At 39.7% G+C, this 56,345-nt stretch overlaps 1 protein-coding gene across 1 annotated transcript; it reads left to right on the top strand.

The window, feature by feature from the left end:
* The first annotated feature begins 14,429 nt into the window (after positions 1–14,429).
* On the top strand, positions 14,430–31,763 carry Ankef1 (ankyrin repeat and EF-hand domain containing 1). The gene is made up of 8 exons (XM_026788497.1): positions 14,430–14,571; positions 15,180–15,303; positions 17,568–18,390; positions 19,626–19,852; positions 21,942–22,102; positions 22,972–23,109; positions 23,958–24,177; positions 31,538–31,763. The coding sequence occupies exons 1-7, from the start codon at positions 14,443–14,445 to the stop codon at positions 24,114–24,116; spliced, it is 1,761 nt and encodes a 586-aa protein (XP_026644298.1). The 5' UTR covers positions 14,430–14,442; the 3' UTR covers positions 24,117–24,177; positions 31,538–31,763.
* The last annotated feature ends 24,582 nt before the right edge of the window (positions 31,764–56,345 follow it).

Raw genomic sequence — 56,345 nt, 5'->3', positions numbered from 1 at the left:
TGTTCTGGAAATCACTCTGTAAACCAAGCTGGTCTCGAACTCACAGAGATCCACCTGCCTCTGCCTCCCGAGTGCTGGGATTAAAGGCGTGCGCCACCATTGCCCGGCCCACTGGCGGTCTTTATGAGTTACCAACAATATAATTTGGATTAATCACCAGGCTATAAACTAACTACCAGTTAGCAAACAAAAATTTCGAAGTTCCTGGTAACCAAAGTAACTTATCTATGGTGATTTAGTGACAATTTTTATAAACATGAGTGAAGTAATTAATTTTTTTACCAAGTGTTTGGGAAAATGTCTAGGACTACATCCTAAATGTTTATTTTAATTTAAATTAAAGATAGTTTTAATTTAAAGATAAAATTAGAACAAGTTAGGCGAATGCACAATTTAGCCCATGTCCTGTTTTACATTCACACTTTATGTTGGTATAAGCTAAGTGCTACATTCTGTCAGCTTCCCGTCAATAGTTCTGAAGGACTTACTCATCGGCTCCCTTCCATTTTCTATATGTGAATTCTCCAAAATGTGCCATATGTATGATTTCACAGATCTCAGAATTAAACCACTAACATCAACTGCATCACCAAAATAAGGAAAACATGTTAGCATTATCTTGATAAGTATATGTAATCTATGTCCTGGGAGTTTCACTGCTAGCATACAGCCTAGAGAAATTCTTGCACTTACTTTTTGAAAGAATATGAGCAAACATGGTCCTAGAAGCTATGCTTTAATAACAAATCTTGGAAATCCACCAACAGTACTGCTGGCTTAAAAGGTGCAGGGAATAATAATGCAATGGAATAGCCTGCAACTGTTAAATAAAGTGTGTGTATGTATGTATGTATGTATGTATGTATGTATGTATGTGTATAGTGTATTCTGTGGTTATTGTTGGGACAGAGCTTCACAAATTTCAGACTGGACTCAAACTTACTATAGACTTAGCCTCCCTCCCACCTCAGCCTCTCAAAGTACAGGAATCACCAAAATGAGCTACCATAACCAGCTATTTTCTCCATTTTAATAAAATGTATAAACATGTGATTTTATACCAAACACCTATTACAGGAAGCAATGTATTTCTGTAAACTAGGCGACATTAAATACAAAGTACAGACAAAGGTCAGGAAGGGGAGAGTTCAGTATTGGGAAGAGATACAGTGTCCAGTGATAAAACCTGGCTTTAGCTTCCTGCCTTTGTCTCTCTACTTCCTTCTCTCTTCCTTTCTTTTTCATTTTTTTCCCAGTTTTCTTTTTCTTCAATCACATTGCCCTTTATGTCCTTCATACTATCTATATATCATCTAGTATTTTTCTGTGTAATAGTCCTTAAAATATTTTAAAGCATTATCTCTGTGGTAGATAAGATGGTTTGGGTGACACGGACCATTAAACTTTTATTTAGAAACTTTTTCAAATTATTTATTTTTAACCATGAAAGTGTAGGTTAAAGGTATGAGTCAGTGGTTAAGAGCATTGTTGTTCTTGCAGAGGGCAGGTGGGTTTGATTCCAGCACCCACGTGGCAACTCACAGCCTTTGGTAACTCCAATTTCAGTGGAAAGCTTCACCATCTTCTGACCTCTGTGGGCACTGTGTGCAAATAGTGACTCAGAGGCCTGCAGGAAAACACTTGTGTTCATAAAATAAACATTTAAATAATACAGGTTATTCGTTCACATAAACAGTTTCAAAATTTGCCTCCAAAATGGTGTGTGTGTATGGAGGGAAGGGGTTGCCATGAAATGAAATTTTTTTTCCAAATTTATTTCTATTTATGTTTAAATAGTTTTAGGAATGTATACACAAAAAATCATTTTTTGTTTACACAATTTGTTGCATCTTTCACTTTTACTTACTATTACACAGTAAACTATTGTGTGTTTAATTATTACTATTTACCCCAAGCAGCTTTACTTTTCTGTGGTTTTTTTTTTTTTGTTGTTGTTGTTGTTGTTTTTGACTGAGGGCAGGAGGAGGTGGGTGAACAGAATCAAAGGGTGGCCTCCTGGTGGCTCACTCCTAACTTTGCATTCTAGAAGCTTTCCGACTGGAGCGACAGGCGGTGGGCGGGGCCTAGGGCAAGCTCCGCCCAGCCGCGCACCTGAGCCGTTGCCCTGGCAGCAGGCCTTGCGTGGGTGAAGCTCACAGTGGACCCAGCCTGGCGGCGGCATCTAACCTCCTATGATCACCTGGCCGCACGCTTGCAGACAGACAGACACACACACACACCCTTCGCTGCTCGCGCAGACTGGCCTGCTCTGCCGGAAGGGACACCATTCAATATTGGGGCCGAAGGCTTTGGCTCGGGCCTGTCCCAGCCCACAGAGAACAGGGGCCCTCACAAGACCAGGGACTCAGTTACTCTGAGGTATCCGGCTCCTAATCGCCTCTAGGACTAAAAGGTGAGATTGATACCCTACCCGTTGCTGTGAAAAGTCATCTCCCTTCTCATCTCTTAAGTTTTTCTGGGACTCAAAACTGAAGATGCCATAGAAAAGCCCACAAATGTACGTTCGCCGTTGGGTAGGCTGAAATGAAATCCATAGAGGTAGTGATTATTCATAGCCAGCGTGTCCTGAAAAACTTGTCTAAATATTTTGCAAGAATTCTCGTTTCCTTTTCATCCCGCCCCACAAAGTAACAACCGTTGTGTATCCCCAGTTCACAGATTAAATCACCAAAAACAGGCTATTGTAGTTTATGTGGATGCAACCCGTGGGTGAAATGGATGCAGAGGAGGGGTAATCACAGTAGACTTCCCTCTACGATGCTCCTCTGTCAAGTGCAGCTTCAACCATGTTCCTAATGGATCACCTTTATCGTGGGCCATGTGGAGAATTGAAAGGTCTCTGCATCTCCCCGTGAAGTGAAAATGCCCCTGGGAAATCATCAGAAAGCATACAGAAGGGAAGAGCAGAAAGGGGTGGGTATTTAAAATATAATTTAAGAATATTCAGACTTCAAATAAAAGACTCAAGACAAAACACTGTAATTACATGCCACTGTCTTCCAACCCAAAGACTGACTCGGGACCTGCTGAACCCATGATCAAAGCTTGATTGGACCATGATGTCAGTTTTTGTTGTTTGTGTGGGGGGGAAGTATTTTTGTTTTAGTAAATGGGCTCAGACAATATCAAAGTGTCTGATTGCGAAGCTCCTGCCCTCACAAATAAGGCAGGCTTGGTTCAGTAGAGTCATTTAGCAGCACCTTGTTCTATATTCCATATCTATGTGTATATATGTGGAATATGACACCATACCGCAAGTGAGTTACAGATGCATCTGAAATGAGTGTCAGTAAGCCATGCTGCAAAGGCAGATGGGTGATAGACCCAGGGTTTACTTGGAGACTGTTTATTCAAAGGTTTGAGCAAACTCCATTCTCTGGTTTCCTAGTCCACCGTATCGGGGCCTACTAGAAGGAAAGGGGACACCAGTTTCTCAGCTATATGGTACCTGAAATCTCAGCAGCAAACGGGGAAAGGGAAGAAGGAGGAGGACAGGGAATAGCTTGGTGTTATGGCTTTGCTATTGATGGCTGCTCTCCTTGACCCCATTTCAGGTGCCCTGTTACTGCTGAAGACCTCATCACCCACCACGGACCTGGATCAGACATCTCTCCTGACGTCTCAAAACTGGCTATCAGCTTGTATACCCTTTCAGCATGTCAAAGGGCTGTCTACTTTGCCTGACCAATGTGGAGCCCACTGTGAGCAGCCCATTTCAGAGACAGGTATCTAGTGGTTCAACCCAGAAACCCCAGAACTTTCTTTCATGCTTCTACTTCAATTCTTTTAGCTTGAATCTATTAAGTATTGAGAAAGTACTCATTAAATGCATCCTTATAATTCAGGTTCTAGGGCATAGAGAAATAACAGTAGTATAAATCTTATGTTCCATGATGACCATATTCTAATGGGAAAGACAAAAAAAAGCACAGTTTAAATATATTTCTTTTTTTTTTCAAGATAGACTTTCTCTATGTAGAACTGACTCTCTTGGAATTCACTCTGTAGATCAGGCTGGAATTTTCATATTATAGTCAAAATGTGAAAAGGACTGCAGATACATAATAGATTTGAGTTCATGTTCAGCCTAGATACGGGGTGGGGGAGGGCCTCAAAGTGATGTACCAGACTTTGTTGACTCCCCATGGGAGGCCTCATCCTCTCTGAGGAGTGGATGGGGGGAGGTGGGTGGGGTGGAGGAAGAGAGGGAGTAGGAACTGGGATTGGTATGGAAAATGAAAAAGATTGTTTAAAAAAATTTAAAAATATGAAAAAATAGATTCAAGTTCAGGGTATGTATATTAAAATGTGTCTGTACTTGGAATTGCATGAAGAATTGAGCTTAATGAGTGGATAAAGGGATGGATAGATATGAAATCAAGCAAGTGTTGGTAGCCTTATTGGTAACCCCTAAGTGGTGAATGTATGGACATTGAACACACACTTTGCAATTTAAAAAAAAAAAAAGATCGTCCAAAAAATTTGGGGTCAAAAGTGTGAATGCCTCTATCTGATCTACATTTTTAAGACTTTTTTCCTTGAAGTTGTCTGAAGAATGGAATAAGTAGAGAGACAAACTGGAAGTCGCAATGATTTGGCCTAGGGCAATAGTACAGGGTTGATGTCGATTTGCTGATGATTTTTGAGTGGAGGTGTCTGTGAAGAAGAAAAAAGAATAAAACGTAACTCTAGTGATTTGATCGGAGTAAGTGGATGGCTTTTGATACCATTCTTAGAAATGGGAAGAAATGGAGGTCAAGGTAATTTTATATATTCGGCAATGATGATGTTACTTTCTAAGAGTGAATAATTCTTTGTGAATTTCGTACATATATGGAATAGATTATGACTGTATCCACCCTCCATTTCCCTTCTTGAGTTATCCCTGGATATTCCCCAACATGCCTCCCTTCCTGTCATCTTTTTTTATTTTATTGTTTTCTATTCCACTTTGTCTAAATAAGGTTGCCTGTATATGCATGAATATAGGGCCATCTGCTGAAACATAGACAACTTACTAGTGGTCACAATCTGAAAAAGAAATGCTCCTTCTCCCCCAGCATGTGTCAATTGGCCCTTGGCTATGACATGTTAGTGAAGCCCATCAGCTACAGATGACCAATAGTCCTTTTCAGTCTGGGGAGAGCTCATGAGGGGGCTACATAAACCTGAGAGTGAAGACTCAGATGCTGAAAATTAGGATAAAGGTAAGGAGATGGCACTAGTCACAGAGTTCTCAAGGATAAAATAGAGGCCTGTGCTCTACCAAGACACTCCAAAAAGGAGATGTCAGTCATAAGAAAAGGAGTGTCAGCTAAGATTACAGTAGAGGAATAGGCAGTGATAAAGGAAGAAACAGGCAATGGAGCCTAGCCTGGTTGCCTATGGAGACATGAAGAAGGAACAAAGAACAATGGTGTACTTTACTGCCCTAGAGCATGTTGCTGATTTGGACCTTGAGATTTCTGCCCGGTGCTCCAATGTGGGTCTCTGTCTCCTTTCATCGCCTGATGAAGGTTAATATTCAGGAGGATGCCTATATGTTTGTCTTTGGATTCACCTTCTAATTTAGCTTCTCTAGGATCGTGAATTATAAGCTCACTGTCCTTTATTTATGGCTAGAAACCAAATATGAGTGAGTACATCCCATGTTCCTCTTTTTGGGTCTGGCTTACCTCACTCAGGATAGTGTTTTCTATTTCCATCCATTTGTAGGCAAACTTCAAGAATTCCTTGTTTTTTACTGCTGAGTAATACTCTAATATGTATATATTCCATACTTTCTTCATCCATTCTTCCATTGAAGAACATCTAGGTTGTTTCCAGGTTCTGGCTATTACAAACAATGCTGCTATGAACATAGTTGAGCAGAAGGAGGGGGAGCACGAGCAAGGAACTCAGGACCGCAAGGGATACACCCACACACTGAGACAATGGGGATGATCTTTCGGGAATTCACCAAGACCAGCTAGCCTGGGTCTGAAAAAGCATGGGATAAAACCGGACTTACATAGCAGACAATGAGGACTACTGAGAACTCAAGAACAATGGCAATGGGTTTTTGATCCTATTGCACATACTGGCTTTGGGGGAGCCTAGGCAGTTTGGATGCTCAACTTACTAAACCTGGATGGAGGTGGGCGGTCCTTGGACTTCCCACAGGTCAGGGGACCCTGATTGCTCTTCAAGCTGATGAGGGAGAGGGACTTGATGGGGGAGGGGGAGGGAAATGGGAGGCGGTGGCGGGGAGGAGGCAGAAATCCTTAATAAATAAATAAATTAAAATTAAAAAAAAAAGAACATGTTGCTGAAGGAGCCAGATTGAGGTGGGGGAAAAGAATGTGTCTACTTAATAATTTTGTAATAAAATAAAATCTTTCCATTGCCCATGTTAGCTAGAAAATAGAATTCAGGGATTGTTGTGGGAGTAATAGGACATAAGGATAGCTACTGGTGCCAACATAAGGCATACCAAAGAAGGAAGTTAGATTTGATAAAAGTTGGGGCAGGGTGCACTTCAGACACAGAGAGACCCAGGGTACAGCTGTTGCCATCCGTTTGTCTTCATCCTTTGAGTGTGTGTTTTCTGCAAGAGCCCCAAGTGGTATACCCCGCTGCTTGGTAGCCTCAGCGTTAATACTCTTTCCATATAGTTCTACGAGAGAAACCCTTCAGGATGCTGACTAGCCAGCATTCCCTAGGCATATAGAGCTGAGCAATTCAATACACCTGGAGAGAGATGGTTCATTGCAGTGGGACTTGACTAGGGGAAGAACAACAACAATTGATTTCTCATATGATAATGAGGGTTTTTTTTTCAGGAAAAATATGAGCAAGATGAGCATATCTATAAGCAGGGCCTACTATTCATTCAAATGATTATTTTTCTAGAAAAATCGCAAGGAGGTGAAATTATATATTAGAGTGCTCCACTTAACATTGATGTTACTTATGAAATTTTTAGTTGTCTCTCCTCCATGTAGCTGATTTAACCTCACTTAAGATGAAGTGAAAGTCATCCCTCCTTCAGGGGTCCAGCAAGTGTCATGGCTGGAAGTGAAATGATCTGGGTGAGATAAAAATAAAACCTGAGTCACCACAACTTAGCCAATGCTGAGTCAAAACTTCTGGAGTTTGACACCTGATTAGTTTATTTTAGACATATATGAATCCAGTACAACTTGGGGGGGGAGTTTTCCTGGTTATAACAATTATCCCGATCACCTGTACACAATAAAATTAAGGCAATATTACATTGAAACTCTTTTGCAAAGTACATATGATCTCCACCATGAAGATGAGTTCTATAGCTTAAGGGCCTAGGATCTGCTGTAGTCTCTGAAGGATATAGCATTGAAGTCAGCAGGCTATAAAGTCCCTGTGACATCTCCCCTAAGGGTGGGTTCTGTTGACTCAGAAAAAAATGCTGCAGATAATGTCTATGGAAAGATGAGTCTGTGATAAGCATTCTGGAGGATTTGGGTGATGTCTGGCTCTATAGATAGCAAAGGTCACCGGTAATTAGCAATATCCACTCCCAGCCTTCTGGGTGGAAAACAGGTATTAATGTCCTTTGAGAGGACAACCCTGTGTGATTAACATTCCTGGTTTCTCCAACGCTGTCTGCGACCATTCATGCCTTATATATGCTCCTACCTTGTGGGCCTCACACAGCCCAATGGACTCATGTTCTTAGTGAACCTCACTAAATGAGATTTACACTTCAATGAAGGGAAAATAACTGGTGCAGGCCACAGATGGGAACTCATATCCTCATGCTGGCAATATAGTTAACTTCACTTTCTTCACAGCACATGTAAACACCATGGCAATGAGGAGAGGTTAAGTGTTAAGCTAGAATTAGTTACTCTGGGAAAGTTGAAATAGTTTATGTTATACCAGTTGCATATTTTTAAGTTACATATAATTTTTTTCTAGAAGTGATTAAACTAAATCCTATCTGTTTCAAAACCTCTTTTCTGAGCTTTAACATACTGTAACTTAATAACAGTGACAGTTAGCCTTTCTTTGTTTTCCCTTTTGCTCTGCAGTTTTCGTCTTAGTCCAGAAAGAATTATTAAGAAGTGACTGTCTAACATGGCTTTAGCAGACAAGAGACTTGAGAACTTACAGGTCTACCGAGTTCTTCAGTGTGTTCGCAACAAAGACAAGAAGCAGATAGAGAAGCTGACCAAACTTGGATACCCTGAGCTCATCAACTTCACTGAACCTGTTGATGGACTGAGTGCTCTGCACTTAGCCTCCGTTTCCAATGACATTGACATGGTTAGCTTTCTCCTTGGACTTGGCGCTCACCCTGATGTGCAAGACCACATGGGCTGTACCCCTACCATGAGGGCTGCGGAGCTGGGCCATGAGTTGTCCATGGAAATTTTAGCCAAAGCCAAAGCTGACATGACGATCGTTGATAATGAAGGCAAAGGTAAAACTCCAGCATTCTAACCAGCAGGTGCACCCACTTGGTAGCCAGAAAGCAAGAAAGAGGCTTTTCCCATTTCTTAGCTTTCGAAGGGAAATAAGATCTAAAGGAAAAGACTCAGTACCCATTGCTGTGCTGAAAGATATCGCTTCCTCAGAACCCGCAGCGCTTTGGGAATATCATAGGGAAACAAGTTCTGAAGGTCACTCATTTAAGAGCGACTAGCTAGAACTATATTTTATGGTTTTTTTTGTTATTCTTTTTTAACTTTTTTTAAATTTATTTATTTATTAAAGATTTCTGTCTCTTCCCCGCCGCCGCCTCCCATTTCCCTCCCCCTCCCCCAATCAAGTCCCCCTCCCTCGTCAGCCCAAAGAGCAATCAGGGTTCCCTGCCCTGTGGGAAGTCCAAAGACCACCCACCTCCGTTTAACTTTTGAGACTGGATCTCAGCTCAGGTTAACCTTGAATTTTTTCATCATGTGTGAAGCTCTCAGAATAATGAGATTAGAAGTAGGGACCTCACGACTGGCTTAGTAGATTCTTTCAGCATTACATGTGCAGCTAGTATTTTAATCACCTTTAGTGAAGGGTAAAATCTTGTTTAGATGGACACACTCCTTACATTTTAGACCATGATTGTGTTAGAATTAGGACTTTAGGTAGACTTTTGTCTGGTTCCCAGGTTAGTATAGAAAGGACTGCATTTGATATCCTAAAAAACTATGGTAGATTTTGCTTACCTGCCAAAGGTAATGTCAGTTTTTAACAACTTGGAAATATAACTTGAAATACTACACATGGCAGAATTATTGCATGTGCAATTCCACAGTATCTGTCTCAAAGACATGATCTGGGGATTTTTAGCTAATTAAGATTCAGTTCATAGTTGAACCAGCCTCATGAAAATTAACAAGATAATTACAAACAGACTCAATATAAAATGATAGATTAAATCAATTGTCCCAGAGGATTTTCACAACTACAAATTCATTGACACTGATCTACACTCAAGAAATGAATCCCATTTTACATTGTTAATATTTTCTGACAGGAGGAAAGCTTATTTCATAACTCACCGCCAACTTGATATTTGATATATAACTTGCACTAGAACCACATAGCAAAATAAACTTCAGATACTTTGAGAGGTCAAATACAGTTTAAATTTTTAAAGACCGAAAGCACAGCTGTTCAGGCTTCATAGAATAGTTGAACATGGTGGCCCACTGCTTAAAATCCCATCAACTTGGAAGCTGAGGCAAAAGGATCATAACGGTTTGAGGCCAACCTGGTCTATAGAGTCTATAGTCAGCCAGGTCCTACATAGTGAGCCTCAGTTGAGCCAGGGCTTCAGAGTAAGAACCCACTCACCTCAATGTTTCATTGAATGCCATTTTCTGAGGGGCCTTCCGTGACCAATGGAATCACCGGTATATTAAAAGTGGTACATGTAAAATTGATCCCACTGCTGAATCCATTAAATAACCATTGAACAAAACAAAGGGAGGCATCCTCCTTTGTTCCTGCTGGGACAAAGTCAAAATAATTTTGTGTGTATATTTGACTATGAAGGAGTTGTTCTACAGGACTCAAACACAGTTTAAGTCGTGTAGAACAAACTCTGAAAAACACTGTAATGAAGAAAAGTTTTTTTTTCTTAATTGGGAACCTAGATATAGAAATCAAACAGAATATATCAGGATGAGACATATAGCATAAAAATCTAAAAATGTGAAGTAAAATTGGGAACAAGGTCAAATAAATATTTACAGCAAATGCAACAGCCATATGGGTAATATTTCTGTTCATTCATATTAGTATTAAGTTAATAAAGTACTGGGAAATATAAACATATTGGAAAAACAATAAGTCACAGAGGAAGAAACAAAACATGAATTAAAATAAATGTAATGTGTTTTTTACACATAACCTTGTAAGTTTAACACAAGGCCCCTATCTTTTCCTTCTGTGGGAACCTTTTTTTGGCTTGTCCACCCTCAGCTGGGAGGGCACCTCTTTGTTTATTCCAGGATAATCTCTGACATTGACATCCTGTTTCCTGGTTCTTGAAGTTTGACTGACTACATGCTATTTCTACAGAACAAGAAAACAGAATATTTAAATGGGCCGTTAAAATGATATGACATAGGCTGTAGGCTTTGAGCTCTGAGTTACAAAACCCATCATTGCAAACTATTCACTTCACAAGCACCTCAGGGCCTTGCAATAAATTTAAGTCTAGTATTACATTCAGAGTTTGATTTGGTTTGTTTCTCTGTTATGCTGCTTTGGTAAGCTCTCCCTTTTTAAGTTATATTTTATTTTTGAGATTACAAGGTATTTAAAGCATTTTTACCTTCCCTTTCCTCCCCCAGACCATCCCATATATCCATCCCAGCTCTCCTTCAAATTCATGGCTTCTTTCTTCACTAGTTGATATTGCATGTGTGTGTTCTTAAATATAATCTGTTCAGTTCATATGTTACTTGTATGCATGTTTTAAGGGCTGACCATTTGGCACTGTGTCGGGGGAGGCTGCTCATTTGTCTTCTGGCTGCCCAGATCTGAACTAACCGCTCAGACAATATATTAATTACAACACTGCTTGGCCTATTAGCTCTAGCTTCTTATTGGCCCATAGTATTTGGCAGACTTTTCCATGAAGCAGGGAATTTGAAGATCTCTTATGCCTTGTGTTGGCAAAGTTCATCGTTTGCTTTCTTCTGTGCAATGTCTGCAGAATGTCTGGCGGACTCTTTCATGCAGCAGGAACCCCAAAGGACTGTTTTACCTCCTTTAGGCAGCTTTGGCAGTCATTTTTCTGTGGGTCCTACAAGTCCAAAGAGTTCAGGGAGATCACCAAATGGTGTGCACTTCCTGGTGAGAATCATCTCTCTTGCTTGGCAGATTTCCTCAACTACCAGTAGTTCTTTGTGCAGGGTTGAAACCTTGGGGGCTTTTCCCCATCCTTTTTGGTATGTCCATTGGTGTTATTCAGGTTCAGCTTATGTTTGGAGAGTCATATTGGTGAGACTTGATGGGTGTAGGAGCTCAGTCCAGTGCTCTGCTGTGGGTCTCTGCCTCTGTTTCCATCTGTTGTGGGATGAAGGTTCTATAGTGATATTTAAGATAATCATCAGTCTGACTACAGAGCAAAGCCAGGTCAGGTACCCTTTCCTCTATTGCTTAGGGTCTTAGTTGGGGTCATCCTTGTGGATTCCTGGGAATTTTTCTAGAGCCACGTTTCTTGCTAATCCCATAATCGCTCCCTCAATCAAGATATCTCTTTCTTTGCTCTTATATCTGTCCTTCCTCCATCTCAACTATCCCATTCCCTCAAGTTCTCCTTAACCTTCCCCTTCTCCCCATGTTTTCCCCTCTTCCCCTACCTTCTACCCCAGGCCCCATGCTCCCAATTTTGTCAGGAGATCTTGTCAGTTTCCAATTTCCAGGTGGGTCTATATATGGTTTTCTTTAGGTTCACCTTATTACTTAGCTTCTCTAGCATCATGAACTATAGGCTCAATGTCCTTTGTTTATAGCTAGTATCCACTTACAAGTGAGTACATACCATATTCATCTTTTGGGTCTGGGTTACTTCACTCAGAATAATGTTTTCTAATTCCATTCATTTGCATGCAAAATTTAAGATGTTATTTTTTTTTAACTGCTGAGTAGTACTCTAATGTGTAAGTGTGCCACACTTTCTTTATCCATTCTTCAGTTGAGGGGCATCTAGATTGTTTCCAGGTTCTGGCTATTACAAATAATGCTGCTATGAACATAGTTGAACAGATGAAGATCCTTTTCCTGCTTCTAATGTGACTTTCACTCTTTAATATTGTTCCTTGAGTCCTGTTGTCTCAATCCAATCTTTTCTTTCTATCTGTCTTCTAATCTCTTCAGTCCTTCTGGGTATGTTTGTCTTCGTGTTTTATTTTTGAATGCATTTTATTCAGTTTATTTGCTAATATAAAAACAGGCTAGCCAATCATTTTCATTAGTAGGTTTTTAAATAATGTTCTTTTACCTGCTTTTATTATCCATTTCCCTATCTATCTTTTTTATAGGTGTCTTTTTCATAGGTCGTATGCCTTTTTCCTTGGGGCTATTGCTCATTTTTGAATAAAGCTCCTTTTGGAGGTGAGCCCATTACAAAGTCAGTTTGGAGTCTAACATTTATTTACCTGCAACTTGCTTACCACTACTCTGTAAGGACTGTAACACTATCTTGTGTAGAGTACACTTTTTGTATGTAGTATGTTGATATAGAGTGTATTATAGGTCCCAAGTGTGAAGATTTAGCATTTTCCTCTTTTGGGTGGAGCAAAGTGATTACCATGATGGCAGAGCTGCTTTGGTTTTTCTTCTTATGGCTCTGAAATCAAGAGCCCGCTCCCTCTAAGCATGGGTTCAAATGGAATTCAGGATACCCAAGGAACTTCCAGGCTCACATATGTACATACATGCATTCAAATATATAGAGAGTTAAATATATAGATAGATTCATATATAATAATTTTTAATTTTTCCTTTTTCTTAAGATTTTAGTTTAGTTTAATTACAATGTTTATCCCTTGCTGTTTCTGCCTTTAAACCCTCTCCCATATACCATGCCCCTACTCTGCTTCAAATTTATGGCCTCTTTTTCATTCATTAGTTATTAATGTATGCATATATATATTTGTATATATGTGTGTGTGTACAAATACGTATTACTAAATATAACCTGTGGAGTCCATATAATGTTACATGTATGTATGTTTCAGAGCTGGCAACTTGGCACTGGACCAGGAGTTCTCACGGTGGAACTGTTTTTCCTCAGGTGTTTTGTTTTACTGCATTTTACCCACCAAGCGGCATTATCGCTGTGCGCTGATTGCCTTGGATCATGGTGCGGACGTCAACAACCTCACCTACGAAGGGAAGCCAGTTTTCCTCAAAGCTTGTGAAGAAGCACATGATGTGAAGGATATGTGCCTGACATTCTTGGAGAAAGGAGCCAATCCTAATGCCATCAACTCAGTATGCCTATCCCTGTGATTAATATTTCTTTATTCTACTTTATTACACAGTCATGTGGTTGGGTGTGTTTGCAGTGGTGGTATTTTTGTTTTGTTTCATACTTAATCATGGTAAACTTGGGGCCCAGCATAGTGGCACCTGCCTTTAGTTCTGGCACTTGAGAGGCAGAGGCGGGCAGAGCTCTGTGAGTTCAAGGCCAGCTTGGTCTACACATACTAAGTCAACCAGGGTTACTGGTATAGTGAGACTCTATTTTCCCACAAACAAATAGGGGAAAGGCAGGGGTGGGACGATGGACAAGAGAGATGATAACATTTGTCCTGTTAGCTTGTGGATCTCTACTCAAAGTCCTGAAGATGATATACTTTGTCCTTACATCACTGTCCTTCTATACTTTCTTTGCTAATTGTATTTGCAAATTGATCCTAATTATTCATAGGCAGAATATCACTATAGCAAACAGAAAGGGTATCATTGGTACCCAATAAAATCTATTTCCATAGAAAGAGAATTTTGTTGCCCCTCATATACTGATTCCTCTCCTGAGCTGGCTAATTTGGGCTTTTCAGGTTTTGTAATTATCATTTCCAGACATTCAGAAAGAGATTTTTTTTCACATTAAAAAACAAATGCTGCCAAGTTTTAACATGCTTCCCCCCTTTTTATACTCTGTTTTCTATGTAGAAATATGTTTTGATTGCATAACATTCTTATTGGGGTCTGCAGAGCAACCTTGACTCTGGCTTTCAGATTCCATTTCAGACAGTCACACACAGTGCTGACTGAATGCTTCCTCCTTTATAGTGAAACCAATAAAAATATAGACCATTAAACTTCTTCACATAAAGCCAAGACCCAGTGAATTGAACCCAAGTTTGTGTTGAGTATGGGTCATGCATAAAAGTATAATGATTTGATTTGTTTCATGTCCAGTCTACAGGGCGCACGGCTCTGATGGAAGCATCAAGAGAAGGGGTACTGGAAATAGTTCGAGGCATATTGGAAAGAGGAGGTGAAGTGAATGCATTTGACAATGATAGGCACCACGCTGCGCATTTTGCTGCCAAAGGAGGCTTTTTTGATGTAATAATTGCTTTTTGCTTTAAATTTGACTGTTAAAGACTTCTTTCTTTTCTCCTTGTCTCTTTTTTCATGTAGGTTACACTAAGGCGGGTATGTTTTCTAAGATTCTTATGTTGTTTTATCTTGATTTTTCCAAATATAAAAATTTACTCTGACTACATATCTCAGGTCTTTATAATTTTATACATTTGCTAACTTTTCTGCATATATTTGCTCACTTACTCACTGAATAGTACTAGTATTACTTCTCTATGTAATTGACTATGACACTTAAAATCCCTGCCACCCAGAACAATGCTGCATTATCCCTCTGATAGCCACTGATGGCTGGCTATTTCTGTCATCTGTGACAAGGCTGTTAGACAGAACTTCGGGCAATGATGAAAACCCTCGATAGTTCACCAGCACATTTAGCCCATATATGGCCTTTGAGTACTTTAAATATGTCTAAGAAGACTAAAGAATTGAACTTTAAAATTTCATTTAAGTTGGAATTTTCAGCAGCCACATGTGGTAATAGACAATAGATTGGACAGCAGAGGTCTGGCTGCCAATCTTTTCATAGTAAATGAGCATTCCTATTTCTCCACTCCCTTTTTATTGTGCAGATATTGAAGCTTCTCTTTGCCTACAATGGAGACATGGGGCTGATTGGAATGGACGGGAACACACCACTTCATTATGCGGCCATGGGTGGCTTTGCAGACTGCTGTAAATACATAGCCCAGCGAGGTAAAACTGTCTGATAGCTCATAAATGATTAGAGAATCCGGGCCTCTCACTTACTCTCGACTTAATTTTCAGTCCCCGGCAATCCTCACCCTATGCAGGATGAAAGTTGAATTTTTTTTTCTCACACAATTGCCCACTGAATTATGACTCTAATACTAAGAGGAATTAAAACCTAAATCCAAAGGGATTTGATTGTCATGTGTTAACTAAATATTAACATGCTTACAGTTGATTAATATTCATATTTTAAGAGTCCCAACATCAATCTCAAGAAAGAAAAACATTGAAACTAATTTTATTTTATTTGAAATTTTAATCTGTTTTTAAAATGCATGTCAAATTAAAATAACATTTCTGGGTAAATTGTAGTTATAATGGAAATACTTTCTGGGAAAGAAAATAAAATGAAAAGATTTATGGACTATTTTCAGTGTAACAACATTCAACATTTAGATTGTCTCAAAGCTAGAGAACAGGTTATCCAGCACACAGTATGCTTAGAAAACCCTTTCAGTGAAATGTTGACTAGTTGGTTGAACATAGATGCACTCCTTGTCAGTTACGCACTAACTGAGTATACATCAAAAGCTCTTAATTCTAGTAGAGAAGCATTTGCATTCAGTTGAATTTTGTTTTTTCTAGTTTATGAAAAATAGAAAAATTTCATACATCTGTATACAAAAACAGTTTTTTTTCTCTTTTTCTGTCCTCCACAAATAAATTTTAGAGCCCTTACCATATATGACTAACAGCATAGTTGACCCGGTTTTGCTTTTGTGAGCCCATATCTCTCCCAATGATAAGCTGTTTAATGGAGAAAACTCCCAATGCAATTCTTGCCCAAACCTGTCTAGTTTTATTTTTAAATCTGCCGCTGTCAGGATTTTATTCTGTCATTTTAGTTTTAACCATGCAGATTTCTAAACATTCGTGATTTTTCAAGGACGAGTCGATCTTAATCATCTGTAATATGTTGAATGATTTCCTACTGTGACAGATGTCACCGTACATGCACTCCACTGATAATGTAGCCTAGGATGCAATACTGGGATGCAACCCTGAGGAGCAAAGGGCCAGTGCTTGGTTTAAGAATGAAGGCCTGACTCCGTGATGAATGTCTGAAAATGCTCCGAAATCTGTGGAGTGTTTGGAAGTTCAGACAAGATCAGAGGGAACGCTGGTCCTTTAGCCACTAAAAGGTTTTCCAAAGAGGAGGGCAAGCTAAGGTGTATTTAAAATCTCTCCACCCTCATTTCTGGGGTGAATGCGAAGGAAGAGAGTCAGGTGAATGCAGGAGCCTGTCTATGACACTCGCGTGCTGTGGAGTTTCTCCTGGGACTGTCCCGGCCACCCTCCCAGGAAATGCCTGTTCTTAAGTGTCCAGTGTAAAACTGTCTGAACCTTCATTGTCACCTACCTCCTTGAGGTATTATTATATCATGTAGGCAAAACAGCTGCCTAGTCTGCCTCTAAATTTAAAAAAAAAAAACAGAAACAATATTTTCATGGATTGACTTATTTATGTAATGGATTTTTAATATCTCAATCTTGAGATATTAAAAAATATTACAGCCTTCTTGGTAGCAATAAACAGATTCCTTGATATAGTTACACATGCTCAGACTTCTTAATTTTTATATTTTGAGCAAGAAGGTAAAATAATACATTTTAATATTTATCTTGTGTACAAACACAAGTCTGGAATGCTCAACTTTGATTAAACAATTTAGTTCTTCAGCTGTTAAGGTTGTTTGCACGGTCTTACCACAAAACAGCCAATTAGTATAAATTACCTTCAATTAATGGAGAAAATGTGAAATATTGGTTAAGCTTGCAAAATATTTTGTATGAAATAAAGAACCAGGCATTCTGCTGTATTCTGAACTGATGGGTTCCTGTGAAAGCTTTTGGATGCAGAATCTTATTACTGAGATCCAGGACACCCTCCCTCTGCCTGTTAGCAACATCTCCCCCGCAAATACCCCATTTGATGATATTGGTTACCTAAGTTATCTATCTACAGGGATACAAATGAACAGATACATACAGTAATCTTGTCTCTCAGAATTCACTCAAGTGAAGCTCTCAGGAAAATAAATTGCTATTTGTTTTGGTAATTACAGTGGCTAAGTATGTTCTTTATACATCAGTTTTAAGGACAAAACATCTGACTGAATGAACTCAAGAAAATAGTTGGGAGTGTCATTTTGTGGGGGCAAGCAGATAACTTTCGCATATTCTTAACAACGATGCTTCTTTTATAGGATGTGACCTAAAATGGAAAAATTTGGAACATAAAACACCCCGGGCTGTGGCAAAAGATGGAGGCTTCAAAGCTGCAGGCAAGGAGATACGCAGAGCAGAGAGGACTGCAGCTAAACTCGCGAAGCCTGGAGTCAAAAATCCTAACCCACTATGGGCCCTCAGGCTGCACGACTGGTCTGCAGAGCACGAGGCTTTCCTTCGGGAAGCCTTTTCCTTAGTGGACAGGGGCGATGGCGTAGTCAGCAAAGAGGACTTCGTGACGACCCTGGAGGAGAGGCAAGACTTTGTCACCTCTGAGCAGCTGCTTTCCATTGCTCAAATGCACGAAAAAAGCCGGGGAGGCGGGGTCAACCTTAACGAGTTCTTTAAGGGAACCAAATACTTAAGTAAGTCTTACGTCTTGGGATCATTCGGGCCTAAGAAAAAGAGAAAGGGTTTGGGCAAAAAGCCAAAGAAAGGCAAGTTTGTTCTGCCTCTCCCCATCTGCACCATTCCGGAGAACGCCTTTCCGCGGCGGATAGACGGGGGCCCGCCCTACTACATGATCGAGACTTACCAGAACGTCACTGACTGCAGCAGGTTCAACCGGGACCACCCTCCTGAGCACCCCATCCAGGACGATTCCGAGTGGTACATCGATGATCCCGGGAAGGTCTTCGCAAATATTAATTTTATCACCAAGGCAGGAGACCTGGCCTCTCTGAAAAAGGCTTTCGAGGCAGGAATACCTGTGGATATGAAGGATAGTTCTTACAAGACGCCACTCATGACAGCGTGTGCCAGTGGCAACATGGATGTGGTCAAGTTTCTTCTTGAAAGGGGGTATGCTTTAGGGTTTGGGGTTTTCTCATTTCCTTCCCTGCAGTGGACAGCCAATGACCTGACAAGGATGCAGGCAAGGGGGTGGGACGCATGGGATTGTGGGTGCACAAAGACAGTAACCCATCAAGATGATCACAAAGGGAGGGCAAACACACTTCATTCCGGGTTGGAAATGTCCTGTAGCTGTGGTCTCTTGCTTCTTGCTATGGATGGGACAACTCAGCTTTGCATTTAGGGCCATACGCAAGGTGAGATGGTGTGAAGCACATCTTAGTCTTCCCCTTCTTTTACGGAGGACCACAGCCAAAACAAGTGGAACGGATGCCAGTGACAAAAGACAACAGACAGAGTGACAGGATATCCCTAACTCTCCATTTCCTGTCATCCACCTCCAGACAGGAACAATCGCCTTGCTTCATCTGTAAAGACCTTTAAAACATGGTCTTTTCATTTCTCTCTTAAAACTACAACCATTGTGGGGTTTAATTGCCCTTTCGGCAACAGTTGTGCAACTGGAAGCAAGTTTCTGAACACTTGAATCCCTCCGTTCCCCCAAGTATACAATCAGTTCTAAAAGGACCAACTCTAAAATCATTGACGATTAAATGAGTTAAAATATGCAACGTTCTTATCCACACAATTATTGCAAATGCACGAGAAAGACATTTAATGATGCTATGGTGTTTTCATGTTAAAGGTACTCATTTACATATTATCAAAAGACAGAGTAACTAAAAAATAACTTTGGGGCAGTGAAGTTCTAATGAGGACTATAATTTTAAATAATACATTATAGTGCTTAGATTTTAAAATAATGAACATTTATTTAAACTTCAGTTCATGTAGAGACAGCAGAAACAAAGTGACTACTACAAATTTTATCTCTTTGCTCAGATTTATTTCCAATGCAATGGATTTAGAATTTTCCTTGATTTTAATCTTTGCAAAAACAGCACCTAAGTAACTTTTTAAGCAAAACATATGTATGTATGTGTATATATGCATATATTTTTATATATAAACATATATTAAGGCTGCGAAATAATGTAAAACAAAAGCATTGGGGGCATATTAAAACATAAAAAATATTTTACATAGTTTACTTTTCTCAGAGCTTTTCCAACTGATAATTTTTAAAAAGGGAAAAATTGCATGAAATTCTTTACTTTGATTCTGTTTCAATGTTGTTTGAAACAACTGGAATCCTTAATTAGCGCATCTGTCGTATTATACAGGGCGAATGTTAATGCAACAGATAATTTTCTGTGGACTCCACTTCATTTCGCATGCCATGCTGGCCAGCAAGACATTGTTGAACTACTTGTTAAATCTGGGGCTACAATAGATGCCATGTCAATCAACAACTCCACTCCTTTATGTAGAGCCATCGAAAGCTGTAGACTAGACACTGTAAAATACCTGCTTGATATTGGCGCTAAGTTCCAGATTGAAAATAGAAAAGGTATGCTGTTTTCCTGATGTTTGAGGGGAAAGAGGGATTGATTTTAGATTCTGAATCCTGTTGATTTTGTTGCTGTAGAAACAGAAGCCCTTGTTAAATGTTGGGAAATCATGTCTGTACCCAGCAATTTTTAAATCATTGGTTTAAAGGCTACACCCCTGATGTTTGCAATACTTGTGGGTTGACATTTTTTTTTAAGTAAAGTTAAATAAACTGGGTAGTAAAGTGAAAATAACCATGAACTACAAGCCCAGAGTTCTTTTTATTTCTAAGGGTCAAATAAAAAGTTTTTCTATTATATTAGAGTAAGTACTTTTTTCTTAATCCTTGGTGTATGCTTCAATTGGATGATTACTGAAGAATACTTTAGTTAAAATGGATATGGACCAAAATTACAGAAATATATTGATGTCACATATTTAAACATACATAATATAAATTATTTGTATATACACTAACTAAACTTAGAATATCATTATTTTTTATTGATTTTTATTGAGCTCTACATTTTTCTCTGCTCCCCTCCCTACCTCTCCCCTTCTCCCTTCAGCCTTCCCCCAAGGTCCCCATGCTCCCAATTTACTCAGGAGATCTTGTCTTTTTTTACTTCCCATGTAGATTAGATCTATGTAAGTCTCTCTTACTGTCCTCATTATTGTCTAAGTTTTCTGTGATTGTGGTTTGTAGGCTGGTTTTCTTTGCTTTATGTTTAAAAACCACCTATGAGTGAGTACATGTGATAACTGTCTTTCTGTGTTGGGGTTACCTCACTCAAAATAATGTTTTCTAGCTCCATCCATTTTCCTGAAAAATTCAAGATATCATCACTTTTTTTTCCACTGTGTAGTACTCCATTGTGTAAATGTACCACATTTTCCTTTTTCATTCTTCAGTCAAGGACATTTAGGTTGTTTCCAGGTTTTGGCTATAACAAAAAGTGCTGCTATGAACATAGTTGAGCATATGTCTTTGTGGCACAATTGAGCATCTTTTGGATATATACCCAAAAGTGGTATTACTGGGTCTTGAAGAAAGTTGTTTTATAATTGTCTGAGAAATCACCACACTGATATCCAAAGGGGCTGTACCGGCTTGCATTCCCACCAGCAATGCGGAAGTGTTCCCTTTACCCCACATCCTCTCCAGCATAAGTTGTCATCAGTGTTTTTGATCTTGGCCATTCTTACAGGTATAAGATGGAATCTCAGAGTTGTTCCAATTTGCATTTCTCTAATGACTAAAGATGTTGAACATTTCCTTAAGTGTCTTTCAGCCATTTTAGATTCCTCGGTTGGTAGTTCTCTGTTTAGGTCTGTACTCCATTTTTTTTTATTGGATTATGTGTGACCAATTTCTTGAGTTCTTTGTATATTTTGGAGATCAGCTCTCTGTCTGATGTGAGATTGGTGAAGATCTTTTCCCATTCTGTAGGCTGTTGTTTTGTCTTGTTGACCATGTCCTTTGCTTTACAGAAGCTTTTCGGTTTCAGGAGGTCCCAGTTATTGTTTCTCTCAGTGTCTGTGCTGCTGGGGTTATAGTTAGGAAGTGGTTCCCTGTGCCAATGCATTCAAGTGTACTTCTCACTTTCTTTTCTATAAGGTTCAGTGTGGCTGGAATTATGTTGAGGTTTTTGATCCATTTGGACTTGAGTTTTGTGCAAGGTGATAAATATGGGTCTATTTTCATTCTTCTACATGTTGATATCTAGTTATGCCAGCACCATTTGTTAAATATGCTTTATTTTTTCCATTTGATATTTTTTGCTTCTTTGTCAAAAATCAGGATGATTAAAAAAAACACAAAAAGATATGTGTTGGGGGTGGAAGGAACAACAAATTTAAAATTCAAAATATTATAACATTTATCACACACATTTTTATATATGTTGTTAAAAGATTTAAGAAGAAAGTTGTACTAGTCAATGTCTCTTGACGTACTGGGATTTTGTAGTGAGGTCCTCTCTAGAGAATAGCTATCATGCTTTGTGAACTCAAACTACCATATGCTAACACATACTGATTTGTTCCTATGTGGTTTATCATTAAATCAGTTTATTATAACTTTCGATTTATCTTTATGTTTGAAACAGGTCATGCTGCCATGGATGTTGCAAAGGCATACGCTGATTATAGAATAATTGATATGATAAAAGAAAAAATAGATAACCTACCTAAACCAACAGATAATCAAAAACTGAAAGGCAAGCTTCCTAAACTGAAGACCGAAGGCACGGACATCAAGAAAGAGGAGGTAAAACAAAAAGAGGCTGACTACCAAATAGTAAGGGGAAATCCTTAAAGTTTTGGGGTGGCAGTGGCACCGTGTTATGCCATTGCACAACAAGGGAAAAGTGCATGCTCTATACATTTGGGTAATAATTATAAAGATATATCTAGCAAGAAAATAATTACCAGAGACTCTACAAAGTGTCCATTGTAAACAGAATCCATACAACATACAAATGATTTGCTCAAATGATTAGAACACTGAAAAAATCTGGTATTGAATTTGTATCTACGTGGTCCCAAATTCTACAGATTTGGTGATATGACCAAACATAGAGAGGTCAATGAAGACATTGCTGTTAGTATGGATGTCCTGTGTGCATTTCCAAGCTGGAGGCATCATTGCGGGTACAGATGGTTCACTGAATTCCTTGTAAGGAAGAGAAACATCAATGAAAGTCAAGACATGAAAGCCCTAATGTCATTACATTGGAAAGGCTGGGGAATATAGGCAGTAGATGATGTTGGTAAAGGAACTTGGCAGAGGGGACAGAGTTCTAGTCATGGACTAATCACAGTGATGGGGTCTCCACCAACTCCACCACATAAACCATTATCATTTTAGTAGGAGTCCATCCTATTAATAGCCATAGATCAGGGATATATATCTTGAAATTTCCTGTTATTTGTCCCTGATATGACTAATTAAGTGAAGCCCAGCAATGCTAGCTAATTTTCTCTCCAAATCCACAGTTATAGTCTTAATAATATTCTATCTTATCTCAAATTTTAGCATTTTCCTTCTTTCCAAACTTCAATGTAAAATGTAGACAAAAGGATATTAATGAATGCTTGATTTTAGCAATTTATACTCTTTAAAAAAACTTTTTGCAGGAAACATTGTCATCAATTTATGCTGTACCAACAATAACAGAGGAAAAGAAGTTACACAAGGATAATGTGGTCTACCTCAATTCACTGATTACCAGTGGTTACACGAAGAAGGTCGATATCACATTTATCCCACATAGGGTAAGTATTCTATAACGTAGCAGAGTTCATAATGTCATTTTTCACACGCTGGCTCTACAGATCATCTGAACAGATGCCCACATTCATTTTTCCACAGTTACTATTGAGGAGGTCCATTTGCCAGGTTCTACCACATTCATCTCAATGAGGCCAACGGTTAATTCCCAGTATCTGGTTCAATTTGTTATTATTTCCATAGTAATATTTAATTTTCCTTAAAAGACTCATGTCTATTTTAGTCAATGGCATTCCTTATAGCCATTTAGTCATATTCCAGAAGCAGTTGGTGTTGTAAATTTTCAGACCTTACTCCCTACCAGTTCTCACTTGGAAATTTCAGACTACCAAGGCTGAAAAAAACTCACTAGTCTCCTAAAATATCTGCCCTTAAACAAGTAGAGACATCTCTGCGGGAATAAATTATCTTTCCAGTGCCCACCCAGCTGCACTGAATAAGTAGCAATTTCTGCCTTCTGCTATGACTTCTACATTAGACATAAAGGGTTCCCAGTTCCTTTGACCTTGTATTCTGATAGCACGGTACTAAGCAGCAGTTGGCCCAGAGGTGACTAGAGAAGGAACTGAAGAGCATTTCTGATCTCTGTTCCTAGGTGGCCTTCATCAGAAATAGTGATGTTCACATAGGCAGTAAGGTATTAAGAAAGAGTAAAACGGTAAAGTGCACTTTAGGTGTGTATTTGGTAGTTCCAGGTTGAAACTGTGAGAAGTCTCCCTAGGCTGAGGGTAGCAAATTGATAGAGTGAATGCCTAGCATATGCTTAACTAAAAATAAATGTAAGTGAAAATCACATGGTAATAACTATCTTGGTTTGGGCTGTTTATTTCAGATTTGGAGTCCTGAAGCCACCACAGCAGAGCTGATCAGAAAGAGGGAACTGCGAAGGGAGAGATTCACATATGAGGTGGACTTCGAAGACTTCATGATGCCTTTCCAAAAGAACATCAAGGAGAAAGCTCAAGCACTGGAGGCATCCTTGAAGCTCTAAGTCACAGCAGTTGCCTCCTGGGGTTAGTGCTTTGTGGCCCAGAGTCCACAGTTTGGAGAAAGTATGTATTTCCAGCAAAGTCAAAGCATTCCACCCACTAAGAATTTGTTACTAAAGATTAGTTTTTGCTGTAATAGCCATAAATATCCTGAGTTGTATCATACAGCTCTCTCATATTGCAGTGAATGGCAGGTTTTCCATATAAATGCCCAACCTTCATTAAGAGTGCAATAGGCCACATTGAAGTTATAAATATTGTCAATAGTTTACCAGATATGAACCATTATGTTAATTAAAAGTAATTCTAATGTGAGGTCAGAACCACATTAAAAACAAAAACAAGACAAACAATAATGATTTTGAAAGGACCATCAAAATGGTCTTCATGTAATAGCTGATAATTTGAGCAAAATTTCTATATAGTATAAAGCTATATGAGAATGACTAGAGATATTCCATTAATATGTTTGGAGAGAATCAAAGAATAAGGATGTATCTTAAAAATGCAGAATCAAGTACTAATAAAAAATCATGGAAATAAGGAGCTTAGCATAAAAGTGATGCCCATGAAAGTGTTTAGAGGGATTTATCAACACAGGGCCTGACAAGGATATTGGAGCAGTAGAACAGATAGTGGATGGAAGGATGGATGCATGGGTGGATGGATGGATGGATGGATGGATGGATGGATGGATGGACAGATGAATAGATGGAGTCTAGCTACTTTTTCTCACTGAATCCTAAATACCTGCCCAAACAATTTAAGCAAGAAAAGGTTTATTTTGTCTCATGATTTGAAAGAGAATAGTCTATTCTGGAAGTTGGTGGGGCTCTTCCTCTGGGGGTGGGAACATGCAGTACAGTGAGGTTTGTCAGGAAGCAAGGACAACTTCAAAAACTGACCCCCAAGAAAACGATTTCTTTAAGTTAAGCCACAGTTGCAGAGTCTATAAGAGCTCCCCAAACAGTGCCCCAAGAACAGATTCAAGCACGATGTTTGAGAAAGCAAGTCCAAGACTGTGACATGGCACTCTTCAGCACCACATTAAAGCAGAAGTTAGAATTTGGAGTTTCGATCACACATTATCATGAGCCCTCCAGTTTCCCCTCTGCACTTAGAGATGCCTTGGGGAGTATTTTTGAAAGCACATACATTTTCTCTCATTTCCATTAGTTTATTCACTAATATTAATAACCCTACACTGAGAATAACAATAAAATAATATTTTGATGTTGTCATGTTCCATTCCTGAGATGCCTTTTCTCCACTTGTCAAGGTAGTCTCTTATCTCAATTTTGGTAATTTAACCAATGCTCATGCATGCATGTCTTACTTGATAGGCTGTAACTGTGGAGAAAACGCCAAACTCAAATTGGTTACTTATCTGTCATAAATTGCTCTTCTATCTTGAGCTAATACAGCAAGTAAAACATGAGCAAACTTACTCCAGATCTCCTTTCCAGGGAGGTTTACAGCCCCAAAGAAAATGTAGCAACTACTTGTAGCTATGTAGATAACCACTACGGTGCAGTTACTATCTCCTGTCTGTCTTGTTGAACTCTCAAATTTTCTAAACACGTTCATTTTGTATCTCTCAAGTGCCATTTCTCCTCCCCTTTACCTGTGAAGTTTGCCTTTCTTTTTTTTACAGTTATGCATAGTATGTAATAGTTGATGTTTTTATTTTATTTTATAAAACAATATTTTTTACATACCAAGCCCAGTTCTCTTTCCATCCCTCTTCCACCCCTCCTTTTCCCCACTTCACCTCCCATCCACTCCTTAAAAAGACCTCCCATGGTGAGTCAACAAAATCTGTCACATCAATTGAGGCAGGACCAAGGCCCACTCCCCTGTATCTAAGCTGAACAAGGTATCCTTCCACAGGAAATGGGCTCCAAAAAGCCAGTTCATGCATGGATAAATACTGGTTCCACTGCCAGTGGCCCCACAAACTGCCCAGCCACACAACTACCACCCACATTCAGAGGACCTATTTTGGTCCTATGCAGGTACCCCAGCTGTCAGTCTGGAGTCAGTGAGCTCCCAATAGCTTAGGTCAGCTGTTTCTGTGGGTTTCACCATAATGGTCTTGACCCTTTTGCTCATATTATTGTTCCTCCCTTTCTATGACTGGACTTTAGGAGTTCGACTCAGTGCTTAGTTAGCTATGGATCTCTGCATCTGCTTTCATCAGTTACTGGATGAAAGTTTTATGATGACAATTATAAAATAGTCATCAATCTGATTGCAGGGGAGGGACAGTTCAAGCACCCTTTCCACTATTGCTTAGATTCTTAGCTGGGGTCATCTTTGTGGATTCCTGGAAATTTTCTCAGTGCCAGGTTTCTCACTAACTACTTAATGGCTCCCTCTATCCAAATATCTCTTTCTTTGCTCTCCCTCTCTGACCTTTCCCCAAACTTGACCTTCCTGATCCCTCATATTTTCCTTCCCCATCTCCTCTCCTCCCTACTCCCCTTCCACTCATATCTAATTTACACAGGAGATCTTGCCTATTTCTGATTCCCAGGATGTCCATATATGTCTCTCTTAGGGTTCTCCTTGTTTCCTGGATTTTTGGAGGTTATCCTTTATGTTTAATATCCACGTATGAATAAGAACATATCTTGTTTGTCTTTCTGGGTCTGGGTTACCTCACTCAGAATTTATTTTTCTAGTTCCATCCATTTGCCTGCAAATTTCAAGATGTCATTGTTTCTTTTACCACTGAGTAGTATTCCATTGTGTAAATGGACCACATTTCCTTTATCAATTCTTTGAGGGCATAGGCTGTTTCTAGGTTCTGGCTATTGCAAATAATGCTGCTATGAACATGGTTGAGCAAATGTCCTTGTGATATGAGTGTGCATCTTTTCAGTCTAAGAATGTTTATGTCCAAGAGTGGCATTTCTGGGTCTTGAAGTAGATTGATTCCAAATTTTCTGATAAACCTCCATACTGATTTCTAAAGCGACTGCACAAGTTTGCACTCCCACCAGCAATGAAAGAGTGTTCCCCTTACTCCACATCCTCTCCAGCACAAGCTATCATTGTGTTTTTGATCGTAGCCATTCTGACAGGTGTAAGATGGTATCTCAGAGTTGGTTTGATCTGTATTTTCCTAATGGCTAAGGAGGTTGAACAATTTCTTAAATGTCTTTTGGCCATTTGACAACTTGTAGAGAATTCTCTGTTTAAATCTATACTCTGTCTTTTTTTAATTGGGTTATTTGTTCTTTTGATGTCTAGTTTCTTGAGTTCTTCGTATATTTTGGAGATCAAATCAGCCCTCTGTCAGATGTGGGGTTGATGAAGATCTTTTCTTATTCTGCAGACTACTGTTTTGTTTTATTGATTGTGTCCTTTGCTTTACAGAAGCTTCTCAGTTTCAGGAGGTCCCATTTATTAACTGTCGATCTCAGTGTCTGTGCTACTGATGTTATATTTAGAAAGTGGTCTCCTGTACCCATGGGTTTCAAGGCTACTTCCCACTTTTTCTTCTGTGAGGTTCAGGGTGACTGCATTTATTTTGAGATCTTTGATCCATTTGGACTTGAGGTTTATGCATGGGCATAAATATTGGTCTATTTGCATTCTTCTACATGTCGACATCCAGTTATGCCAGCATCATTTGCTGAAGATGCTTTCCTTTTTCCATTGTGTAATTTTAGCTCCTTTGTCAAAAATCAGGTGTTGATAGTCATGGAAATTAATATCAGGGTATCAGGGTCTTCTGTTTGATTCTATTGGTTCACCTGTCTGTTTTTGTGCCAGTACCAAGCTGTTTTCATTACTATAGCTCTATAGTAGAGCTTGAAGTCAGGGATGGTGATGCCTCTGGAATTTCGTTTATTGTACAAAATATGTTTTGAGTATCCTGAGTTTTTTGTCTTTCCATATATACTTCAGTATTCTTTCAAAGTCTGTGAAGAACTGTGCTGGGATTTTGATGGGGATTACATTGAATCTGCAGATTGCTTTTGATAAAATTGTCATTTTTTTTATTATGTTGATCCTACCTATCTAAGAGCATGGAAGATCTTTCCATTCAAAACCTTCAGGAGCTGAACCTAACAGGGCAGAAAAAAACTGTTTCCTTCTCTATATCAACCTTTACTAACATCATTTGCTTTGCTTGATTCTTAAATTGTCCCTTATTCTGCTAGCGGAAACCCTTAAATGTCAACTCCTAATAACAAAGGTGTCTACTGAAGTATCTACATAATTCCCTGTTTCTGGAATGTGTAGGGAAATGCGTTTGCATTCAGAAACAAGAGAAATGTGTGCATGGTATCAGAGCTTCATCTCAGTGATATGGAGAAACAGCCATTTGTAAACACAAACTGAGAATACTGGTCCCATCAGCACTCTTTCCCCATATCCGAAATGTTTATTTTCACTTTAGTGGCACAGTGCATTTGAAAAGGAACTGATGTCCAATGATATTCAAGTGGAGTTTGATGCTAAAACCAAACAGAGCAAAGCCAGAGTTCTGCCAATACCCTGAAACAACATTGGTGTTACACCGAATGGTTCATGGTCAGAAGCAGCAGGATGGGGAGCTGGGAGCTGTGTCTCACCTTCCAAAGCTAGAGTAAAAAAGTCTGTGTGAGCAAAATGATTATTCCATAGAGGAAAGCTTTACTGGCGAAAAGTCTGTCAATGTTACATGAAAAGATAACTACACAGATTATATCACATCTCAGACTCATAATTATATAATATGTAAATGGAAATTTTCTAGGTTGTTATGGGTTTAAGAGGTTTGGGGTGTAAATTGTGTTTTAGCTTCTATTTAAGTTTGACTTGTATTTTCTAATTTTTAACAATGAAAATGCACTCATTTGTAATAAACACATTCATTATTTTAATAGATAAAAGGTTGGTACCGTGGTCTATAATATCAAAGTGTCTAGATCTTTGACTAGCCAGGAACTCTTGAGTCAAGAATTGAAGAGCAGGTGATCTGAGAAAGGAGCAAGCACCCCAAGACAGGCTGACACAGGATGGGCAAGTGAAAGAGTTCAAGCAGGTGTGGGCTTTTCAGGGGTGGTTAGAATATCGGCAAAAAATCTGGGTGTCTAGATTCCTGAATCAGCCATAAATAGCTACAGACTGAGGGGCTAAAGAAATGATGTTCCATGTCCAGGGGTAGTCCCATGAAGGTTGTGATAACTACCATGTAGAAAGCATGTAGGAACTGGGTATTGGTGTGTAACATGGTGTACGGTACTTATTTGATTTTATACCAGGGAGACATGAGTTAAAATGGTGAGTTTTATTCACAGACTCAGATTTGAATCTCTGTTGTCATTTTCTAACTGTATGTCTATTGGCCATGTACCACTGGTCACTGAGTCTGATTCATCACTCGTAAAGAAGGGATAATAGTTATGTGGCCTTAGACCACATTGCAGAATCCAGCCAGATGTGCTAATACTTCCAGGGCACTAGCCTTGTGCCCACTTACAGCTGGTACTCAGTTGTGGTTCACTGTGAACCATTAGGCAGGAAGGGAAGCCAAAGTGGGCAGAGGAAGAGGACGAGACCTGGAACACACAGCCATAAAAAGTTTGCTGATACACACTCATCGCTGGTGAATTTAAAACATAAAATTTTTACCTTAAGTGAGTTAAGCATGTACATATTTATCTAGTTTACTTTCTAATAATCAGAGATAGTCAAACAGTACTTGCTATGAGACATCAGTACTAATTCTAGTCATGGCAGTTTTAGTGGATAGTGGACCAAGGGTTCAGTTTTTTATCTTCAGAAGTTAGTTTCCTCCAGTATCTGAATAGTTGTGTAGATTAAACTGGAGGATCGCTAGTGCAAGTCATCTGTGGAGGGAAACGTTCTCAGATGAGTCTTGTCCAAGAAAGGATAAGATGGAGCAGGAGAAAATATTAAGGATATGAGCTCAAAAAGGAATTGGCTCCCATCTGTTGCATGTGACACTGTGGAAAATGGATTGTACCAGCAGAGACTAGGCTGTTACCACTGGCCTCAGACACAAGCTAGATCCTGGTCGGGAGAGAAACCTTACAACCATCATCACCTGACTGGGTAGCAGTGGCTCCTAGCAAGCAAGGTGTGAAAATCAGCCTTGATCATCACTTTTTTGGGGTAAGAAGGGACAATGAAGTCTAAGAACTAAGACACACTTCTGTGTATTTCTGTGAGTCCTTTTTCTGAGACACTCAGGCCATTGGAACTCCAAAAAGTTTAGTTCATTGGCAGATTCAAAATTTGAATAGATTATTGGGAAGTAATTGGAAGGTAGTCACTGAGATGTGTCCCCGAATCTTATCTCTGGCCCTAACATCCTCCCATTTCCACTTCTCTCTAATTCCAGTCTGCACAGAGATAAAGATGCTCATATGCTACGTGCTCCCCCATAATCACACATTCAACCTCACAGGGAGCCCTGGACCATGGAGCCAAGTGAGACTTGAGAGAGATTAGTGAGCAAGAGCAATCCTCTAGAGAGGGAGGCAGCTGTGAACCTACACCTTCATCAGCTGAGTACAGTGTGGGTAGCTGGCAAGGGAAACCTGGGTAGGGTACCAGTAATTTGTTCTACCAGTGATAGGCTTTGGAAGGCAAAGTTTGAGGGCAAAGATCTTGAAGGTAATTCTTTGAGGTCATTTTTGCACACCATGCTTTCTGTTTCAAATAAATTTGATTTTACAAATTTGTCATATACATCCTTAAGAATAAAATAATGAACAAGAACAACAATGCAAACTCACTTGGCAGCTACTTAGAAGGAGAAAGCAATTCACAAATCCCACTGGTAAATTATGTTTCTTAAAACTTGATTATTAGACATTGAAAATCATAAACATCAGAGACAGAAAAATAATCTTCCCCATGTTCTGCTAAGTACAGATAAGATCATACATCTGCTAGGTACAGATGAATTAGCCCCAGTAAAGTTAGTTTAGCAACTTATATTGAATTTTCAATATAATAAATTCGATGTGTAGCCACAAACAATGCCCAAGAGACTCACTGAACTTGCATCTTGTATTCAAGGAGGGTGGTATAAAAAGAGAGAAGGGGGAATCTCAGAAACCTACATAGCGACACTAACTTCAAGTAAGGAGCCAACTGAACTTTATTGTTATCTTTTTTTAACCATTCCCATGGACTGCATGATTTTGTGGATTTGTGTTTAACTATGGATCCTAAGGGAAATTAAAAAAAAAAAACTTCATGATAACATCCTCATAGACTTCAGTAGTTATTACTACACCAAGCAGTGTCTGGGTAACAAGGAAAAACTAAATATTCTGTTTGCATTCTGGAAGTCGATGGAGATTTTTTTTTTATCCTGAGTTAACCATTAGTGTGTGTGATACTTGTGGATTTATTTAGGATTACTAATGGTGATGTTTCCCTTTTGTCTTCGTAGGTCAGACTTTGAAGAGGAACTGGTACACAAGGCTGATTCCCTTAGATTCTAGTCGCTAACCCAATGATTTGAAATACTCCTCTGTTTCCCGAAAACTGGGATGATATTATGGTCTTTGTTCCTGAGGCTTTGGTATCATGCTCTCACCTAAGGGAATGGGAAGTGAAAAATACAACTTTCCTCATAGGCATTAGTGAAATCAACAATAAAACAAGCAATACAAAAAGTATTCTGGTTAAGTCTGAATGGATCCCAAGTCAAAGCAATACTTCATAGCTGAAGAAAGAGTCAGCCAGATGGAGACTTTATCAGCAACAGGAGAAGCCAGGCAGATCAGGCATCCCTAGATAATGCTCCGGGGAAGGACCTCATCTTCCTTACATATGCACATGTGCATCCTTATGTAAACCTTCCATCTGTCAAAGGCTAGTGTTGCCATAATGGCAGCGACCCTAACTCTACACACATTTAACTTCATTCATCCCCTCAGCATAGGCTTACGTAGTGCCAATCATGGAATCCCTAAGCACGCTCCTTGCTCATTCCTGTGCTGCATTACAAGGCTGTACTTCCCAGGTTTCTGCATCATTTGGTTCCCAGATGGATTCAGAGAGTGGAGATCCTGTATGAGACAGAAGGTAGAGGGAGGTGTGGAGAAGCCAGTTCTCTTTCCCTCTTTGCCTTCAGTAGCATCCCAGGCCATACTTGTGTCTATCTCCATCTCCCTTCTCAGCTTCCATATAACAGTCCTGCTGCACTTTTACCAGATGGCCCATCCCCTGTGCTCCTTTAGTACCATCTACTCTCCCAGTCCTAGCTCCTAGGGATAGTAACAATGAGCTTTGTTCTTAGAATCTGGGCTACTTGGCAATGCAGGTTGCTTTCTGCATAACCACACCCTGTTCTCCTTCCAGAACCACCCAGAGGTTTCCCTTTCCTTCATGGGATCATGATTTACAAAGTTTTAAACACTGGTATGTCAGGAGGCAATGGAATGTAAAATCAGTCTTGGCCACTACCCCAATAATTGAAAAGTATTACAGGGCTTAAATTATTTTGCAATGTGTATTTGCATAGGTTTAAAATGGATGAAGGATTTGGTACAGCAGGACAGAAGATGAACAACCGTACAGCTGTATGAGATTTCTAGGCACGGCCCTCTGTATAGTCTGTCCTTAGTCATTAGGGGTGGGACCCATGATACTTAAATTACACACTAACAAGACAGCTGTCATCCCAGGCAGGTATTTATTGGAGCATCTTTCATATTCACTGACTATGAAATTAAGCACACACATTAAATTTTTTCAGTAATGTAATGAAATACCTGAGCCAGTTTACTTTATAAAAAAAAGGGGATTGATTATTTGGTTCATGGATGTGCATGGTGAAAGTCCAAACAGCATGGTACAAGGTTATGGTGACAAACATTCGTGACTGGTTTGCCTCATAGAAGATATTAATAGCAGAAGCATGTAGAAGTGGAGGTCATATAGCCAGACAGAAACCAATGAGAGACTAGATAGAGTCAGGCATGGGCTTTTATAATAATATTCTCATGAAAACTGATCAGGGTGTCCATAAGAGATCTCTAATCCCCTTGTGAAGGAACCCTAATGACCTCACTAGGTTCCACTTCTAAAAGGTTTCATCCCTCAATAGCTCTACCCAGGGGACCATATTCTCAGGACCTTCCTGTAGGAACACATCCAGTTTAGGAGTCTTTTAAAACAAGCAGAAACTGCCAATCTACACACCTCTGTTCAATTTAGAAAAGTTAATGCTGGGGGCTTACAGGATAGTTTTCAGCTTTAGGTAGAACATTGTCAAATCTTAGGATTTCAGACATGCCAGGAGATAATTATAGGCTTCTCTGATACAGCTACATGAGGCTACCTCGCACGACCTGTGAACTTACAGTATACAAGACACAACCAGGGAAGTTAGATAGGAAGTGTCTCGTGAGCGGAGTTCTGTAGGAATTGCCCTCCAGGAAGAGAATTGAAGGGCAGTATCCTGCATGGTGGAGTCATTCAGAAGAGGAAGGAAGGATAACTAAGTTAGAATGAGACCAGGGAACAGGCAAAGCCAGATGGTAACATGTGAGGAACGAGGCGAAAAAGTGATTTATTTCCAATTTGTTCTGATTCCTCCCTCTGCCTAGACTCCTCCTCGATGCCAGTAACACTGTGAATTCTTTGGTACTTCCAAGTATCATTTTAGGTTATCTCCCATAAAAATATTGGCATTTGCTAATCAATGTGGAATCCGTTAAAGCTAATGTTATCAAGGGAGGATTTTAGCAACTCCACTGGAAATGGTGTCTCCCCCGGGTTCCCCTAGAGCACTGAGCACAGCTGCTGTGTGCTTTTGTGTGCTTTCTGTCCTTCCTTCTGTGCGAGCTCTGCTCTCAGCCACAAGTTAAAAAAAAAAAAAAAAAAAAAAAAAAGATCCAGGCTTCCCTTCCAGAATCCTAGGTAAAAATGTACTTGCCCACAGTAAAAACTAGGGATGCTAGGCATCACTATGGCCTGAGGATGCAACATTCTTGTTGGTCAGCTGGATTTTGCAATGTAATATCTACAGGATGGAGTAGTTATCTCTAGGTAGCTAATAAGACTGCTATGTGAAAAAGGATGCCTTAGTGAGGAAAAAGTGTGTTTTACCCCCAAAAGGAAAGCTGTAGATACTGGAGCATAAAAAACAAACAAACAAAAAACAAACCAACAAACAAATACATTTCCCCACTGCAAAATCTGTCAGAACATTAAATTCCATAATTTCTCAAAAACCACCTTCTGAACCTTCATCTCTGCACATACTACCTAGGCAAGCTCATTATAACTCCACATGGAATGGTTTCAATCTTTGTATCCTACTTAGGCTTCCTTTTTGAGATATGCATACCTGCTGAGGCACCCTACACTACCTTTCATCTGGGAAGGTGCAAGGTCTTAGAAGCCCTTTTCTTGTTTAAGAAAGTTTTGGAAACATTCTAAGATAGAACATGTCTTGCTATCATGCTGAAACATAGTAATTAGATAACTTATTTTCGAATGGATTATGTATATGGCTATTATGTATATGTACATTCAAACATTCTCAATGCCCATTGAGGCATGGAGAAGTTTGTTCTTACGCTAATCCCTCCATGACTGCTGTATTTAGGAATCCTTTTTATTTTCAGTTAAATACCCTTTTTTATCGTTTGTTTATTTATTTATTAAAGATTTCTGTCTCTTCCCCACCACCTCCTCCTATTTCCCTCCCCCTCCCCCAATCAAGTTCCCCTCCCTTGTCAACCCATAGAGCTATCAGGGTTCCCTGCCCAGTGGGAAGTCCAAGGACCACCCACTTCCATCCAGGTCTAGTAAGGTGAGCATCCAAACTGCCTAGGCTCCCACAAAGCCAGTACGTGCAGTAGGATCAAATCCTTGCATCTAACTTTGGATCTTGGTTTTCCACAGGACTCTAGGGTTTTTCTCTTCTGCTACTGGTACATAACAAGTTCAAGTCTTCTTCCAAACAGTTTCTCTACTATTCGCTGGGACTGGGTCTCCCTTACCCTAACTGATCTTCTAGTTGAGGCTCATCTCAACTCCAACCTGATATAAAAAGGGGATGAATTATTCTGAAGGCATGGAAGGTCTGCAAACGAGGAAGCAGCCCTTCTAAATATCATTTGCAAATGACTCTGCAGGTCATTTTTGATTGTGAGATGACAGACCTGGAAAAGTACAGACACTGTCTTCCTACACTGCATGTCAGGAGATAAATGTGTCCTACAGAATTAAAATTCATTCCTGAATGTGCCATATGTTTTGTGTTCAAACAGGAGGATAGTGCTTGACTCACATGTTCTTCTGTATCACAGACCCAAAGAACTACAATAATATAAATTGATTGGCTACACATTTCCCCAGTGTCCCATAAAACTTTTGACTTTTCTTCATTTGAAATGCATGATTAGGAATACACACGAATAGGAAATAGGGGATGATATTATTCAAACTATTTGGTAGCCCGTTTCTGAAAAGGGGAAATAAATAATGGAAGGGTAAAAATTAGGTAAGAAAAAAGGGAGAGAAAGAATGAGAGAGGGAACATATTGATTGATCGGGTTGCAGTAATTGGGTTGGTGGCTTTCTATTTCATCCTTCAACTTCAAAACATCATCTAGGTTGGACCAAAATGTACTGAAATCCTTCATACTTTATTCTAAAATCAATAGTTTAGAAACACTGTTCTTTTTTAGGCTTTCGGTTTAAAACCTTACTGGAATAGAGAGGGGAGAAAGGTGTTTTTATTCTTGTCCAAGCATTCCAGCTGATTCTAGTTTCTCCCTATTTAATCTCTCATCCCTACCACTGGAGTTGTTGAAACTTTTTAAGTGGAGAGAAATGGAAATAAAAATTTCAGAAGTGTATGTAGAATCTTCACCTAAAGAATAAAAAGTCATTCATTCACGCATTATTTGTGATAAATTCTAAGGGCTTATTTCCAGCATCCCAGAGATGGTAGTGGCTCTTGCCACCACAATAAAAAGAAAGAAACTAAATAACAGACTTGTTATTATAAATTGGGATGAATATGACAAGAGAAAGAGCATCATGTGAAGTTTTAAGTAGACACTCAAGGAAGACTTCCTTGAGAAAACACCCAAGCTGAGAGGTGCAGAGTAAAGGAAGTCAGGCTTCATTCAAGAAGAAAATTCATGAAGAAGTAGCTACTTGCAAAAACTCTGAGGTGGTGAAGCTTGCTGTAGAGCAGGAGGAAGTCCAGAAGGCTTCCAACAGAGAAGGTGCCAAGAGAAGAGCAATGAGCTTAAGGCTAATAAGACTATTACAAACTGTATGGACCTTTCAAAGAAGAAGATTGATTTCCTTCTAAGTTTGATGTAACAGCCAAAAGAATTGAAGCTGACAAATGACACAAACCAATTCACTTGATTTAAACCTGAATCTCGATGATCTGAGGAAAAGGCAGAGATGAAGAAATGAACGGAAGCTACTCAGGAGAGTGTTGTATTCTCTGAAAGAAGTTAACTGCCTGTGTTTGACAGTCTCCAAATTTCCTCTAGTATTTCTCTTCTATTTTTCACACCCTAGTGTAGCACCTTTACTCCTTCATTGATCAGGGTTGACCTAGGTATCCAATAAGATCGCTCAAAGATGATGATCCAAAGGTAAACCATAAAAGATAACTGCAGTGATGGCTCACCAAAGCCCACTGTTGATAATGAGAATGTTGACAATGACAATGAGAATCCTGATGCCATTCTGTGGGATAATTCCTTTTCATAAGAACTGAGGCTTCTACCAGCAGCCAGCACAAACACTCCATCAATGTACATGAACCACACTGGAAGATATAGCCACTCATCAGAGTTCAGATGGCAATAGCCATGATAGCATTTTGAATATATTTTCATAATAGATCCTTGGCCAGAACTCTTCAGTCAAGCTACTCCCAAACTCCTGACCCATGGATACTATGAAGGATATACAACATTCACTGTTTATGGCACTAAGGTTTAGGGCAGTATGATGCAGCAGGAAATGAGTAGTTTAATTGTGGAGGCTCAGAGAACAGAACAGACTTGAAAGATACCAGAGAGGCCCACTACAAGCGACATGATGAGGGTCTTGTTTTGTGTGAGTGAAGAGGGCAGCACGAGAACACCTGTAGGTGTCTGGTTTATGCAAGTGCACACATTGCATCATACACAGAGGAGTGCATCAGACAGTCCCATATGCCATGTGCTCAGTTAGAGAACCAAGTAGATAAACAAGCTCAGAAGAGGAAAATATGATGAGTGACACATAGTAAATAACTTTTAGATTGCTGGTGATATGTAAAATCATAGGAATAAATTACAGCAATAAGACCAAGATGATTCTGGCTCATGAGCTGAAAGCTGCAGTTTTCCATAAGGTATCAATCAAACAAAATGCTGTTACATGAAAACAATAAGGGAAATTATTAGAGGGGATGGAAGAAAAGATGTAATAGGTGACATGGTGTAAATGACCATCAAGAGGAGGTCATCCTTTCCCATATGCTACAGAGGTATGCATGTTTCATTCATGAATTATAGACAAAGATTGCATTGCAAAATTCCAGCAGATGTTTTATATTAGGAGGGGCTTCTGGGTATATATAATATACTGGTCAAAACACAGCAAACTGAAAGGAATGTAAATGGAGTCACCATAAAATGAAGAGAGAATGCCTCAACTAGACATCTTCTGCCACCAAGTTAAACCTCTACTGCCAGGCCTAGCTAGCATCTTGTCATCTTGTTGAGTCAGTGGCCACTGGGGTCCGAAGGATTTCTCCAAACATCACAGTCTATTGCCATGACTATTGGTTGTTCTCTACAACCTAATGGTAAAGCCAATTGCTGAAAACAATTATTATGTCATCAAATACAGGTGAACTAGAAACTTCACCGCTACAAACATCCATAGTACTGGAATGTTTTGCACACTGCCACAGAAAAAAAAATAATTATCAATACTATCCAGCTAGAAACTCTGAACCTGCAACAGTGAACCTTCTGGTAGATATACTGCATCAATAGTAGAACAAATGGTATAGCTATAACCAGCACACTTTTTTTTTAAATTGGAATTAAAGCACACTGCATAAGATGGAACCCATACCTGACATTGCCAAAGTGACTAAGAACCTGAGACTAGATAGGTAATGAACCTAAAATAAAACTTAAATATTCTTATGAAAGAGCATAGCAATAAATTGGCTCCTAATTACATATCGATATACCCACAGACCAGTACCATCACTCAACCCTCCTTAGAGAAGCTTATTGCAGTAGATGGTAATAAACACAGAGACCCACAATTAGACAGTGTTCAGAGGTAGAAGACTTTGATGTACTCAGTCATGAATGAGATTGTACTGGCTGGTTTTGTGTATCAACTGGACACAAACCAGAGTCATCAGAGGAAGGAGCTTCAGTTGAGGAAATGACTCCACGAGATCCAGCTGTAGGGCATTTTCTCATTTAGTCATCAATGGAAGAGAGCCCAGCCTATGGTGGGTGGTTTCTCTAAGAAGGAGGGCTGAGCAAGCCATAGGGAGAAAGTCAGTAAAAAGCTCCCCTCCATGGCCTCTGCATCAGCTCCTGCCTTCGGGATCCTGTCCTGTTCGAGTTCCTATCCTGATTTCCTTCAGTGATGAAAAGCAAGGTGAAAGTGTAAGCCAAATAAGCCCTTTCATCCCCCAAGCTGTTTGTGTTTCATCACAGCAATAGAAACCCTAACTAAGACAGGGATGTTTTCATCAAAGCCCTTCCCTCAAGCATCTATATGGAAGAGGCTAGAAGACTGTCATAGCCTGAGGTGATGGGGACATCAAGGTAAGAGTGTCTTCCAGACACAACAGAACTAATTATGTACATGTGAATTCACAGAGCCTATTGCAGCATTCCACCACAGGAGACCTGCACTGATCAAGAGAAACAACATCCCAGCACTAAAAAAGGGAAGTAGAAACAAAGTTCTATAAAGTATTTATGTAATTATTCTTTATCACTAAAAACGTGGGAGTCACATATCAAGAGAAAACCCCTGAATGATCAGAAAAGCAGTGGAGAAGTGATCAATGACCTCGTCTCTCTCATTCCTTGATGATGATGAAGAAGGAGAAGGAGAAGGAGAAGGAGAAGGAGAAGGAGAAGAAGAAGAAGAAGAAGAAGAAGAAGAAGAAGAAGAAGAAGAAGAAGAAGAAGAAGAAGAAGAAGAAGAAGAAGAAGAAGAAGAAGAAGAAGAAGAAGAAGAGAAGGCTAAGGCTCTCTCTAAGCCCCACCCTACTACTTCCTGCGTTTCTATCTATCCTTGGTCCTCCAAAACCTCTATGGATAATTTTGGTCAGCTAATAGTTAGCTCTGCCTGCTGATTCAAAGCAAACTTTATTGTCAGTCTTGGGAGTATCAGAATACAATCACAATATCACACAATAGTCCTACCCCTAACCAAGAAGTTATTTGCAACTGAGAGTTCCCCTTTCCAGTTCCCTTCAGCACACCCCACGGTGATATTTTATCACTTGCCCTTATAGAGAATATGGTCTGCACCTTGGTGTCCATATGTAAACCAAGATCATCAAACATTCCTCCACATTGTTTCTACCCTGGGACCTGTCCAGCTGATCTGGCATAGAAGGGACAGGCAATGAACATTTGCACAAAGTATCCCACACGAGTCTAACGGTAACCTGGGATAAGAGCTTCAGAACTTGATCAAGTATAATGTTTGGAGTGACAAGGTTATTAAGCAGTTCCACTTAGTAAATTAGGCATATGGAAGGACTTCTGATAGTGTCATGCCCCTTCTGCTTTTGAGTCTCTAAGTAACAGGTAAAAGATCAGCTCTAACTGGTAATGGGGGGTCATTGTAAATGATTCTTACCACACCCAGCCTGGAGTGTTGAATTGCCAGAGTCAGACTCTAAACTCATCCTCTCTGCTGCTGCCTACTTTGCTAGCCCAGGAGATCTAAAGCTAGGTTCAGAGTTGGCAACCATGGACACTGACTTGCCAGCTAAAGTCTTAGGGTTTTTTATTGCTGTGAAAAGACACCATGACCAGGGCAACTCTTATAAAAGAACATTTAATTAGAGGGCTTGCTTACAGTTTCAGAGGTTCAATTCATTATCATCATAGTGGTGAACATGGCAGTGTGCTGGCAAATGTGTTGGAGATAAAGAGTTCTTTTTCTTGACTAAGAGGTAACAGGAAGTTGACTGAGTGTCACACTGAGGGAAGCTTAAGCACAAAAAGACCTCAAAGCCTGGCCCACAGTGACACACTTTTTCCAAAGAGACCACACCTACTCCATCCAAAAAGGGCATACCTCCCAACAGTGTCACTCCATTTGGGAAACATTTTCTTTCAAATCACCACAGCTAATTAGCACATGAAAGTAAACTTAGAATGGTTCCTAGCACAACTTTCAATAACGTTTCTAATAAGTACATGAACATATTGTCTCAGCTCTTCCCAAATGTAGTTACTAAAATTTTAACTATCAGGGGCTGGAGAAATGGCTCAGAGGTTAAGAGCATTTCCTGCTCTTCCAAAGGTCCTGAGTTCAATTCCCAGCAACCACATGGTGGCTCACAACCATCTGTAATGGGGTCTGGTGCCCTCTTCTGGCCTGCAGGCATAAACACAGACAGAATATTGTATACATAATAAATAAATAAATATTTTTTAAAAATTTTAACTATTAATAAATACTGAAACTGTGCTTAATGTTAACTTGTAATAATGAATCCAAAACATTTGGATTTTCCAGGAGAAAATCAAAAGAAATAATATTCTAAAATCATGCTAGTTTCTTCCTTTCTCTCATTGTCAGTTTTTTTTTTTAAGCATTTTACCTATAACTATAGGACCTGTATAAATTATGACCAAACATATTTTTGCTCTTTCACAGAAGATCTTTTGCTAAATATGTAGGATCTTCATCTCTGCCATATTATGTACCAAAGGATAATAGATTTGGCAGCAAAAATAGACAGTTACATTCATTAAACGCCAACTGTGTGATACAAATCTGGCTTTAGGTGCTGCTACCAGACTGACAGAACATTTAGCTTCCAATGGTCTGAAACATACTGTCCAATCTAATAATTTTCAGAGTCACATTTTACTGCATTTTAAAAGACAGACATCAATATTATATTACTTTTATATGTTCTCTAAATAATAACAAATGTTTTGCCAGTAAGTAAAATTTGATTAAATTCATTAATCTCTTGATGGGATAGTTTATTTAATAAAAGACTGAATCATGTTATTTGATTTTTAGGATTTAAATAAAATTTGATTATAAATGGAATAGGTTGTATAAAGGGAAAACCCTAAAATTTAGATGGAAAATGAAAAAAAATTGCCCATAATTTTAATCCTAGAAAATAATCAATTACTTCAATCTTTTACTTAACTCCCCATGTATTTTCTTTAAATGATCCATTTTAATAAATACAGAATAATCTATACTGGTTTTCAACCTTTGTTTCTGACTATAGATGCCACCTATATGTGGGTCTTTATAGGGATTTTTTAAAGTATGAAATTTTTAAGACAAAAATATATGCCATTGAAAAGTAACAGTGCCTTCACTCCGTTAGAGTTCATCTCAAGCACATTCTATAGAACAGTCCTTAGAAGTACAATTTTAACATTTTTCAGAGGGCCAAATACTTAGCCATGTCTTAGTTGGGACAATTACATCATCGTGTTTGTAAAATGGGGCAACCTCCATATGTTACAGACAAAAAAGGCAGCCTGTTCATTCCAAGAGCTCTAGGCATGTGGAAGAGATAAAGAACAGAAAACAGTTATAATACACAGTTGTTAATCCAGGCTTTGAGTTAAGCAGGGCATGCAAAGCAGCTTCCTAAGAAGCCCAGCCTGGGAAGGGAAATCAACTGAGGGGAAATATGTTTTCAGGCTGACTCAAGGATGGGCACAGCCAAAGCCAGGAGGAAGAGAGCCATCACCCAGAAAATCATCCAGATACAAGTGTTATTGCAGGATTGAAGAATATAGAGCAGAGATGTTTAGCAGGCTATAAGGGGAAATGAATGAAAGATGAGCACCGAGCACCTTGATAAGGCTGATTCTACTGAAGAGCCTCAGCTCCAGCACTCATCCAGTTAGGAATGGGAAGGATCTAAAAGAAGCAGGGGAAACCTCATGAGTATCAAGCAGATGTAGAACATCCCTTACGCCCCACAAGCCACCTGGATAACCATCTTAAATGATGGTCACAATGGTCAAATTATGCAGAAGACAATATCAAAATATCCCTCAATACATCTTTTCAGTCTTTTGGTTTGAGATTTTAAGAAAACAAATGTAATTATTTTTGGATTATATTTCAAGTGGATCACAAAAAGACCAGAGATAAAGTGTTTGAAGTGAGGAGACAAGGGCCTTGTTATCACAGTAAGAGAGACCCTTACTAACCAACTGTCTGGCACAAAATACCATTGCAATCATTACTCTAGACACGATGGTTTATCTGAAGTACAAACAGAAAAGAGAATAATCTATCATGAGCAACACAGTCAGCAAATTCTAGTCATTTCTTGCCCACCACTGAGGTGATTATCCAGATGGACACTCCTTTGCTAAGTGAGAATAAGTGTCAGACAAAGATCGGAACTTTACAAATGTCAGGGGATGATGAGGCTCAAACCAATTCTTTCATTTTCCATTAGGTTGCTAACAGGTTTATCTGCATAGACCCTTTTCATTGAGATGGGCAGCATAGGAAGCTATACAAATACTATATAGGACTTAAAATTGTGCCAACTCATCATTTATCCTCTGAATACTACACACTTAACAAGTAGAACTTTCTCAGACTCTTTTCAATTGCCTCACGAATTTGCTGACACTGAACATATTCAACAAATAAATATATGCACACCTGTTTGGAAGACCATTGAATGAACGGCTTTAGGCAAGAATTGTGCCAAGATGAAAATACCGATTTAAAGCTTTGAGGGTTCCTCTTAAATCTTTCATTTTTTTCTACTGCAACTATGAATATACACTTGTCTGTAAAGAAATTCAGCTAAGAAGATATAAAATTTCAAATATAGGTAAGAAAAACATAGTGCCTATAATTTCTTTAACACCCATTTCAATGTTGCTGTGGCTTCACTTGGTTAAATCTTAAAAAGCGATGATTTAAACACATCATTTACTTGATCATTGTTCAGAGCCATACTTTGTTGGTTGGTACACAAGAAATGGATAGCATGTAAGGGGTTATTGAAATGCACCATTGTGAAAAAAGTACTGGTGCCTATTAACATTGTGAAGTTTGTTTTTTTTTTTTTTTTTTTTTTAGAAAAGAAAAATAACCTTTCATTTCATGTAAGACTACAGAACAACAGAGTTTCCACCAAGGAATTGGAAATTGTGCAAATATCACCCAGGGGAAAAGGTGACAGTAACAAAGAATCTGCAGGAGGAAATGGTTCTCTCATAAGTCAGAGTGACTGAACCCTTGAAGAGTGGAGATGCCACTGTTGGAGAGGATGAAAAAGGAAAACATCCAAACGGAAGGAAGATGGGAGATAAACTGTTTGCATCTGTGTATGATCGTGATTCTTAGAATTGGGATCTGAGTTGGCTTCCTAAATATCTAACGTTTCTTATTTTGTTTCTTGACATTGTTCATGAGCAAAGCCACACATCCTTCAAGAGTATGGAAAGAGGAGGCTGCAGACAGTCTCAGTAAAGTGCTTGCTGTGGAAGACCAAAGGCTCAGGTCCTCTGGAAGCTCATGCAAAAATTCAGGGGCAGCAGCATCTACTACCAACCCCAGAGCTGGGGAAGTGGAGACAGAGGATCACCTTCAGAATTTTCCAGAGTAGTCAAGACCAATGGGTGCGTTCTAGGTTCAGTAAGAGACTGTGTCACAAAAATAAGATTAAGAGAGATTGAGGAAGATACCTGATGTCAACCTCTGGCCCCTACATGTATGTACACACTTGTGTACACACACATGGATATGTAGACCACACACAGACACACACTGACATAAAGAGAGAGAGAGGGAGGGAGGGAAGGAGGGAGGGAGGGAGGAAGAGAGAGAGAGAGAGACAGAGAGAGAGAGAGAGAGAGAGAGAGAGAGAGAGAGAGAGAGAGAGATGAGTGAGTCAGATGATGAGATTGGCCCCATAGTAAGGGAACCAAATCTGTGACTTGAGTCCTCTGTGGAAGAACCTGCACAAGCTTGTCTACCTTCTTTATGATAACGTGACTTGAAGAGAGGATAGACCCAAGTGGGTGGCCTTTGTAACAAGAGGGACCTAAATCCAGTCCCAGGTATCCAAATGGTTCCCCCTCATCATCTGTAGACACAACTGAGGTTTCCTGGATCACAAAGGATATGTCTCACCTCAAGGACTGTAGTTTCCCAGAAACTTGTAGAGGAATTAGTGAACCCTAGCATGGAAAATGGGGAACTGTTGAGCACTACTGTTGGAAATGGGACTGGAGAATCTGACTAACAGATGGGCCCAGAGAAACTGAATGGACGAGAGACGCATGAAAAGTGAATGACTACCAAGTGGGAAATTCAGAATGCAGGACATGGCTAAGCAACTTTATTCTGAATGAGATGGTGATGACCAAGAATCAGTCTTCAAGCAGTCCAAGACACAAATCTTGTTTTAAACACAGAATGGAAGCAGGCAAACTATGCAGAGGACTTAAAAACATCTTTCCTTTCCTTTTCCTTCTCCCCTTCGTCTAGGTTTTGCATCTTCCATAAGATTTTCTCCACTACTTAGCAATTTGAACTTATTGGAGCACTGAAATGCCACACACGTATTTTCAAGTTAACTGATTAGACAGTTCCGGTCTCTGAATCATCTGCTGTCAGAGCATCCATCTGTGTGTTGCCCAAGTCCTGTTAGCATTCTCCTGTTCTCTGCCCTTATAACCCACCAGAAGTGGCCAACAACACATCCTACTATAAACATCACATGGAAAACATTGGCTAGATGTTCAAAGTGCCCTCCTCTTGATTGGGATAATCTTGAGGCATGAGAATATGCTAAGTGTCCTCAGAGTTCCCAAGACTGAGTCTCAGCTGTTCACGACAGTCATTCCGTACATTAGCACACCCTCTAAACGACGTTTCTCCCTTCCCATGCCTTCTAGGTCATCTCCTCATGAGCATCTTGTAACCCTGTTTTTACTCAGAGAAACCCTACATCCAATAGCATTTCTCCATGGAGGGAAATCAAGCAACATAAAAGTGCTTAGGTTAAGATGAGTCTGAGCTAACAATGACTGATATTTTACATTTTATATTACTCCTTATTTATTTATTGGTTGATTGTATGTGTGTGCATGCGCGTGCATACATGCACATCTATGTATATTCAGCCTTAGTGGAACACTCCTTTACCCGCTGAGTCATTTGATGGACAGTTGTTACATATTTTAAATCAAATATTATATAGTATATCATTTTCTCATAATAAATGTATCTCAGTATTTTATCACTTTAGAACTTGAGATTCCTACAAGCCCTCTGGATGCTGAACCACATTTTCTTCCCAAATAAGACAGAGGTCAGAGGCACTAGGTAAAAAGGAACTGCCATGAGCAAATGCTCACCTCTTTCTTGGCAGCACAACACTTGGATTTTAAACAGTAAGTTCTTGGTTCCTAAGAAAGCAAATAAGCCGTTGGGAAGAAACGGAAAATACACAATAGTCTCACAAACCTCAGGGGTAATATTTACTTTTCTCTTTCTAGGATAAAAGCTGCTGAGTCTAACTTGGGTTCCTGCCAGGTTCTTATCACATTCCTTTAACCGTGTTTATTATTATTATTATTATTATTATTATTATTATTATTATTATTTTCTCTAGGAAGTTCTGCCAGACATGAGAAAACAGTATCTGGGGAGGATCAGCCATGTTTGTGCTGTTGGATGATTCTAGTGTGTCTAGTGGGAAAGGGGCACACAGATGCACTCATTGGTAGTCAACTTCCTTTGGTTGGTGTTCTTTTCCCAAAAGTCAGTTTTCCCAAAATGTCTCTGTTTGCAAGCTTGTTTCCTACAGCCAGGTAGTTAAAGGGGTTTCGGGGAAGGATCCCACCTAACTTGCCTGGGTATTTCTAAAATAGTCTATGTCAATTAGATGGAATATGCATACCCAGCTTGCTTGCTAAGCTTAAAGAAGAACACCTATGAATGACCTCACACAGCAGCAATACAGGCTCCCTGGATTCAGCTTCAGTTTGACGATGCTGGGCTGCCTTCCCTCTCCCGCCCCACTTCTCAGGCTCCTTTATTGGCTAACTTGAGCCCCTCCTCAATAACTGACAGGTCATGATTCTGATCATGGTGATTGCAGATATTGACAGAAATAGCTAAGAGTAGCCAGGAGAGCACTGAAAACCAGGGAAACAATATGCAATTAGCAACTGTGTATGGCCTTAGTCAAGGGTCCTTAGCGACTGTGTATTGTCTTAGTCAAGGATCCTTGAGCAGAAAGTTTGCAGAAGAATAAACTGACAGAAACACACCGTGACTGAGGAAATTTGAAGCTACCCTTAACTTACTCAGGCTACATGCTTTTTCTTCTTGAAATTTCTCTCTTGAACTCTTCCTTCCGCTGAAGTCCAGCATTGTGGTATGTTACAGCACTTGCACATGGCTGTGGCTTACAAAGGAAAGAAACCCTTGCCTTGACTTTATACTAAAGCAATTTATTCATCCCCTTAGTGTCCAGTGTCAATATGATAGAATATTAAAAACAAACTAATGTCTACTGAGATTATCTAACATTTGCTATTTGCCTCATTCCAGTCATAGGCAACCCAGGAAAAAAAAAAGAGACACCTGCCAGAAGTGATCCAGTTCTTCAGCGAATGATACGGCCCTCCGTTGATTTTTTACAAAATGAATTGTAGACTCCAGCTAATAACTTGCATCTCTAGGAAAAGAGAGAGTCAAACCCTTCTATTCTGCCTTGAAGTGTCTCAGAGTTAACCCTCCCTCTTCATCACGTGTGGATCCCCACTCCTCTTGATAGCATCCTACCAACATGATTCTAATAAGTATCGCTGATCACCAACACACCCGGTCTTTTTTCATTCTTCCTCAAATTATATAGATTGTGACTCTGATTCTGCAAATATTATCCTTCCTTCATTTTCTACCTTCTACATGAAGTCTTTCCTAACAATTCCAGATCTCCAGTAACAGATATCACGCCATTCTCTTTTATCCCTTTACATACCGCTGCATGGTCGAATGAGGGTCACTTCCTGAAGACTTTGGACTGCCCAGAGTAAGGAGAAGCAATGTCTTTAGCTGCCATTGTTACCCTGATAGCTTGTGAGTTAATCATGAACATATAAAATGTTTCAGTGCTTCTTTCAGTGTCTGATTCTGAATCAGAAACTACTGATCTACAAACTAATGAGAAATTCCTGCATTGTTGGACTCATGCCTTTCCACTGTAGGACAGGCTTTAGTTCTAGCTTCTTAGAAACCCCCAGTCAGGCAACTTTCTCCCAAAGAGCAGAAAATCTTATATTCTCCCCCACCTTGAGTCATATAGTAACTCTGAGTGCTCATCACCGACTCCTAGAATTTTCCAGCAAGGCCAGCGATGACCACAGAAGAAATAATTTCATGATTATCTTGATAATGCTTCTCCTCTGTCTCACTCTTCCCTCCCTATGTTTCCTGGAATGAACTCACAAATTAATCACTTACATTTGAATCCTTGTCCCAAGTTCTGCTTTGAAATGAACCTGGACTGAGATAGCATCCAACAAGAGACTTAAAGAATAGATAAAAAAAAAAAAAAGAATAGATAAAGGGTGATTTTTTTTTTAGTTCCCTTTACAGAGAAACCTGACAAGAAACACTGTTGGATTTCTAAAGACTCCCATGCTCTTACACCAGTTGACTCTCAAAAGTGAAAGCGATGAAGATCACTGTATTATAAGAGACATTCATTCAGAAAAGCCTAGAAGGACAGGTGGTGACAGTTGGGCTGCTGCCCACAACTCACTTGTTTAAGTTTAAATAAGCCAAGTTGAGAGATCCATACTTGGGCAACCCAAAACTATACTCTTAAGAATGTTGGGGTTCATTAATACAAAAGAAAAGAGGAAATCAGAAAAAAATAATAACCACAAGAAAATTTTGTAATTTTGATTTGAACTTTGAAATTAAGAGAAATGTCTCTTTTTCACTTCTTTCATTTGGGAACAAGTTCTACCCGATAAAACAACTGTTGAGGAATGAAGAAAACAAAAACCCCCCAAATATAAAGAGAATAGTAAGAATAAACAGTCATTCTTTGATCGCTGGAAGGGCAGTGGAGCACTTCTGGGAGTTGGTTACATAATTCCCACTCTTGAACATTCAATATATTCACCGTTGGTTGCTGGAGGAACATAATTACTCAATGAAATGTGAAGAGATTTGTCAAGGACTGTTTGAATGGTAATGTGCCAAGTCCTTGCTTGCTTAATTAAGTATCTACTTATGGTCTCGTTGGGAGTTTTTGAATTGTGTTACCTCTTTCTTTAAAGAAAAGTTAATATACTTGAGAAAGGAAGCTTATTAATCAGAGGACAATGAACATTAGTACTTTCTAAATAAGTAGCTCTAAGACTCGCCTTCTAGGCAACTAGCCAGCGTAACAAATTCTAGTTCACAAGAAAATTGACCAGTTTTCAACAGAAACCCTGGGAGCGAAGGCAAAGTGTGCAGTACCAGAACAGAGGAAACCTGCTGGAGCCAAAATTATTGGCTAACCCAGCAACAACAGAGCAAATGATGCTTGTCCCTTCATTGATAGGAATCCAAAATAAGGCTTTGGCCTAACTTAATATGTGGTTTGCCTGACATTCTGATGAAAACCACCCTCAAGGAAGTATAAGTTTCTCATTGTCTTCTACTGGAAAAGTATATGACCCAGCTATGTATAATCAGAAGGTCAGCCTTCAGGGCTCTGAACTTGAATCACAAACTTCATCTTTTCAAAATAGGACATGCTAAATGGAGGAGATTACATGTTCTTTAACTTATAGATGAAGACAGCCTACCTACTATAAATTGTTTCAATCATCGGAATCACAGCCTTCTGCTCAGCATGTAGAGCTAATGCCTGGAAACTATGTGTATAATATCTTACATTGTATAATATATAAAATACAATTTTACATCGTAAGTGAGCTTTTATAGATGCACTTGAGTTAAGGCTCTTGAGATATGCAGGGAAGATCCATAAGCCTAAGAATATGAGTAACTTCAGAGAGCTGGAATAAAGACAAGAAACTAGATTTTTTTTCTAGCATCTTCAAAAAAGACACCCGGCCTTTGGATACCTGGCTTGCTGACACCTGGCCCTTGGACTCCTTCATATTAGCCTAGTCTACACCAGTTCTAGGCTCCAAGCTCCAGGATTGCGAGATAAGAAGAAGCTTGCATCATTTTAAGCTAAGTTTGAAGAAATTTATTCCATCAACAATAGATAACTAGTACAGTTATGATATTTAAATATTTTCTTAAAGGAAATATAACAGAAATAAAAAAGTAACTATAGAAAGGCTTGAGGCTAAGAATATTTTCCCATCGTTTCTGTCATTTAAAATTAGCAGCCACCAACATTTTGCTTTATGATCTTCCATTCTGTTTTGGAAATGAGTATGATATTCATTATATGTGAGCATCAGGTACTTGTTAGTTATAAAGTCCCTAAGACATTTCAGCATGGGTCCCTATAACTAATTTTAAAATGCTATATGCAAACTAATAATTTTTGCATGATTTTGTGTGCACTTTCCACAATACAATTTTAAGGCATAGTGTCAGAGGATAAAAGGTGTTTGACGTCACCTGAAAAACAGGAGACACAAAGCCACCACCTATGAAGATGCATTCTAAGAAAGAGAGACAGGAACTCTTGTCTCTGCCCTGTCTCTTCTCTCACCTGCTCTCACTTCTGCACCGAATGAGCTCTGTAATAAGCCAAAGGATTGGGGAGTCTGAAAGTGTTTACTGTAGATGAGCTGTTTTTAGTGCAGCTGAGTGCAGGGATGGGGAGCGCAGGCAACATCTCAGGGCAACAAGCAAATGATGACTTTGTGCTGTGGATTTATGATTACGTCCTTTTAAAAAGCTTCACATTTTCAACCTGCTGGCTTGATCAAACTTAAGTTTTATCTGCTCTTCAGTGTGTGTGTCTGTGTGTGTGTGTTTGTCTGTGTGTGTGTGTGTTTAGTCTCTTAGCACCAGCACCCCTGGAATTTCCTAGTTTCCTCAAATGTCTACCAGCCTTATGCCCTGTCCTTCACATTACTACCAGAAAGCATATACTTTGTTCATGACGACCTCAGTCAAAATCCCAGGGCAATGCTTACGAGCCACTGTTTACGACATCTGCTGAAATTAAATTCCAAGTATGAGATGGAACATGGAAAAATTTAACTCGATTTTGGTGTTTAGGGGTGGGGTGTTTGGGGAGCTGATTAAGTTTCAAAATGGCCATTATTAAATTTTGGTGTCTTTATAGGCAGAGAATGACCACATTAAAAGTCATGTTCTTTATATCTGTTGAATGGTATTTGGAAGGGCCTCTGAGCTCTACCACAGAAAGGCCATCACCAGCTATGGCTCCTTTGATCTTGACATGAGCCAAAATAAATCCCACCATATGGGTCAGACTATCATTCACTGTGCAATTAATCCCTACACTTGACCAATTTGCCATTTTCAGAGAGGGAGGGCTGGATTTTTTTCATTCAAAGCACGTGGAATTGATGCAAGGGAGTCGCTTTTCCAAAGAAAATCAGGTTTCTATGGCCAAGAGAAAAAAAAATGGATACTGGACAGGAGAAATTCTTGCTCTATCAGCCAAGGCTCTTGGCAATGGGAGGCTTGTTGGTTCCACAAGCATGAGTACTTAATTCATACATCTAATAACACATGCCAATTACCTCACCTCCTCTCCCCATTGTTAGCCTTGGGAAAATCCATATCTTTTTAGTCTACCTAACCTTGAGGATCTAGGCTTCAAATTATATACCTGAAAAAGGTACGACCTTCATCACACTTTCATTATAAAGGTTAAATTAAGAGGATATTGATGAAATGCTAGCAGTAGGTTCTAGCAGATGACAGTGTTTAAAAAAAAACACTAAATAAATATGCAAAGTGTGGTATTATAGATTTTGCTCAGAGGATCTGTTGATGTCTCAAATGATTTCACATATGTTTCTTCCTGTCAAGGTGGCCTCCAATGAAAATGTTTGCTGCAAGAATAAATCTCATTTTCAGGGCAAAAAAAAATGCATATGCTTCTTCCCCCCCCCGAAACACACTTATGTCCTTAAATATGACTTGGCAATATTGTAGTTCCCTTCTGTGGGCATGTGGCAAAAATGTGATTAAATAAGACCAATTTCCTGCCGAGGAAGCTTCGATTGATGTAATGATGAAGGAAAAATCTGGGCATCACGACAACCTTGAGAAATTGCTCCATCTCCATCTCACGCTTAGTGTCGCGGTATTTCAGGTAAGTTACCTGGGATCATAATTATAGCCTGTGGGATTTAGCTGAGGAAAGGTTCTTTGAGAAAAAAAGGTCACATCTCTGGACGCCTTAGGTAGGGACAGCAGAATTCAATTCCCATTAGGGACCCAAAGATTCCCACACACTGAGGAATATTGATGGTGGCAATGCCCTGCTATAGAAAATATCAAATTGGTGTGTTCTGCGGCTTTTGACTTCTTTTGCTATTGGATAAGTTCAGTCACGAAAAGGAAATGGCTTGCCCATGGAAGGTGATTTCAGGTACTATGTGCTCTGATTTCCCAAAAGAACTAGCCTGAACTACCATTGTACAGGCACCATGTTATGGGCACTGCTCAGCTAGGTCCTTCCCTCTTAGGGGCACATTTACTGCCTAAACGTAATCACATTAACGTCCTAGCCCTAAATCCAGGTTAACATAATGTATCTCCACTTACTCAGCTAATCTACCAATACTTCCTATTCCTCCCCTAGCACCATACCGCTCTTGCTCAGTAACATTGCTGTCTGTTCCACTGGAAATCTTGCTTTGGTCCTGTAAGCAGAGGTTACTTGTTTGTTCCCAGCTGCCCATACCCAAATAATTACACAGAAACTGAATTAATTAAAACACTGCTCAGACGATTGGCTTAGGCTTCTTATTAAATAATTCTTACATCTTAAATTAACTCATTTCTATTATTTTATATTTTACTAGGAGGCTCATGGTTTACTGGTAAGGTTCTAGCTGGCGACTTGCATCTTTCTCCTTTTGTGGCTACATGGCGTCTCCCTGACTCTGCCTACTTTTTCCTCTATCTCTGCTTGGAACTCAACTCCCTTCTTGCTCTATTCTGCACTGTCATAGGCCCAAGCAGCTTCTTTATTAAAAATGGTAATAAGCATATTCACAGCATACAGAGGGGAATCCCACATCATGGTCCCACATAGTTGCTTTGGCCAGTTACATACGGGCAAAGTTGCAATGTGCCAGCTCTGTACATGTACGTAAGACATTTATCTCCTGTATTTGTGTTTGCCTCTCCTGCATTTTTACTACATTGTTCTTTTGTTCTGGAAGAATCAAAGTCCCCTTGAACAGTCACTAGCCGAACAGCAAACCCATGAGCACAAAAGTAAATGTTTATTTCATGTCATTGACATTCGGGATGGTTGTGATACAGGATTGTTGTAACAGCTGGTTAATAACATGTCAGCCTGGAAAGATGCCGAGCACTTGGCCACAGGTACTGAAATTCCTTATGAGGGAAGGCAGCATCTATAATGTAACCAAGCTAGCTCTAAAGTATGGTTAGTTGTCAATATTTAGTGAGATCAGGTTGTGCCCTATTCTCAGTAACTCCACGTCATGTAAGCGATGGGTATTACACTGTGCCTAGACCTGGGAGCATTTAACTCCATTTTAAGTGCAAATGCAGAAGCGGGGTGACTCTGCACCTCCTTGTGCCTCTGGGCACCACGGTCTGCACAGCACAATTCATGAGGCACAGTCTGATGATGAAAACCATTCTATATAATCCCAAAAGTTGATACGGACCATATGAGCATATATGTATTCTAAGCCACATCAGGCAAACCTGCAACTTGTTAAACACACTAAACTAGAAAACCACTTTAACTCCTTCACCTGAGCATCATAAAGAAGAGGATACCAAATACTGCAACGGTGACAATCCCCAGTAACCTATCATTTGATTGTCTGGAGCGCAAGGCCCCAACATGCAAAGAACCCACAACTGTTGCTGGAGCTTCAGTGCAGCTCCAGATCAAATGGTGACAGAACCTTGAGGCTTGATTCAAGGCTGAGCCCCTTGACCCCTGCAGCCTTGTTCTATCCTTCCACCAGCTTCCCAATAGGCCTCCTTAGTATCTCATCCATCCCTTGCAGTGGCTGTTTGCATCAACACCAGTGCTCTGCCTATACCTCTAGCATGACCTCTCTGAGCTCTTTGACCTCTGCTGGAGCCTCTTTAGCAATTATATATCCATCACAGAGGCCACATAAATGCATATAGACAGAGCTAATCACTTTGTGTAGTGTATGATGTGTAGTTTGATCTGAGAGCTAATATTATAACTAAAATTAGAATATAAAGACACGAGTTTACCAAAGATAAGCTATCAAAAAAATGAAGCCTGGGAACACTTGAAAAATTTCAGCCAACAAATTTTATATAGCTTATTAATTTATTGCTTATAGAATGAATTTTGACATTTTCAAAAGACATATACACATGTATATATCCATGTTTTGGCCATAGCTCACGTGATTATATTTTTCAGTTCCAACTCCCTCCAGGAAAGATGCATGCAGAGGAGATGACACCTCACCTCCAATATGGTTGCCCCTCGGCACTAAAAGAAGGCCTGTCTAAGAGCCCAGACCGACGGGGACCACAGCTACATCTCTGTGTGGCGTTTGCTGGCTTTTGTTCCAAGCTCTCTAGAAACTGAAACAGTGTTATGGGAGGGCAGTGGCAGGTGTGGGCAAAGCTACGAGTAAGTAACAAGGTCTATTTTTTCATATTATACATCATTTTTCTCTTCATGTATGGGAATGACCAGGTGGGCAAGCCTGGACCTAGGCCTTTTGGGATGGAGATTCTGGCAATGCTAAGACTTTCATTGCAACCTTTCCTTATTCTGTCTTTCAATACAGGATCCGAAAAACACCCTACCCAACATCCTTGATTGCTTTTATGGTGAGGGGTGGGCGTCTCGTGATTCATTTCTATCCCATAACATGAGTGCAGCTCTGTAGGGACTCTCGGGAAAACTCCTGTTGCCTCGGTAAGAAGAAAAGGAACATAAGCTATGGCCCTTCTCCCACCTTCTTCCTTGAAAATCTATCTTGACCTCAGCAAGACTGCAAAATTCAAAGAGAATTCAAGAGCTTAAGAAAGACCAAGAGGAGAAATACAAAGTCTGAGTCCTGGGGTGTGACAGCAGAGGCAGTCAGTAGCCACCACGCCTATCCTCAGTTTCTTATATCTGAGATTCATCAATGCATATTATCTCCTATTTTTATGAGTGTTCCAGTGCTAAAAGTTAAATCAACTTGTGTTTAAGTGCTTATTTTGCAGCATGACTTGGATCTAGCCCAGGTTGTTTGCATCAGTAGTAGAGTGGTTCTCAACTTTCCTGACACAAAAACAGCCTGGGCTAGACCCAAGACATACTGTAAAATAAGCACATTATAAAATTTTATTTAATGCTGTGACTCTTTAATACAGTTTTTCATGTTATGGTGAACCCCCCACCATAAAATTATTTCATTGCTACTTCATAACTGTAATTTTGCTAATGTTACAAATCACAATGTAAATAGCTGATATACAGGTTATCTGAGATGTGACCCCAAAAGGGTTACAAACCACAGGTTGAGAACTACTGAGTTGGAAGATAGGCTTTTCTACTGGGCATTGGAAGGACTGAAATAGAAGGAAACACAGTGGTGTCTTACCCTGGGGACTACGGGAGTAAATAAAGCTGCAGCCTCAACAGCAAGTAAAAATTTCGTAGGACTTGAGATTGGGGAAGCTTACATTAACTCTCTTTTCTCTGTGTTGATTTAATTGACATAGAGAAATCCACGCATCTTCTTTAGCCTCTCTCAGCAAACTTTTTGAGGCTTCTTCAAAAATGAACCACTACTGAGAGAGAGAGAGAGAGAGAGAGAGAGAGAGAGAGAGAGAGAGAGAGAGGGAACATAATGAAGGGCTGGGTGACAAAAACAGCTCTGACAGGAATGTCTTCTACTGCAAAGCAAAAAACCTGGAGACAAATGACAGAGAACAGAGAGAAGAAATCAAAGTCACCTCCAGAAGTGCCTGGAAGTGGATAATTCATTCCCTCTTGGGAGGACGTCTATCAGAAGTTCTGATTTTTAAAAAGCAGCAGGCAATCTTACTTGGCCTTGCCTTTTTACCCTGTTCTTCACAATAAGTAGGATCATGGACTTTTCATCTTCTACTTCAGGCAAAAACAAAAGAAGAGGGGGCTCTCTCAGTCAGAGGATATTAGATACGTAACAAGGGCCAGCAGGAGAGGCTCCCTTACTTTGGTCTCCGGAAGAAGGCACTGAAGCAAAGATTTGAGTTCAAATATTTTATCTGGGAGGTAACCTCAAGGAACAAGTAGGGGGAGCCTAGGCAGTTTGGATGTTCACCTTACTAGACCGGAATGGAGGTGGGAGGTCCTTGGACTTCCCACAGGTCAGGGAACCCTGATTGCCCTTCAAGCTGATGAGGGAGAGGGACTTGATCAGGGGAGGGGGAGGGAAATGGGAGGCGGTGTCGGGGAGGAGGTAGAAACCCTTAATAAATAAATAAATTTAAAAAAAAAGAAATCAACATGCGTGACAGGTGTTGAGAGTAGCTGAATTCTCTCAGAAACAACTTGTGAGCTCCCCGAGTCCTGGACACCAAAGAGTCATCTTGTGAGTTCAAGGCCATCATGGTCTCCCTGGTGAGTTTTGGGACAGCGAGAGCTACATACTGATACCCCGTGTCAATGAAAAGCATTTCAAGGAACGGATAAGGACGAAAGCTAGGCTCTTACAGTGTTAATAATATACAGTCCTGCCGGGCGGTGAAGGCGCACACCTTTAATCCCAGCACTCGGGAGGCAGAGGCAGGCGGATCTCTGTGAGTTCGAGACCAGCCTGGTCTACAAGAGCTAGTTC

Source organism: Microtus ochrogaster, unplaced genomic scaffold (genome assembly GCF_000317375.1).
Source record: "Microtus ochrogaster isolate Prairie Vole_2 unplaced genomic scaffold, MicOch1.0 UNK3, whole genome shotgun sequence".
Lineage (NCBI taxonomy): Eukaryota > Metazoa > Chordata > Mammalia > Rodentia > Cricetidae > Microtus > Microtus ochrogaster.
The sequence above is the reverse complement of the archived record's forward strand: the minus strand, read 5'-3'. Positions and strand labels throughout refer to the sequence as shown.

Excerpts from the sequence above, each read along its gene's own strand:
- Ankef1 (XM_026788497.1), top strand. The coding sequence starts at position 14,443 with ATGGAAGCATCAAGAGAAGGGGTACTGGAAATAGTTCGAGGCATATTG. Across the intron at positions 15,304-17,567 it reads TAAATACATAGCCCAGCGAG|GATGTGACCTAAAATGGAAA; the intron begins GTAAAACTGTCT and ends CTTCTTTTATAG. Across the intron at positions 22,103-22,971 it reads CGGACATCAAGAAAGAGGAG|GAAACATTGTCATCAATTTA; the intron begins GTAAAACAAAAA and ends AACTTTTTGCAG.